General features: G+C 42.9%; 3 protein-coding genes across 10 annotated transcripts; 2 read left to right on the top strand and 1 right to left on the bottom strand.

The window, feature by feature from the left end:
- Window positions 1-1,203: 1,203 nt before the first annotated feature.
- fkbp11 (FKBP prolyl isomerase 11) lies at window positions 1,204-9,608 on the top strand. Of its 4 annotated transcripts, XM_043681838.2 has the most exons (6): window positions 1,204-1,497; window positions 1,643-1,705; window positions 5,657-5,744; window positions 6,052-6,085; window positions 7,245-7,315; window positions 9,376-9,608. In XM_043681838.2, the coding sequence occupies exons 1-6, from the start codon at window positions 1,402-1,404 to the stop codon at window positions 9,591-9,593; spliced, it is 570 nt and encodes a 189-aa protein (XP_043537773.1). In that variant the 5' UTR covers window positions 1,204-1,401; the 3' UTR covers window positions 9,594-9,608. The 4 variants fall into 4 exon arrangements, with proteins under 4 accessions (XP_043537773.1, XP_087841587.1, XP_043537774.1 ...); XM_087985461.1 differs by lacking the exon at window positions 1,204-1,497 and having other exon boundaries at window positions 1,643-1,746; XM_043681839.2 differs by lacking the exon at window positions 1,204-1,497 and having other exon boundaries at window positions 1,643-1,746; window positions 5,657-5,963.
- A 3,568-nt stretch (window positions 9,609-13,176) lies between these two features.
- drc2 (dynein regulatory complex subunit 2) lies at window positions 13,177-28,688 on the bottom strand. 5 transcript variants are annotated; one of them, XM_043681840.2, is made up of 9 exons: window positions 28,444-28,688; window positions 24,451-24,600; window positions 23,526-23,693; window positions 22,499-22,668; window positions 22,111-22,249; window positions 18,258-18,455; window positions 17,189-17,407; window positions 16,039-16,191; window positions 13,177-13,502 (listed from the first exon to the last, which is right to left on the bottom strand). In XM_043681840.2, the coding sequence occupies exons 2-9, from the start codon at window positions 24,577-24,579 to the stop codon at window positions 13,197-13,199; spliced, it is 1,482 nt and encodes a 493-aa protein (XP_043537775.2). In that variant the 5' UTR covers window positions 24,580-24,600; window positions 28,444-28,688; the 3' UTR covers window positions 13,177-13,196. The 5 variants fall into 5 exon arrangements, with proteins under 5 accessions (XP_043537775.2, XP_087841585.1, XP_043537777.2 ...); XM_087985459.1 differs by having other exon boundaries at window positions 28,607-28,652; XM_043681842.2 differs by having other exon boundaries at window positions 28,256-28,506.
- A 6,805-nt stretch (window positions 28,689-35,493) lies between these two features.
- npffl (neuropeptide FF-amide peptide precursor like) lies at window positions 35,494-39,849 on the top strand. Its single transcript, XM_087985463.1, has 3 exons — window positions 35,494-35,645; window positions 37,026-37,150; window positions 39,483-39,849. The coding sequence occupies exons 1-3, from the start codon at window positions 35,502-35,504 to the stop codon at window positions 39,610-39,612; spliced, it is 399 nt and encodes a 132-aa protein (XP_087841589.1). The 5' UTR covers window positions 35,494-35,501; the 3' UTR covers window positions 39,613-39,849.
- Window positions 39,850-61,764: the final 21,915 nt, after the last annotated feature.

Here is a 61,764-nt window from a genome sequence, read left to right as displayed (position 1 = left end):
CTCCCTTTTTTTCCCCTTTTTGTTTTACTTACCTCTTGGTGAAGAGCTTGGTTACAATCCAGTAGCATGGATTGTGGCAACTTCTGTGTTGACAAGTTGCTCCTGGTGCTGACTCATGGCTGCTGTAGTGGAGACAAGTTTGGCTTCCTAGCAACATCTGCATCCAGCACAGATTCACGGGTGAGTTTGAGCCCAGTACAAGACCTGGCGCCATCAGCAGCTACATCGTGAACTGGCCTGAAGCAGACTTGCAATCGAGGAGTCAAGTTTGGGTCACCAGTGTCAGTAGTGGTGTCTGCATTGGTAAGGTCCATTTGAGGACTCACAGTGGCATGACAATCACATCAAGGTGTGGTGTGGTGACCCTCAGCTTAAACCACCACCAGTTTTCTCTGCCAAACAGAGACATGCACGAGAATCAGAGGCCCTGTATGCTTTGCCATCATCTTAGAAAGAGAGCACCGCTGCTACATTTCCATCTGCCTAGAGTATGAAAAAGTGTGGATTTTAGAATAAAACATTAATTCAGCTGGAACACTCCTTGCTGAGCCACAAAAGTCAACTGAAAATTTAAAAAAACTTGAAGGCAAACTTCGCACTATTTTAATACAGTTTTGTTATTGAAGGTGATGGTGCACCCTAAAGGCCTCCCAGTGGACACTATGTGCTTCCCCTCAATGCACAATGAAGCGTGGACATAGCCATGGAAGAGGGGCAAACGGGTACTACAAGCGCCTCCATAGACCTACAAGCCTCGAGACCTGTTGATGGCTACTTTGAACAAGACCAAGAGGAGGTTCTCCTATCTGATCTTACCCCCAGCCCCACCCCCCGCCAACTCCATCCACAAACACACAATCTCATGGAGCGGGAAGCTCGGGGTGAAGTGGCGCCAACGTTTTAAACGGAGCCCCTTTTAAGACATTAAACAGTGGCTGAAAATGAAGACACTCAATCATGAAAACCTCCCCCCCCCCCCCCCCCCCACCCAGGCTACTAAAACTACATGTGGCTGGGTACCCAGTGGAACCTAAATTGCCATTCTATGGGACTGCTGCGTGTAACACTCTCCACTCCAAAGCCCCGATGGAAAAGGGAAGGAGCCCTTTTATAGTCATCCCTCCAGTGGGGCTCTCCACCGTTGGAATGTAGGGCACGTCCAAGCGGCTGACGAGGTGAAGAAGTGAAGGCTGTGCAGCAACAGCCCAGAATTGAAGGAAATGAGTTGAAACCCTGACATTCTCCAGTGGAGTTAGGCGGTGCTTGCTGGTAAGAGACTGCCGGGATAGTGGAGGACCGCAATTTGCCTCCCAAAGCCGTGGAAAGACTGGGCTGTGATCCAGGTGTACATCTGTGTGTGTGTTAACTGGGTTCGCTCACTCACTTTCTCTCTGGGCAGAAATGAGCAGAGCTGCGCTCCTGTCTCTGATCCTTGCCTTACTTATCGGAACCTCCAGCCAAGATGAAAAAGGGCAAGAACTGAAAGTGGAAGTCTTGGTGAGCAGATTTCTTTTAAAGCCCATCTGCTGTGGAAACGTTTACTTTCAGTATAGCATTTGAAATTTGACAACTGGTAAAGAAGCAGAACGCCTGCCTGTATTTCTTCTGATCTCCAAATGTTTTTCTTTTTCTAAAAAAAAAGCTGAAACCCGAAGGCTGTCCTGAGCTGTCGGCATTTGGAGACACTCTTCACATCCACTACACTGTAAGAAAATACCGCACGTTTCCTTTCAAACAAATACTCGCGTAAGCGAAAATGTTTTTGATACTTTTTGATATTTGACATAAGAAACCTGAGAAGCTTTGCATATCTGGAGGCCATTGGCTGATGGGGTGGGGGTTTTGATTATAATAACACGTCAGCAAGAATATTCCTTAATCCGTTTAAAATATCCCCTTTCCCACCGGTAAAGTACAGGCAAAGAAGTGGAAAAGTATTACTTATAAAATGTTATCGCAAGGTTTTATTCCATTTGGAAACTAACGGTCACTCAGTTAGGTTTAGAGCATATTTGTAAGAAAAGTTTATAATCCAGTGATTAGAAACTCAGAGCAAGTGACAAATGGACACGTCATTCCTAACATGTAGCGTCCATATCGCTTCTAGCTCTGCATCTTAAATGGATTAAGTTGTAGCCAGCACTGAGTGCAATATTCCATCCACGTTTAGTGGAAGCTGGTTCATATTTAGGTTTGGGAAAGTCGTGAGTTCCACTTTCTTTTTGCCCCTCGGTTAAGATGTTGCGTTTTCAGCCCCTTTATTATTTCTATCCGGCATTACAGGAATGACCCGGGTTCAGAAAACTCGCCAGTTCTGAGGAAGGGACGCTGGACCCGAAACGTTAACTCTGATTTTTCTCCTCAAATGCACCCAGACCTGCTGAGCTTTTCCAGCAATTTCTGTTTTTGTTCGCCAAATGGATACTGGGTCCTATGCTTTTCGTCATTTATATAAACAATTTGGACATGAATAAAGGAGGTATGCAGATGACACCGAAATAGGTGGTGTAGTGGACAGGGAAGAAGATTATCTCAAGAGTACAGTGGGACCATGATCAGATGGGCCGAGGAGTGGCAGACGGAGTTTAAAATAGAAAATCCTTTATTATCACATGTACTCCAGTGCAAGGAGTACAGTGAAAATTTAGATAAATATGAGATGTTGCATTTATGTAAGGCAAATCAGGGCAGGACCTTTACAGTTAATGGTAGGACCTTGGGGAGTGTTGCTGAACAAAGAGACCTCGGAGTGCAGGTGCACATTTTCTTGAAAGTAGAGTTGAGGTAGACAGGGGTGAAGAAGACATTTGGTACACTTACCTTTATTGGTCAGTGCATTGAGTAAAGGAGTTGGAGCACCATATTGTGGGTGTACAGGACATTGGTGAGGCCAGTTTCAGAAAGCAGTTTCTGGCCTCCCTGCTTTAGGAAAGATAGAGTCATAGTCATAGAGATGTACAACATGGAAACAGACCCTTCGGTCCAACCCATCCATGCTGACCAGATATCCCAACCCAATCTAGTCCCACTTGCCAGCACCTGGCCCATATCCCTCCAAACCCTTCCTATTCATATACCCATCCAAATGAATCTTAAATGTTGCAATTGTACCAGCCTCCACCACTTCCTCTGGCAGCTCATTCCATACACATACCACCCTCTGCGTGAAAAAGTTGCCCCTTAGGTCTCTTTTATAGCTTTTCCCTCTCACCCTATGTTGTGAAAATTGAAAGGGTTCAGAAAAGATTTACAAGAATGTTGCCAGGATTGCATAGTTTGAGCTATGGGGAGAGGCTGAATAGGCTGGGGCTGTTTTCCCTGGAGCATCAGAGGCTGAGGGGTGACCTTTTAGAGGATTATAAAGTCATGAGGGGCATGGATAAGGTGAATAAGTAAGATCTTTTTCCCAGGGTAGGGGAGTCCAAAACTAGGGAGCACAGGTTTAAAGTGAAAAAGGAAAGATTTAGAAGGCACCTAAGGGGTAACTTTTCATGTAGAGGGTGGTGCATGTATGGAATGAGCCGTCAGAGGACATTTAAAAGTCATCTGGATGGGTACATGAATAGAAAGGGTTTAGAGGGACATGGACCAAATGCTGGCAAATGGGACTAGATTGATTTAGGATATCTGGTTGGCATCAATGAGTTGAACCAAAGAGTCTGTTTCCTTGTATTGTATAACTGACTGTATGGAGCAATAGACCAGACGAGACAGCTCAGAAATAAGTATGTGGGCAGCTTCATTTAATTACAGACAAGTGCAAAGCATTGCATGAAGGATGGGAAAATGAGTGATGTGTGTCCTCAGAAAATTGGTCAAAATAGCAAAGCTTCAATTTTGAGTCCGAGGAACTTTGGATTCGATGCTCAAAGTGCTGAACCACTGCAGAGTTCTTGTTGTTTTCCTGCATTTTGGAAAGGATCAGGGCAGTACTTATACACTTAAGGGTAAGGTTCTGGGGAGTTTTGCTGAACAAAGAGACCTTGGAGTGCAGGTTCATAGTTCCTTGAAAGTGGAGTCGCAGGTAGATAGGATAATGAAGAAGGCATTTGGTATGCTTTCTTTTATTGGTCAGAGTATTGAGTACAGGAATTGGGAGGTCATGTTATGGCTGTATCTGACATTGGTTAGGCCACTGTTGGAATATTGTGTGCAATTCTGGTTGCCCTCCTATAGGAAGGTTGTGAAACTTGAAATGATTTAGAAAAGATTTACAAGGATGTTGCCAGGGTGGAGGATTTGAGCTATTGGGAGAGACTAGGGCTATTTTCCTTGGAGTGTTGGAGGCTGAGGGATGACCTTAGAGGTTTATAAAATCATGAGGGGCATGGATAGAATGAATAGCCAAGGTCTATTCTCCGGGGTGGGGGAGTCCAGAACTAGAGGGCATAAGTTTAAGGTGAGAGGGGAAGGATTAAAAAGGGGATCTAAGAGGTGACTTTTTCACACAGAGGGTGGTGCATGTATGGAACAAGCTGCCAGAGGAAGTGGTAGAGGCTGGTACGATTACAACATTTAAAAGGGATCTGAATGGTATATGAATAGGAAAGGCTTAGAGGGATACGTGCCAAATGCTGGCACATGGTCTAGATTAATTCAGGATATCTGGTCAGCATAGATGAGTTAGACCAAAGGGTCTTTTTCCGTGCTGTAGTCGGGTCTTCTTCCGTCTATGACTCTGTGGGTCTCACTGGCAGGGCTAACATTTGTTACTTGTCCCTACATTCCCATGAGAAGGTTGTGATGAACTGCCTTCTTGACTGGTGCCCACAATGCTGTTCGGGAGGGAGTTTCAGGATTTTGACCCATTGGCACTAAAGGAATTGCAATATTTTTCCAAGTCAGGGTGGTGAATAGCTTGGAGAGAATGTATCTGCCCTGATTGTTTCTAAATTGAAGTGGTCATGGGTTTACAATCCAATGAGCCTGGGTGAGTTACTGTAGTGAATCTTGTAGATGGTACACACTGCTGTCACCAGGGTTGAAGGGTAGTAATCAAAAGCATTTTAAACTGTATTTAAATAATGCCCACACTTAAAAGCCTTTCATTAGTTATAAAATGCTTCGGGACATCCTGAGGCTGTGAACAGGCAGAAGCTAATCTTAAATGCTCTCCTGAACCTGGAATTCCTGCACATAATAACCTCAGTTGAACCACACCTGACTGCTGATGTAAATCACATGCCTGTGAAATGGCATTGAGAATTGTTGACAGTATGTGGGTCACAAGAAAAGGGCACAGAATTTGCATATATGTCAGTCATTTTCTTATCTGTTCATCTTTTTTTCTGGATATTTATTATCACTCTAAATATCATCCATCATTTCCACTATTATTAACCATGGTACAAATTCCATGGTAAACCCTGGTAATATTCTAGATATGGTGAGTATGACTTATTGGGAATACTGCTATTGGTTTCAATTGGGTTATTGTGAGTTAACTTGAGGTTATTCGTGATGTTGGAGATTTTTTTGCATTGGGTTATTTCAAATATTGGGAGGATACCCAATGTGATAGCGAGAGATAACTGTGGGATATTGTTGGACACTAGAGATTACTACTTATAATTATGTTGAATAGTGGATCTAACTCTGTGCATTGTTATGGCTGTAAGAGAATTGATGCACTGTCTTCCCCTACTCTGTTTCTCAGGGGAAGCTGGAAGATGGAACCTTGTTTGATAATTCTTTAATCCGGGATCCTCTGGTGGTTGAGCTTGGCAAAAAGCAGGTTATTCCAGGTAAAATGTGACAATCTGCTGCTGCAATGAGACTGTGCTGAAGAAATGCATCCTACATACTATTACAAAGATTGACCCAAGAATAAGTCAATTGCTTGCCCTCATTTGGTACTATAAATGTTGACTCTCGCTAAAGTCTCACTTGACTCTCACTTGACTCTCGCTTCAATCCATACACAAAAACCTTCACTGAGATCAAGAACCACATTTTGATTTCAGGTATTTCAATGTTACTGTTCCAATTCTGAAACTATAAGTGCAAATGTGTTTGAAGAGAATTTAAATCTGACTTTATTTCTATTGATAGGTTTGGAACAGGGTCTCCTTGATATGTGTGTTGGGTAAGTCAATGTGATTTGTAATGTTAATTTATTATTACAGTTTGAGGCAAGTGTAGGAATATTGCAATATGAATTAATTGGTTTTAAATTCAGAGATGTTAGTAATATTGTGTCTGTCTGGTTGAGTTTTGTTCACCCCTGCTGTCCTCTCAAGTGCTTTTGCTGGGCTATGGTCCCATTGGTACCACCAACCCTCCAGTTGTTCACTTAAGTACCCTTTCTTTATGCAATCCTAAATACTTAGTGTCTGTTTATCTTCGAGCTGTGCATCTGAATGATTACAATCAAGCTTAATTCCTAATCTGAAGCCGTTGACTCCCTGGTGGAGTTCAATTTCACTGGAATTAGCTTTTCTCCAGTGTCTCATCCAAGAGTCTATTCTTTGTGTTGAATCTCGACAGTGAGAAACAGCAGGCATGCTAGCTGAGCTCCATCCACATCCTGCATTTCTGATTGCATTTTTGAAGAGTAAATAAGAGAAAGGAACCATGGCAAGTTTTTCCCTTTACACCTCCAGCATGCTGTGAGTGGCAGACAGCACGGAGCAGGAATTGAACCAGGGACCTTTGCATATTGATTAATGATAAGCTGCTTTATAAACTGAACCACAGTGTTCTAACTGTTTATAAGAAGAGTCTATTAATCTCAGATCCATTAGTAATCTATATACTGTGAATCACAGTAACTAACTCAGTCTGACATATAACATGACCTTTGGTTTTGGACACCAAAATCTATGTTGAGGACTATAGTCAGCATGTAAATTGATCCCCCTCCCATTTTTCAGCTAATAAATGTATATTTAGGACAGAAGTCAGTAGGAGTTGAAATCCATTTCTCAGCTCAAAGTTTCTTTCAAGTTGTACGCATCTTACATGCCAGCACATGGAATCAAGCAGGCAATAGGGGTTGAGTTGCCAGAAGACACACCCATGCAGAGCAAGACCATGCATGGCTGACAAACAAACATTTTTTCATCTTTCAAAAGGGTGGCTACCTACTCAGCATATAAATTAATCCCCTGTTTTGGAAGCATTTTGTATGAACCTTCAAAGGTTGACTCTGACGCCATGATCTACATACTAGCTGTGGCATGATTTGAAGATCATTTTTCCCCCCTCTGTCTTTGGAAAGTGATGAGGAGTCTTTTTCTTTACAGAGAGAAGAGGAAGTTAACAATTCCATCTAACCTTGCGTATGGGAAACGAGGCTTTCCACCCTCCATTCCAGGCATGTATCTGGTTCCACCTCCTGGCTACACACGTTAAGTTCTGATTTAAGAAGCATTTTATTTAAATAGCAGTACTTCAGGACTCTAGAGCAATCCTAATCAATAATTTTATATTGACGTAGTGCCTTTGACATAAATGATTACCAATTATAGGCAGTTCTTTTATAACACAATGGTTGCATTCTTGTACAACCCCGTATTATAGAAAAATTGCACCTCAGAAACAGCGTTTAAAGTGTTGGCGATGTAATCACATTACAACCAATGCACATTTTAAAAGTCCGCACTTTAGAAACTGTCCCCCCAATTCGTCAATCGCGTTACAGTGAATTCACTTTGACGAAACGCATGCTATAGCAGAACAACATGTATCTTTGGAATAAATACTGCTCCTGCTATTTCACGTTTTTCATAATTATGTCATCAGTATATCTTTAACTCAAGAAAACTGAATATTGTTTTCAACTACTTTGAGAAACCATTGCTGAAAAGACTAAATGGTTGGATGACAGTAAAGAGTTGAGAAAAGTTAAATGTTGGATAGGATAAAGGAAGAACATGTAATTAGAGTCATAGAGATGTACAGCATGGAAACAGACCCTTCAGTCCAACCCGTCTAAGCCGACCAGATATCCCAACCTAATCTAGTCCCATTTGCCAGTACTTGGCCTATATCCCTCCAAACCCTTCCTATTCATATACCTATCCAGATGCCTTTTAAATGTTGCAATTGTACCAGCCTCCACCACTTCCTCTGGCAGCTCATTCCATACACGTACCACCCTCTGCGTGAAAAAGTTGCCCCTTAGTTCTCTTTTATATCTTTCCCCTCTCTTAAACCTATGCCCTCTAGTTCTGGACTCCCCCACCCCAGGGAAAACTTGTCTATTTATCCTATCCATGCCCCTTATGATTTGAAAAACCTCTACCTGGTCACCCCTTAGCGTTTGACGCTCCAGGGAAAACAGCCCCAGCCTATTCAGCCTCTCCCTATAGCTCCAACCCTGGCAACATCCTTGTAAACCTTTTCTGAACCCTTTCAAGTTTCACAACATTCTTCAGATAGGAAGACCAGAATTGCACGCATTATTCCAAAAGTGGCCTAACCAATGTCCTCTACAGCCGCAATATGACCTCCCAACTCCTATACTCCACACTCTGACCAATAAAGCATACCAAATGCCTTCTTCACTATCCTATCTGCTTTCAAGGAGCTATGAACCTGCACTTCAAGGTCTCTTTGTTCAGCAACACTCCCTAGGACCTTACCATTAAGTGTATAAGTCCTGCTAAGATTTGCTTTCCCAAAATGCAGCACCTCGCATTTATCTAAATTAAACTCCATCTGCCACTCCTCGGCCCATTGGCCCATCTGATCAAGATTCCACTGTAGTCTGAGGTAACCTTCTTTACTGTCCACTACACCTCCAATTAAATGCTAATAAGGCAAGGTTTTAAAAACCTGCAGGCTGAGAGGTAAAGTGTTCCTGGAAAGGGTAGGAGAATATAATAGTTTTGCTTTCAATATAGTGAGGGTCTGGGAAGAAAAAACAATGGTATAGAATGCCATATTTTGCAACATAGCAGAAGTGTTCCTCGAAGCAAACAGAACTATAGGACAGAAGCAATTGAGAGAGACCTTGGAAACTACATTTCAGACTGAGAACATCTAGAAAACTGCAAGATATTTCTGGTGCCCTGCCCAAGATTATGGGATAGGTGCTGGAAGAACCTCCCAGGGACAGGTCAGGCTTATGCCTTAAAAGGTTAAACATTGCTGACAGGGCAAGTAGTGTTTGGCTCAAAAGAGAGCTAAGTTTCTCAGAGACCATGGAAATGTCAGAGTTCTACTTGAGCTTAAAGGAAGATCGGTTGAATACAACAACCCAAAGTCAAAATAATTAATGGAACAGCACACATTTCACTCTCATTGGGTTTATGACAGTGGAATTACTTTGTATTCCTCTTCCGAAGTCGACTGGTATTTTATTGCTAAGTGCTGCAATGTCCTCAATGTAACTGGACATTGAGTTTTGAACGTTACTTTTTTGTATTTCAGGAGATTCTGTATTGTTGTTTGAGACAGAGTTGATTAGTTTGGTGAAGTCAACATACTGGAAGAAAATGATGGACAATGTAATTCCAATCGCCTGCGTGCTGCTGGTCCCTGGACTTTTGTGTCTAATAGGCTATTATCTCTATCTAAAAGCAAATGCGCCACAAATCTCCAAAAGGAAACTTAAAGAGGAGAAAAAGAGCAAAGCAAAAAATAAATAAGTTTTCTGCAAAATTGTTCAAGTGTGTATGGTTTTATGTTTTAAACTGGGAAGAGTTGGTTCGATATCATATGCATCATGAGAGTTTGTTCTAGTTCGACCAATGGCACCTGTGAATAATCTCTTGGTTACAGATAGTTGATCATTACTGTCTTCAAGTTATTCTGCATAGGTTCAGCTTTAGGTCAAACTCACTTAGTTGCTGTAATTGATTGTTACATGTTCGGCCAAGAAGGCAAGGGTTAAAGCAAAGCAATATTAGCATTAGGCGGAGGTGATAATCAGCATTATAGTACTTCTACCATTATTGAAGATGTTTTCCTCACTCACATGCTGGTCCTGCCGATGTAACAATTACATAAGATTATCATTAGTAAAAATGCCTTATAAACAATCTACTGTTAATTTTGGGGGGGGAAAGAAAGTTGCAGCGGTCAAGTGTGAAGATACATGTTGATCACTTTTCAGATATAACTAAAATTGAGCTGAGGAGAAATTGTTCAAGAACTGTGGAGTATGAAGATTGCATGACCCGAATGCTATTTTAGTCTGCAGCAATGCATAATTCAAGACTGCGCAGAAATGCAAAAGTGCGTTAGATTCTAAACATGGGCAGGTGATGTTCTCGTACAACACTTATCAAATTTCCCTGTTATTTCCATGGTGGACAACTCCACCCTTTTACGTGGGTTAAAATGTCCAATGAGAAGTAAATTTGCTACAAACACATTGTTTGTTTGTCAAGGCTCAAATTTCTAAACTGTTGTTTTCAAGTCAACCCATTTCATGGAATGAAGAAGTTGGAAAATGTAGCCTGGAGCGAATCTACCTCAAAATAGGTGTGAATACTAAATACTAAACAGCTCATAATTCAGCACTAATTAGCAGTGAATTGCAAGTCCTACTTGCAAAAGGTCACGTGACAGCTGGTGTGAGAACTGAAAAATCGTGGTGTCAGTTGTAATCACTGAGTGAAACAGTGGGCATAGGAAGGAGGATCTTTAGTTTGCTCTATAGTTGAGGCTAATAGTGCTTGACATTGACATACAAACTAGAAAGATATTGCATTTCCTCAAGAGTAATGTTCTTAAATTGGACCACAGAACTCAGAAAGCTTGTGCATCTGCAGTGAAGCCTGTGTTCACCTCTTAGGCTGTGTCAACAGCACAATGTGAATGTGGAGGTAGGTGATAGGATCCTGAAGTGCAGTATAGATTTGTCTCAAGTATTTTCTAAACTGTGACATCTGTCGAAATATGGAAATGTTGGACTATAAGTTACATAACTCAACAATAGGTTGCTTCATGCAATTATCAAAGTTAGTCAACTACAATGTCTCAAGGTTTCCGGATGAGGACAGACAGTTCTGCTGCTTATGGCAGCACAAGGGCAAGAAATGTTACTCTTTTGCACAACAGAAACTTGTGAAAATTCCAACTTTTAAGAAAGGGTTAAGTTCAACTCTGGAATAATCAGCAGGAATTCAGCCCTACAAGCTTCTCCTCAGGGAGAAGGCTATTAACACAGAATTGCCCCTTTGCAAGAACTCTGCCCCAGAAAATCACAGATCTAACCTGACCCAAAAGCAGCTCTTTTTCATTTTTTAACAGTGTTCCAAATATATCAATTTTGTCTCAGAAGTCTATATAAGACTTACAGTTAAAGTGCCTGTCAGTGGCAGGATATACCAAGCCAATGAAATACTTCTGAACAGCCATGAAATAAATGTTCTCTAATGTGTCTTGAGAATGGAGCACTTTTCTAAGATTAAATGCGACATAATACCAAACCAAGAACACTTACCCTAACTAAACATTCCTGACCAGGCATGAAAATCCTACCACCAGGAGCAGAGACAACTCTTTTAGGTGAAAATATGGTTATCCTGCCTTGACTGGATCTGTTTGTGGAAAGTAGGGAGTGAGCTGCTATGCACAGATAAAGCTTGGAGGACTGCAGTATACTGACATTCTAACACAGGTCGTTCTGCTGTAACGGGTGTTTCATGAACATGAATTTGCTAATAACAGGATTGATGAACTGGGGACATTGTTTTGAAAGAGCGAAGTATTAAAGTGTGTATTGGTTATAACTCCATTCCGGCCCCATTAGTTTAAATGGTGCTGCTATTATGCAATTTTTTTAGAAGATGGGATTGTACGAGAACAGAACTACCGCGCTGTAGCAGAACTGACCGTATGTGTTACTCAGATTGATTCATTGAACTAGATGGTTTCTTCAGAAAGTAATATATGTGCTTGCTGTCAGCTCCTGGGAGTTCTTTGAGGAGTTTTTGCAGGAGATGGAGTAGTTGTTCTTTATTCAGTGTATTGCATTGTGTCTGTGTAAAATTAGAATGTATGGGCATAATTTTCCCCTTCCTGGAGGTAGAGACAAGGGGGAGTAATTGGACAAGTTGGCCTTCTTGAGATACTCACCAATTAATCTCTGATCGAGAAAGTTTATTAGAGATATTTTTGACCTGTCACCAATTGAGGCCCTTCAGTGAGCAATTAATGGCCTCTTAAGGGCTTCATTGACCACCACCACAATTATCTATCATCTGACCAGGTAAGAGAGAGCTGATGTGTTTCCCAGTTGGGAAATGGGGTGGGGGTGGGAAGGATGCCTGTCATGTTTGTTAGGGAGAGGAATGTTTTGATCTGGGAGCAATCAGAAGCATGGATAAGGGAGTGGCCTCTGAAAGCTACTGCTTTTGCCTTCTTCACATGCCCCCGGCCCTCGTCCTGTGTCAAGGATAAAGATATACTTACTTTTTTGCTGCTGGTTCTCCTCAAGGGGTTTGCTAGGGTAGGTATAGAGATGTTTCCACTCAGACAGAAATAAAGACAGTTGCTAATCAATGCCACAGGGAATTTTGGAGAAATTAACTTACCCAGAGAGTGGTGAAAATATTGAACTAACTACTACATGCATTTAAGAGAAAACTTCATAACTAGATGAGGCAGACAGGTTAGAAAGAAATGTTGATAAGCAAGATAATTTGGTAGACATTTTTCCACACATCAACGCTTACCATTGAAAGAATTTACTTTGTTTCAATAGCAGTGTATTTATAAAGAGAATTTGATAACTGGTTGGTGGAATTGCAGATTTATATATTTATTGAATGATAAATATCTACTCATATGTCATTTAAGTTAATTAGGGAAAAAATGTCATTTAGTGACACTGGTCAGTAAAATAACTGGTGGCTCAGTAGTTAGCACTGCTGCCTCATTGCCCAAGGTACCCGGGTTCAGTTCCACCCTCGGGCGACTGTCTGTGTGGAGTTTGCACATTCTCCCCATGTCTGCGTGGATTTCCTCCAGGTGCTCCGGTTTCCTCCAACAGTCCAAAGATGTGCAGGTTAGATGAATTGGCCATGCTAACTTGCCCGCAGCGTTCAGGCATGTGTGGGTTAGGTGCGTTAGTCAGGGTAAAACTAGAGTAATAGGGTAGGGGAATGGGTCTGGGTGGGATACTCTTCAGAGAGTTGGTGTGGATTCGTTGGGCTGAAGGGCCTGTTTCCACAGGGTAGGGATTCTATGATTCTATGATAAAAGACAAGCAGAAGACATTGAGACATGAATTTAAGTGATTATTAGACTGTGTGATTAATGATGAGTGCAGCCTCAGTCACATTGTAAACCAGCTTTGAGGCTGCAGGTTCTATCACAGGCATATTCATTTTCACATTTGTTTTGTTGTTGATAACAATGAGAGGGTTCAGATTTGATAGGATTTCCTCATTGACAGAGATTCCATCTAAGTACTGTTTCAGAAGTTGCCGGAGACGTCTGTTCTCCTGCAGCAAGGTATGTTTCTCTTTCTGCAAGACAATCTGGTCCAACTGAACCTTATTATAACGCTTCCAGAATTGTTCCAGAGTCACATAGTCCATCATTGCCTTAAAAAAAGACAAAGTGTAAATTTACTATACAATAGAATCTAGGAAAAGGCATTATTTGCAGCAGATCCAGGAAATGAATTCCCCTGTAAGAAAAATCACATCATTTTGTAGTCAAATCCCAATTTGGATCAATTTCAGCTCTGGTTCCAGGCAAATATTCAAGACTTGACTTAAAATGAATTTGTCACTTATCTCAGTGAGTTCTTATGCCTATGAGTTTTTTGACAATTTGTAGCTTAGGTTGAGGTTCTGGATGTAAGCTTGCTTGCTGAGCTGAAAGGTTCGTTTTCAGATGTATCGCCACCATACTAGGTAACATCATCAGTGAGCCTCTGGTAAAGCGCAGGTGTTATGTCCCACTTTCTATTATGTGTTTAGATATCCTTGGGTTGGTGATGTCAGTTCCTGTGTTGGTGATGTCATTTCCTGTTCTTTCTCTCAGAGGGTGGTAAATGGGGTCCAAGTCAATGTGTTTCTTGATAGAGTTCCGGTTGGAATGCCATGCTTCAAGGAATTATCATGAGTGTCTCTGTTTGGCCTATCCTAAGATGGATGTGTTGTCCCAGTCAAAGTGGTGTCCTTCCTCATCTATATGTAAAGATACTAGTAATAGTGGGTCATGTCTTTTTGTGGCTAGTTGATGTCCATGTATCCCGGTGGCTATTTGTCTGCCTGTTTGGCTAACGTAGTGATTGTTACAGTTCTTGCATGGTATTTTGTGAATGACGTTCATTTTGCTTGCTGTCTCCACAGGGTCTTTCAAGTTCATTAGCTGCTGTTTTAGTGTGTTGGTGGGTTTGTGGGTTATTATGATGCCAAGGGGTCTGAGTAGTCTGGCAATCATTTCCAAGGTGTCTTTGATGTAGGGGAGAGTGGCTAGGGTTTCTGGACGTGTTTTTTCTTATTGATTGGGTTTGTTGCTGAGAAATCGGCAGACTGTATTCATTGGGTACCCATTCTTTTTGAATACACTGTATAGGTAATTTTTCCTCTGCTCTGCTTAGTTCCTCTGTGCTGCAGCGTGTGGTGGCTCACTGAAATAATGTTCTATTGCATTTCCATTTGTGGGTGTTGGGATGATTGCTTCTGTAGTTCAGTATTTGGTCCGTATGTGTTGTTTTCCTGTAGACGCTGGTTTGAAGTTCCCCATTGGCTGTTTGCTCTACTGTGACATCTAGGAATGGCAGTTTGTTGTTGTTTTCCTCCTTTTTCGTGAATTTTATGCCAGTAAGGATATTATTGATGCTCTTGAAGGCTTCCTTTAATTTGTTTTGTTTAATGATGACAAAGGTATCATCCATGTAGCAGATCCAAAGTTTGGGTTGGATGGTTGGCAAAGCTGTTTGTTCGAGTCTCTGCATTACTGTCTCTGCTATGAACCCTGACACCAGAGATCCCATGGGTGGGAACCCAACGGAACACCCATGGGACCTCCGACACCAGGGTTCTTAGCAGAGGCAGTAATGTCGAGACTCGAACAAACAGCTCTGCCAACCCAAACTTTGGGTCCACTACATGGATGACACCTTTGTCATCACTAAATGAAACAAATTAGAGGAAACCTTCAAGACCATTAATAATACCCTTACTGGCATAAAATTCACAAAAAAAAGGAAAAAGAACAGGAACTGACATCACCAACCCAAGGAAATCTAAACACATAAATAGAACGTGGGACATAACACTAGTGCTTCATCCGAAGGCTCACTGATGATGTTACCTGGTATGGTGACAAAACGTCTGAAAACGAATCTTCCAGCTCAGTGAGCAAACTTACATCCACAAGTGACAATGGTCATTGATGTTAAACAGCTTTATTAAACAGATGGGATCCAAGCTATACGAAAGAAGGAGAAAGTTGAAAATCACACAACACTAGGTTATAGTCAAACAGGGGGTTTATTTGAAAATACAAGCTTTCAGAGCACTGCACCTTCGTCAGGTAACCAGATAAAGGAACAGCATTCCAAAAGCTTGTATTTTCAAATAAACCCCCTGTTGCACTATAATCTGGCATCCTGTGATTTGTAACTTTGTCCACCCCAGTCCAACATCGGCACCTCCACATCATAAACAAGGTGACATAGCGATCACTGTTAACCATGGGTGTTAATCAATTAAACAACCACACAGCCTCAGGCAATGCAGCAACATTGGAATGCTTAACTGTGCTAAACAAGAGCTCAATTTTAACCCCTCATTTCACTACAGTATTTTACAATATGTTGATTATCACAATTCCGTCTAATTTTCTTTGCAGTCCAACTGGACGGACGTAATATCCTAAACTCAAAGGTTACAGAAATTAAATGCAGCATGCAATCTTGTGAGCTGAATCTCTTTTTTTTTTGGAGGTAAACCCTTCGCACATCTACCAGATACAAATTCTACTGTGCCTATTCACCTCACCCAAATTATATCTTACTCCACCCATTCCTACCCTCATCCACACCTTACTTTAGTCAATTCAGCTTCCCAATACATTTTGACCTAAGCAAACCTGTCTTTGAGTTTGCGTTTGTCCATTTCTCACCTCAGCAAGCTCTTCACATGGCTTCACCATCATCAAATGCTCAACTTTTTTCTCTTCTTCCGGAGTCAGAGAGGAGGCATAGAATGGGAGAACTTTCTCTTCTTCTGTTTCCAGTTTCCTGCACATTTCTGCCATCTTCAGTACATGCTCACCCTAGACACATCAAATGAGCAAGCATTCACCAGGTGAAGAACCACAATTATTCAAGATTTTACTCCAAAAGGATAACAGTCATAAGAACTCACTAAGATGAATGACAATGGTCACTGATGTTAAACAGCTTTATTAAACAGATGGGATCCAACATACACTAAACAAGGAGACACTGATTACTGTGAACGATGGATGGTAATCAATGAATGAAACATCCACACAACTTCAGGCAATGCAGCAGCAACACCTCTTAAACAGAGACCATTTTACTTGGTGAGGACTGATACATTGATAAAATGTAACCTGGTGACCATACGGAATTACTTTGTGAGTTGTTCCTCACATGATTGGTAAGATGTGCCATGTTGAAGTTATGCAGAGTTAATGGCGATAGGCATCATCACACCCATCATGTTGTTGCTAAAACGTACATAAAATAGGCTAGACTTTTCAGGAGAGAAAATGTACTTCTTAAATCAGTTGAACAGAACAAACATGAGATAAACAGAAGTAATCTTACAAACTGAATTATGGCAAAGTGCTTATAGGATAAATATTTTGGTGCTTTGCTTCATTGCATTTCAGTATAGCCAAGGTGTTTCTCCCTGCTACTCCTCATTCAAGCAATTTACCCTCCTGTTTCTCATTCAATTTTTTTTTCTCTGTTACAAACCTTGATCTTCATCCTTAGCTTCTGCATGGAGCAACATTGCATGTTTGGTGATGTCCCCTAGCTCCACTTCCTGCTTCTGTCTTTCTCAATGTTGCTATTCATACAGATTTGATTTGTGCTGTCAATGTTAGGGACACCCTATGTTATCATCACTACTGCCAACAAGGCCACTGCAGATTCACGAGGAACAGATAAATTATAGTCTGGCTTCTGAGAACTGCACAGATTAATCAAGTAGGCTTTCTGCTGTCCACTCATGTTAATGAACATGCGGGATGAATTTGCACCTTTTTTACATTTTATCGAGGGGACTTGTGACTTTACCTTATCACAGATATCCTTCAGTGTTTTGATGGCAGCATTACTCTCTACCGTTAGTTTGACAAGTCGCTCGTGCTCACATGCTCGGAGGTAATTCATCTGGCTTTTCTGCATCAGAAAATGCTGCTTAATTGTTTCCTTTTCGTCCCGTAATTTTTTGTTCTGTGCCTCACACTTTCGTGAATTAACTGCTATCTTGACCTTCAGTGTTGCTATTGTATCCTGTTGGTAAAATAATAAATAAATGGAGCATGTCGAACTTCCAGTGATCAGTGTAGAGATTAAACGCTACACTAATATTTTAGGAACTCAGAACTCAGGCACATGCCGAGGCAATATCAAAATTGAAAAGGTCAGAAGTCACACGTCAGACGACGAAGGAGCAGAGCTCCAAAAGCTTATGATTTCAAATAAACCTTTTGGACTATAACCTGGTGTGCTGTGACAAGGTCGTCTGACGTGTGACTTCTGACCTTGTCCACCTCAGTCCAACACCAGCACCTCCTCATCAAAATTGAAAAGTGCAGGATGGAAAATGAAGTCATTGAGAAAGTAGTGATGAGGTGACACCAAGCTTGAGTTGGAAAGCTAAAGATAACACACAAACAGATGGAGACAGCAACACAGTTTTGAGGTGCCGATTTCACACACAATTATTCTCCAAACCTTTCCCACTAGGAGCACCTGGCTCCTCATGATTTTCCAGCCATTAAAATTAATTTACCTCCGATTCACCAATATATTAAACTCCACGTGGGCAGTGCTAATTCATAAAATCCACCCTTAGATTTCAATAGTGAAGATTCCATGGGGAATAATTTTGTGAGCTCCAAATATTGTTCAAAGGATCTAAAATACACAAAACTGAAAGGGACAAGAAAGGCTACAACAGACAGAAAAAGAGGGTCATTAATATTCTAAACAACAATGTACAAATCCAACCTCAGTAAAGTTGCAGCTGTAACAATGCAAGGTTAATAAGTGAGTGTATTTTTCCAAGTACTGTCAAATTAAACTCTGCAATAACTGTGCTACGATACAACAGGTACAATGAGTATTTAGTTAGACCTACTTGCATCTTCTGCAGCTTTCTCATCTGCATTTCAATCTCTTTTGCACTCTTTTCATCTCGTGCTTTCAGTGTTTCAAATGCAATTTTTCGATCCTCAGTTGAGTCAATATAGTTCTTCAATGCATGTTGAAACTGCAGCCACAAATCTTCCACTAATCCCTCCAGATTAACTCGGAGTGAATGCTTCTCCTCCAGACTCTAAATGCAGCACAAAACACAACTGGTCTCATTAAGATTTAGGTGCTGTTTGCTTGAGCGAATTAGAAATAATAGAAATGACATAAATGTTCTTCGCAGGAAACCATCCTAGCTTCTGCAATAATTTCAGCTTGATTGCAACTTTTAAGAATAATGAAAATACAATAATTCAGTCTTAGTTCTTACAGTAAAATGTTAGTTTGATGAAATGGTCTTCACATGACAATGACCTTGGGCCAGATTTTGGACTATGTTAACTTTATTTTCATCAATAAACCGGTGTATAAACAGCAGCAAGAGATATCGACTTCATCTCTCCATATTGCAACTATGAGTCTTGCTACCATTTAAAAATCTAAAGAACAAAAACACTTGCTCAATTAGGCTGGCTAAGAACTTCTTGAGGCCATTCATAGGAAACACACACAGAATTTCATTGAGCTGTGTAAACAAGAATGAATTAGAATGAATGCAAACAGTCTGTCACATTCACAGGTGAATATGAAAAAGGAGTCCACAGTCCTATAGCCTGGGCAAACTGCCCAGTGGATATGTCGAAGGCATAGAAAGTGTGCAGAAATAGTTACATTTATATTCTACCTCAATGTGCTGCTACTTTTCAAGACAAATTATAACTTACTAGAATTCATTCCCAGTTCTTCAGGTTAACCCAGAGTTCAGATGCTCTGTGACATAAGACCACAACACTGTGCCCAATCGATGGAAAGGTCTTTTCACAGTTTGGTGCTGAGCCAGTACTGCCACAACTGGATGGTCAAATCCTTTATTATTTCTATGAGTTAATTGGTTTGTTTGTTGTTTGAAGATTTGAATTACAGGCCCTTTGTGATTGGCATGTTCTTTCATTATTGCAAGGAATATGCCACATATGCAATGAAGCTGTTCACAATCAGAATATCACTATCCTGAAATCTCATGCCCTCCAAGGTACATGCGAAGGGTGACTAGTTTTATGATTTTTTTTTGGCAGATTAAAAGGCTTTTGTAAAAAAGACCCTCTTTCCTTCCAAGTTTCCCAATCCCCTACTAAAGCTGTTAACTCTCATTAAGATTCTGCTCCACAGGCACCGGTCACTTTCATGGCTATTGCATAGTAGTGAACTAGTCAAATGTGGAACACCGCACCTCCACATCAAAGACCTTCTTGAGATTTCCCTGGAGGTTCGGAAGCAGTAGTTGAGCCGTTCTGCTCAGAAAATTCCCAGGTCCACAGTCCATGATCCACATCTGGGTTGTTTCACATCCAGGGTTTGGAAAGACAAAAATCAGTTTCTGTATCCAGATTCTGATCATTACTCTTGTGTTTATTCATTTGTGGAATGTATGCATCACTGGCAAGGACAGCACTTACTATTTTCGAGATGGTAGCCGTTTTCTTAAATGGCTGTATCCTGTGTGACATAGGCACAATGAAAGTGCTCACTTTCCTGTAGTGGTGTAGCAAAACTGAGTGACGTGCTGGGCCATCTCAGCATTCTAGATGACAATTACAAGTCAATGCGTGGATCTGAATCACATGTAGTACAGACCGGTGAAAGATGGCAGGTTTCCTTCCCCAGAAGACGAGTAAACCAAATGGGATTTTACAACAAACAAAAAAAAAGACAGAGGGTATTTTTTCCAATAATACAGAACTTTGATGATGACCATTATGGTGAACAGCTTTTTTTTTTCTTTAAAATCCAGTTGCAATAATTAATTGAATTTAAATTCCCCAGATGTTACCGTAGATCAAATAATTAGTGCAGGCCTCTAGATCACTAATCCAGTAACATTACTGCTACCATAACCCCTAATCAGTAAACACTTGCTAGAAAGTAAAGGTGCATAGATATTGGCTGTGAACAGAACTATACCCCACAATACTAGCTGGACTTCATACATGAAAAATGCCTGTTTTTACTCAAGCAGTCTGTCTTCAGAAGGGAATAACAGTTTCAGTATGAAAACAAAAGAGCATTTACCACTTAGAAGTCTATGGCAATGTTTAGACCCACAAACAAACACACACATCTGTGTCAACCACAGCTCTATTAATTTTAAAATAGTTATGAAGAGGAAAAAAAAACTGGTCCATAGGTTCAAGTTCTAAATTGGGGCAAGGCGAATTTTGATGGAATTAGACAGGAGCTTGCAGGGGTTGATTGAAGTAGTTTGTTTGCAGGCAAAGGAATCTCTGGCAAATGGGAGGTCTTTAAAAGTGAGGTAACTAGAGTTCAAGGTCTATATGTTCCTGTGAGAGTGAAGGACAAAGTCGGCAGGAATAGGGAACCCTGGAAGACAAGAGATATTGAGGCTTTCACCAGAAAAAAGGAATTGTGGCTCAGGCAAGCGGGATCAAGGGAATTCCTGGAGGTATACATGGAATACAGGAGTTTACTGAAGGAGGAAATCAGGAAGGTGAAAAGGGGGCACGAGACAGCCTTGGCTGAGAAGATTTAGGATGAATCCAAAAAGGTACTTGAAGTCTATTAAAGGAAAAAGAATAACGAGAGAGAAAATAGGACCCCCTCAAGGACCAAAGTGGACATGTATGTGTAGAACCACAGGAGATGGGGGAGGTTCTCAATGAATATTTCTCCTCTGTGTTTACTATGGAGAAGGAGATAAAGATTTTGGAACTTGGGGAGGTTAGTGGTGATATCTTGGGGACAGTCCATATCACAGTAGAGGTGGTGTTGAATGTATTAATTAGAATGTACGAAGGTGGATAAATCTCCTGGTTTTGACCAGATATATGCAAAAGGCTAGAGAAGAAATTGCGAGGGCCCTAGCTGATATTCTTGTATCATCATTAGCCATGGGTGAAGTCCTGGAAGACTGGAGGGTAGCGAATGTTGTGCCATTATTCAAGAAAGGCTGCAAAGAAAAGCCTGGGAACTATAGACCAGTAAGATTAACATCTGTGGTTGGTATGTTACTTGAGAAGATTCTGAGAGAGAAAATGCACATGCTTTTGGAAAGACAGGGTTCCAACTCGGCACTGCCTCTTGAACTGTCCCATCTGTCCACCTTCCTGCCCATCTGTCCACTGCACCCTATCATCATCACCGCTCATCTTCATCTATGTATTGCCGTCCAAGCTACCTTCCCCCCAGCCCCACTCCCCTCCTATTTATCTCTCAGCTCCCCTCCACCCACTAACATTCCTGATGAAGATCTTATGCTCGAAACGTCAACTCTCCTGCTCCTCGGAAGCCACCTGACCGGCTGTGCTTTTCCAACACCACACTTTTTGACTCTGATCTCCAGCATCTGCAGTCCTCACTTTCTCCTTGACTAAGAGTAGTCAGCATAGCTTTGTGAATGGGAGATCATGCCTCACAAATTTGTTTGAGTTCTTACAATGATGAAGTGACCAGGAAAGTTGACGAGGACAAGCTGGTAGATGTAGTCTATATGGATTTCAGAAAGGCCTTTGATAAGGTTTGGGCCAAAGGGCCTGTCTCCATGCTGTAGGACTCTGTGTCTACGTCTCAATGACTCAAGGCTTGATCTTCTCCATTCTAGAAATCTTATGATAAATATTGAAAGTCATAGATTTTGTTGGTTACCAGCTAGTTCCTGTATCTTTGAGAGCACTTGGTGTCCATACCCATTCGTCATTCTATTGGTGGGGTCCAAGCTTCCTTACCTTGTTTTTGAGGTCATCCCTTGTGCTGTTGAATTCTTGTCGTGCTTCGTTTGCAACTTCACCAAAGATCTGGTCCATAGCATACATGATATCCTCCAGATTGGTCATCTCTTGCTCATGCTGCACAATCATCTGCTTTCTGTCAAGATGCAGATTGAATTCAACTATCACTAGAATAACAGCCACCTTCTTATCCAAAATACACAGAACAAATCACACCATTAAACTTTCCTCAGTTATGTAATTTAGAAAGAGCATTAAGCAATTGAAAATCAATCTCAGTTTTTAAATTGGAAATGAACCACAGGTATTGTGGAAAGAGCTATAACTGCCATTTTAAAATTCAGTAAATGCAACATCTCCTTGTATTCCAAAACTGAACACTGACCTTTCGGCATCAAACTCTTCTTTCAGTGACGCCAACTCTGCCTCAAACTCATTCTCTATTATGGTGAGTCGACTGCGTTGCAGATCCACCAGCTTATCCACGTTCTGAACATGGTTCCGCAGAGCTGTTGCATACTGTTCCTCTGCCTCTTCCAAATCTTTTGTTAAAGCCTGGAAGACACATAAGAAACAGATTACTGATTCCTCTGCTGGCTCACTGAGTTTAATTAGTACACTCAATTTGATGTAGCTGATTGGAGTTCCTCGCCGCTACATTCCCCCACATCATGTTACAGTAGTATGAGCACTACAAACTGGGTATGATCCAGGTTTGGGATCCCTGGTTCCCAATCTCAGTAACAGCATTAGTGCTGTGTACTGAGTGGATATGGTGACTGGGAACTCACTCTGGGATACTGTTTGCTAGTGCAAGTACTTGCAGTGTAACAGTAGCCAAGGCTTTGCAAATGTTGCATTTGTCCTATCAGACAGCGAATGGGATGTGCACTGCAGGCAAAACAGAGTGAACATGTTGCTGTTTCAGTTATGGTGTTGAAGGGAAGATTACGTGGCCATCAGCAATCTGAATGCTGACGATGAGAGAATGGCAGCTAAACAAAAATCACCATTTCGTACAGAATGGAAATCTCTCACTTTAACAGAAAGGCAGTCTCCCGACAGACTATTCACTGCTCAAATCTTTATCCACCAACAGATACTCGTACATCTGAATATTGTTTGACGACCCTATGCAGGCGCAAGATTATCGTACATGAATTGTTAAAATAACATGGTCGTACAGTATATGCACACAGTTCCAACAGTGAGGGTTGATGTTGTTACATGGTGCAGCCAGTAGGAGGCCAAGCTTGCAGTAAATGCTGGAACCTTTGTGCCTATGCAGCTGTAAGTTAGCCTGTCTCTTTAATGAGGAGTGAAAATGTGAAACATATTTGGCCTGTTCTCTGAACAGTTCATTATGTCTCAAGGCACAATCCTATGACAGTGGCAATTTCTCTTCATCTTACCCTGATCACACCATCTTTCCGGTCCACAATTCTTTCAAAGGTTTGGCTCAGGATCTCAATGTCCTTCCGGAGTTCTGCAGCTTTTGCCTCCCGCATCACAGTGCGCCACTTCTCATTTAGCTTCAGCGTGTTCAGCCGGGTGTTGTGCTCTTCCTTGGACAGTTTATCCTGTAGGGTAAAGAACACTCGTGATGAAGCAGAAAGAGTATGGCAAATCAAACCACAATTGCATTACTCAAACCACGAAATAAATACAGGACACATCCCATGGTTACAGGCTGAGTATTCTCTGGCATGTAATTCACCTATTGTCCCTCAAAAGCCTGTTGACCACCCCCAAGGGACAGGTCAGGAGTGTGATGAAATACTCCCCCACTTGCCTGATGAGTGCAGCTCTAACAGCAGTCAAGAAGACCAATACCATTTAGGACAAAGGAGTCCACTTATGGGCATCCCATCTAACACCTTCGACATTCATTCCCTCCACTACCAATGCACAGTGGCAGCAGTGTATACCTCTATAAACTTGCTTTCTGCTACTGTCTGATGCCACCCTAGCAACCGACAAAATAGCATCTCCCAAACCAGTGTTATCGACCACCTAGAAGGACAAGGGCATCAGAAACACAGGCACAATACTTTCTACAGAATTCCTCCTCTCCCCTGCCCCCAACCAAACACCATTCTGTCTTGGAATTAGATGGCTGACCCTTTACTGTTGCTGGGTCAAAATCCTGGAACATCCTTCCCAACAGTATTGCAGTGTACCTACATCCTCAGGACTGCAGTAGTTCAAGCAGGCATCGCACAAGCACCCTCCAAATGGCAATTAGGGATGGACAATAAATAGCCAGCAACACTCATGAACGAATAAATATGAAAATGACACGTTTGGGAAAAAAACAATTAGATTTGAAAGAAATACCTTTAAGAATTGATTCAGCATATCCTCTTTCTTTTTTTGCCTCTCTTCCTCCTCCAGCATTTTTTGCTGCATATACAGCAGTTGCTCCTCCTCGGTCATTTTGGTCGCTTTTTTAGATTTCTTCGGCATTGTGATTCAATCTGTGGATCACTGAAGAGATTTCCAAGTCACCAACAAAGCATGTGACAGTGCATACAAGATTAGAACGCAATACTTCTGAATTTTCCAACAGTTTAAAATTTGGGGATCTCCCATTTAAGTCAGAGATGAGAAATATTTTGCTTCCTCTGAGGGCCGTAAGCCTGTGAGACTTTCTTCGTCAGAGAGTGGTGGAGGTAGGGTAATCAGATATATTTAAGGCTGAGTAGATAGATTTGTGACTAGCAAGGGAGTCAGTGGTTATTGAAGTAAGGTAAGAAAGTGGAATTGAGGCCACAATCAGATCAGCCATGACCTTATTGAATGGCAGAGCAAGCTGAATGGTTGCAACAAAGGATTCCAAGTCCCAATTTAGAACATCAGTGATTTTGGTTAATGTAAAGCTATGTCATGTTTTGTCATGTGTGCCTCTAGTGGCTACTTAGGTAATAACTAAACTGTATTGATTTATACTCACTGTCAATGGAACCCTTCCAGCTCTGATCTTCACAGCAGGTAGGTGCTGTGGCACTGAGCTCGCTGTAGGAGACTTGGGCAACCATCTTAAACCCCTGCTATCAAAAGCCTGATGCTATCCTAACCCAGGAGATAACTGAGAACTCCCCAGTTACCTTGTCCTCACAAACCATCTTACTTGCTGAGAGTAATGCATGGAAGATCGATTGGTGAATAAATATTTGGTTTCAACATTTGGGATTATTTTCTCTATTCCAATACACAAATCAGATTCATTGAGTTTGATTTCCAACAGCTCATATTTGGATTTAGAAGTGACACCCTCTTCCCTGAAGGATTTTAGGGTCCCGAGTCTGATTTTTACAGCAATCCAGCAACCTTTGTGGCTTTTCCTTCCTGTCAGTCTGCAGCTGACTGGATTTATCAAGTTTGATTTCAATTAGCTCAGTCACTAGTCCAACACCATAAATACCAGGCTGCCAGATCATTGTACCTGTGGTGTTTGGGTAGATACATAAGTAAATGCAAGTCTTTTAATGTCCCTTTCTCATGGCAAGTTAAAAGGAGACAACACCTCAGGTTTTGCCAAATAGATTTGGCCAGATATTCAATTGGTAGGATTCTGGCTGTAGCCTATCCTTTGATAATGATGAGCCAATTTCATCTTATTAAAGTGCAGTAATGAAAAACTAAACTTTACATTTCCAAATAGCATCTTTCATACCCTCAGGACATTCCAGAGTACTTTACAGCCATATAACCACTTTAGAAGTGTAGTCACTATGTCATGCAGGAAAGTTGAAGGGTGCTGAACTGCCAGAAGTGCCGTTTTTCAGATAGGACCATAGGAACAGGAGTAGGCCATTCAGTTCGTCAGGCCTGCCCTTCCCTAACATTCAATACAATCATGGTTGATTGAATACTTCAATACCTTTCTCCATCCCATCCCCATAACCCTGTAAGTCACTGGCAATTACAAATCTATCAATCTCTCCCTTAAACATGCTCAAAAACAGAGCTTCCACAGCCCACTGGGGCAGAGAATTCAAAGGTTCACAAGCCTATAACTAAAATAATTTCTCATCTCTGACATAAGAGGCATCCCCTTACTTTTTAAATTGTGCCCCCATAGTTTCAGTCTCCCCAGCTAGAGGAAACATCTTGCCTGTATCTACCCTGTCTACCCCTTTAAGTATTTTTAAAGTTTCATGAGATCACCTCTCATTCTTCAAGAATACAGGCACAGTTTGCCTAATCTCTCTCCATAGGACAGCCCAGCCATCCCAAGAACAAGTCTGATGAACCTTTGTTGCACTGCCTCTATGGCAATATCTTTCCTGAGATAAAGAAACCAAAATTGCACACTGTACTCTAGGTGTCGTCTAACCTATCTCCTGCACAACTGAAGCAAAATTCCACTACTTCTGAACTCAAATCCTCTTGCCTTAATGTTCTAACATTCCATTTGCCTTTCTGATAGCTTGCTACACCTGCATGTTGACCTTAAATGACTAATTGACTTAGACCCTTTTGTACATTCACACTTCCAACCTCTTACCATTTAACAATTACTCTGCACCTCTGTTCTTCTGACCAAAGTGGATAACCTCACATTTTCTACATTATATACGTTCTGACAAGTTCTTGCCCACTCACTAGGCTTGGCCAAATCCTCCTGGAGCTGCTTACCATGCTTATCACAACACACCTTCCCACTTTGCTTTGTACCATTCACAAATTCGGAAATATTACATTGATTCCAAATCAATGATATCTACTGTGTATAACAGGCAAAATAATGAGCCTTGTGATATCCCACTAGTCACAGCCTGCAAATAATCCATTTATTTCTGTTCTCTGTTTAATAGTCAGTCAATCATTAATTTATGTCAGTACATTATCTCCTATCCTGTGTAGTGACTGTAACAAGGTCAGCCAGATGGACCTCATAGAATATGAATTCCCTTAATAGGGCTGTTAATCTGGTTCAATCAGGGAGCCCTGGCTGACAGATATAAACAGGAGGGTCAGAGGTTCTGTTCACTCTGAGAAAGCCAGACCAGTGCACATGTACAATGTACATGTAAATAAAGGGTGACTTGGTGATGGGAATCCAAGCTTTATGGAGTTATTTCACTATTTGCTTTAATTTTTCTACACAGCCTCCCTAAGGAACTTCATCAACATCATTCCGAATATCAACAGATACTATGTCCATTGGATCTCCTTTATCAATTTTGCTTGCAATATCTTCAAAAAAAAAGCTCCTCTTTTGTTAAACATGATTCTCTATTGGCAAATCCATGCTTTGTCCAATCAGATCATTATCAACCAGATGTCTGTTTATCCCATCCTTTAGAATAGATTCTAGCATTTTCTCGATTACAGATGTAAGGCCAACAGGTCTCTAGTTCCCTGTTTTCTCTCTCACTGCTTTCTTTAAAAATGGAGTGACATTTGCTGCCTTCCAATTCGCAGGAATCATTCCAGAATCTATAGAAACAATATTCAACTCTAAACTGCCTGTGTTTCAGGAGAACATAAATGATTTAACTGGAGTGTCTACAATAACTACAAGTCCCAGTTCAGGTGACTCACAAGTCTGCCCTTTAAATTTACTGTACACCTGTTAAAAAATAATTGAAAGGGTCCAGAGCACTTAAACAAATCACATTTTTTTAAAAAGAGAGAACGTTCCCTGTAGCTCCTTGTGACACAAAGAGTATGGGCGTTTTCTTAGTGTGGACAATACATATCCTTCAGTCAACATCTCTAAAACATAATATTTGCTCAATATCACATTTCTGTTTGTAGGAACATGCTGTGCACGAATTGATTGCCATGTTTCATACAATTCAAAATAAAAGAGCTTTTCCCTAATTCGCAAAAGTGAATATATAAATACAAATGGCTTTTTAATTTTTTTTTAACTGTTTAGATAACGGAAAAGACCCACAACACGTCTTGAACATTGATTTCTCTTCTGGAACCAACATTATAAAGATAAATAAAACAACTGAAGATCTGAAGCAAAAACATAGAACTCTGGAGAAACTCAGCAGGTCTGGCAGCATCTGTGGAGAGAGAAATCGAGTTGAGGTTTCCAGTGACCCTTCTTCAGAACGTCAAAGTATTTCTTTTGCCCTGAAGTGGGATCTTGGCTGTCCCCAATTAGGCTGCCAGGTTTTACCTGGATGGAGAGAGGGGGCGGGAAAGGAACATGCCTGGGAAGCACTTTAGCAGTCCCTGAGGATGGGAGAGGCACTACACAAATGCAATTTTGTCTTTAGGACGCCGCCGCCGCCAGCAGAACTCCGCGAGGTCTCTGTCCCTCGGGCCGCCTGGACCCTGTCTCTGCAGACAGTGGGAGCCTCTCACCCCCTGTCCTCGTCGACCTTCCGATTCTTCGTCTCGCAGCAGTCCCTGGGGAGACTACACACCGCGGCTGTCCAACGGTAACCTAGCAACCGCGCGCTCTCGCACGACCTCAGCAACCGCCAACGAGCAATCACTGGAACAAGAGGGAGCCTCGAGCCGGTACCTTATCCTTCAGCAGCCCCTTTTCGGTCTGGAGGATTCATCTCATTAAGTTTACCTATTCCACATGAAAAAATACAAAGTTAAAAATCACACAACACCAGGTTATAGTCCAACAGGTTTATTTGGAAGCACTAGCTCCGAAACTTTTAACTTTGTACACTCCAGTCCAACACCGGCATCTCCATAGCACGAAAAAGTACAATTTAAAGGTGAGTTTTCGAGACAATTTAATGTATTTCAATATGAAATTAGAAGAAAATGAATGGTAGAAACACTCACCAATTTCAGAGAGAAGCAAGAATTAACTTTTCAAAGGTCATTAACCAGGAAAACTGTTTCTCTATAAAGATGCTGCCTGACCTACTTCCAACATTTTCTCTTCGTAGTTCAGATTTTCAGCATTTGCAGTACCTGGATTACTTTCGTCTTTAACCCCGTTTTGTGTAAAATTAATGCCTAATTTTGCTTAATGATTATTCACTCGAATTATTAGTAAGTATACTTCAGTCAAATCTAAATCACAGACGGTATCCCAGGCAGGTCATCAGAATACATATTTTGTGTTATATTTAAGATTAAGGATAAAGCAGCCTTTAATCTTGCATTATAAGCCTGAGAAATAAGAAACTGGCAATATTTGGAAGTATTAGCTTCAGAAACTTCAGAGCTGAGCTCTCAACGTTGACCAAATCTTACAATTGAAAACAAGCAAAACTTGTCAAACTGCTACAAATTAAAATACAGCCTTAAATTTAAAAGAAAATTCAGAAAGCAACCTGAATATGGTTTACGACTGTGCTGTGGTGATGGAATAAAGTACATTCCATTTTCATTAAATATGATTACAGTGTCTGAGGTACTACAACTGATGTTTTTCTATGAAAAGTATCTTTTTAATAAGTCAAAATAAATAGTCATGCTGAGAGTGTAGTCTGTCATTCGGGCCTGTTATTCAGATGCTAGATTATCTCCTAAGTACAAATACAGTTTCCAGTAAGCATGCACATTTATAATTGGTAGTACCCACCATTTGGGATATGATTAAATTAGAGTCAGAAGTGCAGGCAGAAACATTCAAAATTGGAAATAATTTATTTAATTTAAGGTCCTGTGCTTCTTGTGGGACCCATTTCTGATCTTTGAAAGCCTCATGCTTCACTCGCCACATGCTGAACATATACAGTGCAACGGCACAGGAAAGTCCCGTGACTATTCCTAAACATGGAGCAGAACCATCCACCAATTGCTCCCTCAAAGCCTGAGGCCATGTCTCCCACTCTCTTACACCCCACCCAACCCCAGCAAATGAAGAAGAACCAGGGAGATTCCCTGTAGTTTTCAGAATCACTACCCATCTCTGGATATGATTTGGAGATGCCGGTGTTGGACTGGGGTGTACAAAGTTAAAAATCACACAACACCAGGTTATAGTCCAACAGGTTTAATTGGAAGCACACTAGCTTTCGAAGCGACACTTCTTCATCAGGTGATAGTGGAGGTGATCGTAACACGGAATTTATAGCAAAAATTTGCAGTGTGATGTAACTGAAATCATACATTGAAAAATTGACTGTCTGTTAAGCCTTTTATCTGTTAGAATACAGTGGTAGTTTCACTTCTTTCATGTGTAAATCACAAAACCTTTTTTTTAAAGTTGCATTCTCGGGTTAGCTGTTAACAATGGTGATAGCTAGACAATATGTTGAAGGTGTTGGCCCCCTGTGTTCTCTGTCTATGACCTGATGTTTAGATTGATTCTAATCTAAAAAGTGAGATAACAGAGTTTTACATAAATTCATAAATTTATGTAAAACTATCACTACCTAACTATCACTAACTAACATTAGTGAAACTATCACTGTATTCTAACAGATGAAAGGCTTAACAATCAATTTTTCAATGTATAATTTCAGTTACATCACACTGCAAATTTTTGCTATAAATTCTGTGTTACGATCAAGCCTTCCACAATCACCTGATGAAGGAGCATCGCTCCGAAAGCTAGTGTGCTTCCAATTAAACCTGTTGGACTATAACCTGGTGTTGTGTGATTTTTAACTTTGTACATCTCTGGATAGAGAATGTAAGGATAGGGTTTAATGAATAAGTGGGTGAGCCTCTGAGAAGTGCTGGTTGTTCTTGTGCCCTCAACAGTCATGTGATTGAGACTCTGCTAGAAGATTGGATCAGCTCTAGAGCAGTGGGGTCTGCTGCTAAATCATCATGGTTGTAAGTACTGTCAGAAGAAACATTTAGAGATCTGGCTTGAACTTAACTCAAGCACAGTAAAATGTGGTGCTATCAGTGGAGAAGATGGCACTTTTCTAAGAATCTGAAGAATAACGAAACGTCTGAGAAACCATGAGGCAAAAATCTTCAGCATCATTCCCAAGTACTTTATGTTGAAGACTTAACCCAAATAGGTCTATACTCAGATATGGCAGCCATGTCCACACCACCGAAGCACCTCTTATCCCTTCCATAGTTCTTCGAAGCTGTTGAAGTACCTATTCAGGTATAGATGAGGGTTATGGAAAATGCACTTCCACTTTTACGGAACAGCCCCAGGTCTCCATTCCAAGCAGCTACGGCACCATGATTGGTAATCTTTTTAATATACACAGTGGGCCTCATTGTGAATTATGTCCTGAGTGGACAAAGTATTGATCAAACCTGATTTTCAGTCAGTCCTAGCAGCTCTTGTTTTCGGTCCAAGAGGAAGCTTATTATTGAATGCACCAGAAGCTAGGGGAATCAGCAGACTCCTTTATTAATAAGTTATATAGGTTGGTCAATTATTGTGACTGAGGCACATTGAAGGATAAGCTTATTTGAAACAAAATAGTGATTAAGGTCCATCACAATTAACTCTGATTCTTTTGCAGTCTTAGGAAAATGGAACATGAGAGCACGCAGCCCTGAATATAAGGCAAGCCAACCAAAGATTAGTGATGATTTTGTTAAGTCTTCAACTTAAAGTACTCGGGAAGGATTCTGAAGATTTTTTCCACACAGTTCCTCGGCCTCGCTTTGCGGTTCTTCAGATTGTCAGAAAAGCACCATTTGCTCTAGATCAGTGTCTCCACCAATCTCACCATGTTTACATGTGCTTGAGATACATTCAGGTCCAACCTCAAAATGTTTCTTCAAAACAGTGCTTATGAATATGATGATTTGGCTGCAGACCCCTCTGCTCTAGAGCTGATCCAACCTTCTAGCAGAGTCTCAATCACATGACTCTTGAGAGCACAAGAACAACCAGCATACTCAGAGATTTATCCACTTATTCATTAAACCCTCTCCCAACAATCTCTCTCCAGAGCAGAGTTGTGATTTTGAAAACGACAGGGGAACTCTCTGGTAACAGTAGTTCTTTGTTCACTGGGCAACCTCCCAATGTAAATAAATTCCCATTAGCGTTCCAGAACTATGTCTCTCAGATTGTTTTGGAACATAAAATCACCATGGCGATAGAAATACCTAGAAATTAATCTCACACCGTTCAGTCACACAGAAACCCACATGCCACCAGTTCAGAATTAAAAATTCCAAAATAGATGATATTAAAATATATATTAATTACACTGCACACATCACAACTGCTTGAGGATTGTCCACAATTTGATTTGTCCACAGTTAGGGCAGCATGGTGGTTCAGTGGTTAGTACTGCTGCCTCATAGCACCAGGGATTGGGTTCAAGTCCAGTCTTGGGGGACTGTCTGTGTGGAGTTTGTACATTCTCCCAGTGTCTGCGTGGGTTTCCTCCTTGCTGTGGTTTTGTCCTACAGTCCAAAGATGTGCAGGTTAGGTGGATTGGCCATGCTAAATTGTCCATAGTGTCCAGGGATGTGCAGGCAGATGAGCTATTAATGCAGAGTTATGAGGATAGGATGAAGGGCTGGGTTTGTTGGGGTGTTCTTTGGAGGGTCAGTGTAGACGCGATGGGCCGAAAGGCCTCTTTCTACACTGTAAGTACTCTATGATTCTATATCAAATCCTCTCAGGACAATCAGTGCCACTCTGAGAATGCCTGAGTTAACAGCGTTTTGTTAGCTGAAAGATTTTGTTTTAGTGGCTGCCAACAGAAAATGTTCTGAGCTTTATCAACTAGTCCTCAGAGGGCAACATCTGAGACTTTACTTTGCAAGAAAAATCTGATTAGGAGCTTGAAGCAAAATAAATATCATAAAACTTTCTTCTTTCTGACATAGTGCACAGTGTAAGATTACACAAATCAGAGATTAACTTACTCGTTTGCTTTTTAAATGGGAGATTTGATGCAATGTTGGACATCAGGACTCAGTGGAAATCATTGGTTCTGATATACTCCATATTTCTTTTCTGTTAACAGATTCTGCTTCTTATTAGGATGAGTTGGGAATAATTTACAGGAAAAAGTTACATTCAAATTTTGAATCCTGACTCTAAAGTGAAACATTTACATTTCTATAGTGGTGTTCACAACTCCTGAACATCTCAATGTGCTTTACAGTCAATGAAGTACTTTTGAAGTGTGGTCTCTGTTATAATGTTAGAAACACAGCAGCCAATTTTCACATAGAAAGCTCCCATGAACAGAAAATGGGATGACAGTCAGATAATCTATTTCAGTAATGTTGATTGAGGAGCAATTATTGGTCAGGACCCCATGGTGAATTCCCCTGTTCTTCCATGAAACAAGGCTATAGAAACATTTACATCACCTGAGTAGGAAGCTGACATCTCACCTGAAAGCTGGCATCTCCAACAGTGCGGCACTCCATTTGAAGTGTTAGCTTTGAATTTTGTGCACATGTCCTGCAGTGGGACTTGAACCTGGACGCTTCTGACTCAGTGGCAAGAATGCTGCTAACTGATACACAGTTGGTGCAGATTGTGCTTCCTATGTGTCAATCCGAGAAGCTTTGCAGTGTTTACAGACATTCAAAGTCGAGAGGTCCACCTTTTAGCCAGCCAATGATTCAGAGAATAGGTCAGAAGAAGAGCCTGATTGATGAATGTGGATAGTGAGAAGTCCAGGGCTACTTACTTGTTCAGGGCTGCTGGGTTGTCAGTATATGGGAGCTACTTTTTTTTAAAAAAGAAAACTGCTCCAGGACACTGTGGCTACAGAATCAGGTCAGCAGTTTAGAATTCTCAGGCAAATGACTTGCCTCTGGAATCCCCAAAGCCAAGGCACAAGTCAGAAGAGTTCAAAAGAGATTTACCAGGAATAGAGGGTTTGAGTTATAAGGAGAGGCTAGATAGGCTGGGACCTCTTTCACTGGAGCGTAGGAGGCTGAGAGGTGACCTTAAAGAGGTTTATAAAATCATGAGGGGTATAGATAAGGTGAATAGAAGGTGTCTTTTCCTTAGGGTGAGGGATTTCAAGTCTAGGGGGCATATTTTTAAGGTGAGGGGAGAAGGATTTTAAAAAACATGAGGGGCAATTTTTATTTTTACAGAGAGTGGGTTCATGTGTGGAATGAAATTCCATAGGAAGTGGTGGATGTGGGTTCAGTTACAGTGTTTAAAAGACATTTAGATAAGAACATGAATAAGAATTTTTGGAGAGATATGGGCCAAGCACAGGCAGGTGGGACTAGTTTAATTTGGGATTATAGTCAGCATGGACTGGTTGAACCGAAGTGTCTGTATGACTTGAAGTCAAGAGTGTGATGGAATACTTCCCACTTGCCTGGACGGGTACAGCTCCGACAACACTCAAAAAGCTCAACATCATCCAGGAGAAAGCAGCCCACTTGATTGGCACCGCGTCCACAAGCATTCACTCCCTTTACCACCAACACTCAGTAGCTGCACTGTGTACTATCTCCAAGATGCACAGCAGAAATTCACCAAAAATTCTTAGACAGCACCTTCCAAACCCATGACCACTACCAACTAGAAGGACAGGTACAGCAGGTATATGGGAACACCACCCCCCCTGCAGGTTCCCCTCCAAGCCACTCACCATCCTGACTTGGAAATATATTAACCATTCCTTCACTGTTGCTGGGTCAAAATCCTGGAAGCCCCTCCCTCAGGACTGCAGCGGTTCACGAAGGCAGCTCACCACCACCTTCTCAAGGGACAACTAGGGACAGGCAATAAATGCTGCCCCAGCCAGTGGTACCCACATCCAGTGAAAGATTGTGAAACAAAGAATTAGCATCTGTCAAAACCTGTCGGAACAGATTGATTGAAAATTACTACTGGCTCCTGTGGGCCAGCAAATTGAGAGGATAACTGCTTTTCTCCCCTACAATATTCAAATCCTTCATAAGGGTGAGGATTATTGCACTGCCATTAGCTTCAGGCACAGGGAAATAGTGAGAAATGTGACCATTGTTAATACCAAGTGCTTCAAGTAATAATGTCTATTAATATTTAGAAGCTGGGGAAAAAAACACTATTTTTATTTAGGGGTCAATTACGATGAATAATTCAGAGTTGCTGATAGAAAAAGTGGATTAAAAGCTTGTGTTAGTTTGTATTGTTTAGTTTTCTACTGCGACAGCAGATTAACTTCAGTTGATTCGAAGGGGCCTCGGGGACCACTTTGTGAGATTTATTGAGCTAATAACACACCGAGTGAATCCTGGATGTCATAGAAATGTGACTCAGAGGCCCCAGTCCCTGTCCTGCAACTCTTAACAGCACTCCCAGCGCGCCGGTTAACCGCTCTAAAGCGCTTAATGGCAACGAATTTGCAGTGGTCTTACCCACTCTTGGCGTTTAAATCACTTCCCTAAATACTGCAAGTGGCTTTCCTGTTGTTTTGCATCGCCTCTGCTTTATTGCCTGCTCCATTTGCAGACATGCCCCTGCGGGCTTCGGAGAAGGTTTAAAAAAGGCACGTTGCAGGAGGTTGAGGGCCATAGCACACTTCTTCCTCAGCAGTTGGCTACCCACAATGATGAACAGGGAAGTGCTCCTAGCGTGCTGCCTTGTGCTGGGCTTGTTGCAAGCAGCTACTTGCACTGCCGAGGGGCAGTTCGCCACCATCTACCAAGCAGACCAGGAGGACGGGCTCCCCGTTCGCATTCTGGCAGCTGTGGTAAGACTCCTTAAGCTCTTTGTAAACTTTTCCATGCTGCTGCTGATCAGAGTGTGTTTGTCCCTCCTTGCCCTCTCGCCTCGAGTCTCCATTCCATGGGACATCATTACCGATGAATGTTGGTCAGACCATCTGGTGATCATTGCTTGTGGGGTCTTGCCAAGTTTCCATTACAACTTTAAACAAAAACGCTTAATTGGCCGTAAACTGCTTTTTGTGTATGTCTGGGTGGGTAGAATTTTGAGGTCATGCTATAACAATGCAATTCTTTTGCCAAAGGGGTTGAAGAATTGGCTTTGTCCTGTTGTGCCTGCAGCCTCCCCCATCTTTCTCTCTCACTCACACACTCTCACTCTCACTCTCACTCACACTCACACTCACACTCACACTCACACTCACACTCACACACACACACACACATAGACACACACACACACAGACACAGTCTGGCCCCTAAGGGAGTGTGTCAGCTCTAGCTAAGACCCACTCTTGCCTGACCAACTCTGTCCATTTTACAGCAGAGGTGCAGTACAGTAACCTGTGGACCAGGCTTGAGGGGCTGAATAGCCTACAGTGTTCCTAAGTTACTTTCAGCAGGGCTGCCTGACTCAAAGTCCTTCTCTGAGTCATGACAAACACTTGTAGCCTTGGTAAGCACAGCCCGAATATTGACACTGGGTCCGTGGGCCGCAGTGCTGTATATATCTATTTCGGAAAGCTATAGACCAGCTTTTCCCTGTGATCTATGTGAGTGCAGCCGATGTCCAAACATAAAGCAACATTTTCCACATGCTTATGTTCACAAGAGCCGACATCATTCATCTTCAGAAGCACTTCAAAACTGTCTTGCAGCTGTCTGCACCACATAATGGTCTCGGGACAAGTACGACAAACACACAGCTATCTTCCAGGACGACACATGTTTCTTGCTGTATCGAATGATCACTCTATAGCAATGTCCAGGTGTCTCTGTAATGTTTCAGCACATTCCAGATAGTCATGGTGCAATAGATACATGCTCCTTGTGTCCCTAAACACTTGAAGTGCAGAAGCGAATTGCAGCAGTTTGATCATACAATATGCATCGATATGCACAGAGTGTTGGAGACACACTTGGAATTTCTGCACATCTGTCTCACCAGAGTACCTACTGTAAAGGGTGTTCAAGGCATTGTCATCTTCATTAAGACACATTACAGTTTAGCTTTGAATCATTTAATCTGTTCTAATTGAGAAGGCGTCGTTAAGAAACAAAGCACAATTCTCCTTGTGACCTTTTTCAATGTTGACGTCAAATGCATGTGACGAGAATGTTGCCATTTTGAACCTTGTATCCACTCTGCTGTGATTGGTAATTACTCAAATCTGGCCCCTTGACAGGACGGGGAAGGGAACAATGCGAGGAGACTGGCAGACGACCACACAATGAGCTCACCAATCAACTCTATCGTCCACATGCCTGGAAAGTTTGGCAGAAGTCCTTCCTTTGCCTTCCAGCCACAGAGGTAGGTTTCTCCCAGGTAGGCTCAGGGGGTGGCAGCGGTGGTGGGGGGTGGGGTGGGGGGAAGTGGGATGAGAGGTTGGCGCTGTGTTTAATGGTGTGATTTTTGACTGCAGCTTGTTACCCCATTCAGTTCAAAGTTACTCCAAGCAGCTCATGAACACACTGGCAATAAAGAATAAAAGCAAAATACTGCAGATACTAAAAATCTGAAACAAAGGCAGCAAATGCAAAAGAAACTCAGCAGGCCTGGCAGCATCTGTGAAGAGAGAAATAGAGTTAGCATTTAAAGTCTGGCATGACTTTTCTTTAGAACTTCAAACCAGTTCTGGTGAGTAGAGTCACACTGCACGGAAACGGACCCTTCAGTCCCACTCTTCCATGCTGACCAGATATACTAGATTAATCTGGTCCCATTTGCCAGCACTTGGCCCATATCCCTCGAAACCCTTCCTATTCATATACCCATCCAGATGCCTTTTAAATGTTGTAATTGTACCAGCCTCCACCACTTCCTCTGGCAGCTCATTCCATACACGTACCACCCTCTGTGTTGAAAACAGCATCCAAAATGGTTGACAGGAGAGGATTACAGCTCTAAGTATTGCTGTTTTTTGAGGTTGTTTTCAGGGCTGGAGCTGATTTCCTCGCTTTCTTGGAGGCATAATTACTGTTTTTATACATTCTGCATTGTTTTTGGAATTTTTATTTAAAAGATCAAACACAACGAGACTTTAAATGGGAGGAAAGAGAGAGAGCAGGAGATGAAGTTTCGTGAGAGCGATCAGGTGGTAAGGTCAGAGATCGAAGAATTGCAAATGGCTCTAGAGATCAACAAGCAAACAGTGCACTTTCACAGCTGCCTGACTGTGAAATTGCAAATGCTTCTCTGGAGTCATAACAAAATCAAAACGTTAACTCTGTTTCTTTCTCCGCAGATGCAGCCAGCATTTGTTTGTTTTAGATTTCCAAATGTCACGACACAATGGTCCATATGAATTCACAATACACTACACCATCTAGCCTTATCACTGCATAAGAAGACAATAAGTAGCACAATTAATGTCTGCTGGAGAGGGCCAGAGAAAAGATTAGGAGATAAGGAGAACTGTTTCACATTTTCTTCCTTTTCTCCTGGACTAGAACAAGAACACAGGTCAATTAAGGAAGCTTACGAACCTTAGCAGAGCAATTAGGATGCTGATCTGAAAAATAAGGTGTCCCCACTGAGGCAACGCTAGAAACGCTGCAGATGGTGACAAATTACATGGAAACTTTTCTTTGCAAAGAGTTAACTGGGCACTTAAACATTGATAGGGGAGGCACGTTCTGCCTGCACCCATTTTAGGGAACACCATGACAAGCACCCACCTCCTATAGCTGAGAAAGAAGCCAGGCAAAGGGACAGACCGAGGAAGGAAAATATGCCAGAGGTTCTCAAACTGAGGTTCACAGAATGGCGGGAGGGGGAGCAGTCTGTCAAGATTGTCCAGGGTCTGAAAATGTTGACTGAGCATAACTTGGCTGATGAAAGTGGCTGGAGGTGGGCCCAGGGATGAGCTGGGAATGTGATGCAAGGTGGGGTAACTGTCCTGTGTAGTGAAGAACTTGCAGGAGGGATGACAAGGGCAAGAAAGATTATGTGGACGTAAAATATCTGTAGGTAATGCTGGTCTTCTTCAAAACCTTAATAACAGTACTTGTGTATGTCACATATTATATGGTATGATGAGATTTGTAATTTAGATGTGGAAGGGGGTCTATGTTTAGTAATCTATTTGACCGGGGTTCTTTAATCAAATCAGCGACGTACAGAACTAGAAACAGAAATGACTAAGGCAGAGAGAAACATGGATAGAGATAGAGACAGAGATGGGGCTGCGAGATGAAGTGCAGGATTGGAGAGGCTGCATAAATGCTATCAACTGAAAGGGGCGTTGAATGTTTTGTTACTCTGTTGAAAGCTGCAATGCTGCCCCTGGACTCTGAGTTCTGGGAGAAAGCTGGAGCATCTAAATCCAGCTTCACAACCCTATGAGATCTTTGTGCTCCTCCAGTTTCAGCCTCTCAAGCATCCCCTGATTCGCATCACTCATATTGGCGGCCGTACCATCAGCTGCATGGGGCTCTAAACTCTGGAATTCCCTCCTCTCCTGAAAATCAATATTAGTGACCAAATGTTGGGTTACTAGTCCTAATAACTCCTTGTGTGGCTTTGTCAAACCTTGGAGTGGTTTACAATGCTATATAAATGCAAGTAAGATCAAAATACATGATGATATCCTGGATTCTGTTGTAAACTGACTCCGTTCTTCCTGCAACTGTCTTTGTTTCAGGTTTGGCCGCGAAGCTCAAGCCTTCTCGGACTACAGCACTGAAGGTCGGATACGTTCCAGAGGCTGGGATGTCATCCCGCCTCAGTTCTGGAACATGGCAGTCCCACAGCGTTTCGGAAAGAAGAAATAACAGCTCCTGAAAGGAGGCAAACAGTAGCATTCCCCGAAAAACATCCCCACCTCAATCACGACCAAATGTTTAAGACCCGACAACAGAGTGAGGCTTTTTATCACATTGGTCCTTTAGCCCAAGTACAAAATATTTTAGTCCATCAAACATCTCCAAACAGTATGCTTAGAAATGAATTCATTCACTTGTAAAACTTACAATTGTCTTTACTAATAATTAAAGAGAATATTTAATCAACGTTATTATCCAGATTGTTAATTTTATTCTGAATTCTATAAATAAATCTTTGTGAACTCTATAATTGTATCTTTTTAACATGGGAATTGCTACTGTTGCCACGTTAGGAAACATATGCAGGCATTACTGGATTCTGATACAGGTCTGTGCACCAGTGATAGGTCGTTGGCAAAATGTTGCAGTTTTGGGTTTTTTAAAAGCATAATTTTCTTAATTAAATGGAAGGTTTATTAAGTTCCTTTCGATTTTTCACTTTTCATTGAGATCATGGTAACCCAGACCTAAATTATAACCCCTGATTTTGGTCAGTTGCAAAGTGGAATTGAGATATAATCCATAGTTTTGACATTTAAATAATTTATGGGAAGGTTTCTCTCCGAACTCTTGCTAACCCTTCTTCAGCAGTTGCAATAGCCTCTTGACATTAAATAGATTCTTGAATCTAACAGAATAAACCGATACCTTATATCAGTTTCATGCAAAACACGAGGCTGAGTTTTCAGACTTAACAACTTTTCTTTGTGTGGTGCATTAATCAAATGAAATGTTCCAAGGTGCTTCACAGGAGCATTAGAAAACGATACAAAACACTGAGCCCCATATTAGGTCAGATGACTGAAAGCTTGGTAAATGAGGTACATTTGAAGGAACATCTTAAAGAAGGAAAGTGGCGTAGTGAGGTTGAGGGAGGGAATTTCTGATCTTTGAGTCTCAGGAGATGGAGATACTGCTGCCAGTCATGGAGCAATTTAAAGTCGGGGAATGCTTAGGAGACCAGAATCAAAGGATATCTCCGAGAGGTGACCTCATCGAGGTTTATAAAGTCATGAGGGGCATAGATAGGGTAAATAGACAAGATCTTTTCCCTGGGGGTGGGCAAGTCCAGAACTAGAGGGCATCATTTTAGGGTGAGAGGGGAAAGATATAAAAGGGAACTAAGGGGCAACTTTTTCACGCAAAAGGTGGGTATATGGAATGAGCTGCCAGAGGATGTGGTAGAGGCTGGTACAATTAAAAGGCATCTGGATGGGTGTGTGAATAGGAAGGGATTAGAGGGAGTCTCTCTCTCACTGCAACTCCCAGGTCATTTCCTCAGACTCTATGCCACTCTCTCCCCACCCCGACCCTCCTCTAGCTTATCTCTCCACGCTTCAGGCTCTCTGCCTTTATTCCTGATGAAGGGCTTTTGCCCGAAACGTCGATTTTGCCTGTCCTCGGATGCTGCCTGAATTGCTGTGCTCTTCCAGCACCACTGATCCAGAATCTGGTTTCCAGCATCTGCAGTAATTGTTTTTACCTCGTTGATTTTAACCCTACTGCGAATCCTCTTGCAAGGATGCCTGCCTTGAAGAAGTTTTCCTCCTCTCTCTACAAGAATCTCAGGGAAGTCTCTCTCTCACTGCAACTCCCAGGTCATTTCCTCAGACTCTATGCCACTCTCTCCCCACCCCCACCCTCCTCTAGCTTATCTCTCCACGCTTCAGGCTCTCTGCCTTTATTCCTGATGAAGGGCTTTTGCCCGAAACGTCGATTTTGCCTGTCCTCGGATGCTGCCTGATTTGCTGTGCTCTTCCAGCACCACTGATCCAGAATTAGAGGGATATGGGCCAAGTGCTGGCAAATGGGACTAGATTAGTATATCTGGTCAGCATGGATGAGTTGGACCAAAGGGTCTGTTTCCATTTTGTATGACTCTGTACCAGCGGCTTATAGATTAGAGAACATTATGAGGGTTGGGAGTGGCAAGGCTGTGGAGGGATTTGAAACAAGGATTCTCCCAGGCGAACTCAGTCAACAGAGAAAATGGTGTTGGGGTGTAACAAGTGCTTCAGTTGTACTGGCAGATTATCTCACTGGGGGTGGCACAGTGGTTAGCATTGCTGCCTCACAGCGCCAGAGACCTGGGTTCAATTCCTGCCTCAGGCAACTGTCTGTGTGGAGTTTGCACATTTCCCATGTGTCTGTGTGGGTTTCCTCCCACAGTCCAAAAATGTGCAGGTTAGGTAAATTGGCCATGCTAAATTTCCCGTAGTGTTAGGTGTAGGGGAATGGGTCTGGGTGGATTGCTCTTTGGAGGGTCAGTGTGCACTCATTCCAGCCTTTGCAACATTTGTGGGCGGCACGGTGGCACAGTGGTTAGCACTGCTGCCTCACAGCGCCTGAGACCCAGGTTCAATTCCCGCCTCAGACAACTGACTGTGTGGAGTTTGCAAGTTCTCCCCGTGTCTGCGTGGGTTTCCTCTGGGTGCTCCGGTCAGGTGAATTGGCCATGCTAAATTGCCCGTAGTGTTAGGTGAAGGGGTAAATGTAGGGGTATGGGTGGGTTGCGCTTCGGCGGGTCGGTGTGGACTTGTTGGGCCGAAGGGCCTGTTTCCACACTGTAATGTAATCTAATCTAATCAAAAGGACTGAAATCCCATGTCCTAACTATATCACCTTGTCATAATTGGTTGCTTAGTGTTTTCCAAACAGATTAAATGTTGAGCCGAGAAGGAAGAACTATTTCTCTAACTTGGTACACACCTTTCCTGAAAATGTGTTGCTGGAAAAGCGCAGCAGGTCAGGCAGCATCCAAGGAACAGGAGAATCGACGTTTCGGGCATAAGCCCTTCTTCAGGAATGAGGAAAGTGTGTCCAGCAGGCTAAGATAAAAGGTAGGGAGGAGGGACTTAGGGGAGGGGCATTGGGAATGCGATAGGTGGAAGGAGGTCAAGGTGAGGGTGATAGGCCAGAGTGGGGTGGGGGCGGAGAGGTCAGGAAGAAGATTGCAGGTTAGGGAGGCGGTGCTGAGTTCGAGGGATTTGACTGAGACAAGATGGGGGGAGGGGAAATGAGGAAACTGGAGAAATCTGAGTTCATCCCTTGTGGTTGGAGGGTTCCTAGGTGGAAGATGAGGCGCTCTTCCTCCAACCGTCCTGTTGCTATGGTCTGGCAATGGAGGAGTCCAAGGACCTGCATGTCCTTGGTGGAGTGGGAGGGGGAGTTGAAGTGTTGAGCCACGGGGTGGTTGGGTTGGTTGGTCCGGGTGTCCCAGAGATGTTCTCTGAAACGTTCCGCAAGTAGGCGGCCTATCTCCCCAATATAAAGGAGGCCACATCGGGTGCAGCGGATGCAATAAATGATGTGTGTGGAGGTGCAGGTGAATTTGTGGCGGATATGGAAGTATCCCTTGGGGCCTTGCAGGGAAGTAAGGGGGGAGGTGTGGGCACAGGTTTTGCAGGGGAAGGTGCCGGGAGTGGAGGTTGGGTTGGTGGGGGGTGTGGACCTGACGAGGGAGTCACGGAGGGAGTGCTCTTTTCGGAACGCTGATAGGGGAGGGGAGGAAAATATATCCCTGGTGGTGGAGTCCGTTTGGAGGTGGCGGCAAATGACGGCGGATGATACGCTGTATATAGAAGTTGGTGGGGTGGTAGGTGAGGACCAGTGGTGTTCTGTCCTGGTGGCGGTTGGAGGGGCGGGGCTCAAGGGCGGAGGAGCGGAAAGTGGAGGAGATGCGGTGGAGGGCATCGTCGACCACGTCTGGGGGGAAATTGCGGTCCTCCACTTCCTGCTCCTCCGCCCTTGAGCCCCGCCCCTCCAACCGCCACCAGGACACAACCCCACTGGTCCTCACCTACCACCCCACCAACTTCTATATACAGCGTATCATCCGCCGTCATTTCCACCACCTCCAAACGGACTCCACCACCAGGGATATATTTTCCTCCCCTCCCCTATCAGCGTTCCGAAAAGACCATTCCCTCCATGACTCCCTCGTCAGGTCCACACCCCCCACCAACCCAACCTCCACTCCTGGCATCTTCCCCTGCATAACCTGCGCCCACACCTCCCCCCTTACTTCCCTCCAAGGCCCCAAGGGATACTTCCATATCCGCCACAAATTCATCTGCACCTCCACACACATCATTTATTGCATCCGCTGCACCCGATGTGGCCTCCTTTATATTGGGGAGATAGGCCGCCTACTTGCGGAACATTTCAGAGAACACCTCTGGGACACCCGGACCAACCAACCCAACCACCCCGTGGCTCAACACTTCAACTCCCCCTCCCACTCCACCGAGGACATGCAGGTCCTTGGACTCCTCCATCGCCAGACCATAGCAACAGGACGGTTGGAGGAAGAGCGCCTCATCTTCCGCCTAGGAACCCTCCAACCACAAGGGATGAACTCAGATTTCTCCAGTTTCCTCATTTCCCCACCCCCCACCTTGTCTCAGTCAAATCCCTCGAACTCAGCACCGCCTTCCTAACCTGCAATCTTCTTCCTGACCTCTCCGCCCCCACCCCACTCTGGCCTATCACCCTCACCTTGACCTCCTTCCACCTATCGCATTTCCAACGCCCCTCCCCCAAGTCCCTCCTCCCTACCTTTTATCTTAGCCTGCTGGACACACTTTCCTCATTCCTGAAGAAGGGCTTATGCCCGAAACGTCGATTCTCCTGTTCCTTGGATGCTGCCTGACCTGCTGCGCTTTTCCAGCATCACATTTTCAGCTCTGATCTCCAGCATCTGCAGTCCTCACTTTCTCCTCGAAGACAAACCTTTCCTCCCAAACGAACTGAGAATTCACCGTGTCAGTCAAAATCACTTCAGGTATGGTGGTACATTAATCCAATGCCATTAACACCTATCACTTCGAATGCTGCACAGCGCTCATTGGAAGAGTATGTGAGTGTTTCTCCTACACCACCAGGTCACACTAAGTTCCCAAAGCAAACTCAATAGTATCACATTTGTGCTGTTGTTCTGCAGTTTCAGGGCGCTTCCAATAAGCTGAATTCAGACTATGCTTCGTAACCAGCAGAGGAACTAATAATCAGAGACCTGATCCAAATAGTGACAAGGGAATAAGTACACAGAGCTCCTATGGTGCAGAAGGAAGTCGTTTGGCCCACTAAGTCCTTCCCAGCCTTCTGTGAAGCAATTTATTCCTCACCATTACCCAAACTCTGCAAGTTTAACTCCCCCAATTTCCTTTTGAAATGATTCATCAACTCTGCTTCCACCACCCTTGCAGGCTGTTACCACTCCCTGTGCAAAAAAACTTCTTTCTCACATTCTCCTTACATCGCTTGTCCAAGACCTGAAACCTATGTGTCTCTCATCCTTTTATGACCAGCTTTTCTCTGTCGATCTTCTCTAAATGTGTCGTATGTACACTTCAATCAAATCTCCCCTCAGTCTTCTTTGCTGTCCAAGGAGCACAGCACCAGCTTCTCCTACATAAAGGTGGCACAGTGGCTCAGTGGGTAGCACTGCTCCCTCGCAGGGACCTGGGTTCGATTCTACCCTCGGGTCCGAGTGGATTTACACGAGGTGTTCTCTGGTTTCCTCCCACAGTCCAAAGTTAGGGTGGATTGGTGATGTAAATTGCCCATAGTGTCCAGGGATGTGCAGGCTAGGTCGGTTAGCCATGGGAAATGCAGGGTAATAGGGTAGGGGGGTGAGTCTGGGTGGGATATTCTTCAGAGGGTTGGTGTGGACTTGATGGGCCAAATGGCCTTCTTCCGCACTGTAGGGATTCTGTGATTCTAAAATCCTGAATCATAGAAGAGGCTGATGGGATGTCATGTTGTAGCTGTACAGGACTTTGGTTAGGCCACTTTTGGAATATTGCGTGCAATTCTGGTCTCCTTCCTATAGGAAGGATGTTGTGAAACTTGAAAGGGTTCAGAAAAGAGTTACAAGGATGTTGCCAGGAGTTAGAGGATTTGAGCTACAGGGAGAGGCTGAACAGGCTGGAGCTGTTTTCTCTGGATCATTGGAGGCTGAGGGGTGACTTTACAGAGGTTTACAAAATCATTATGGGCATGGATAGGATAAAAAGACAAGGTCTTTACCCCAGGTTGGGGCAGTCCAGAACTAGAAGTCACAGGTTTAGGGTGAGAGGGGAAAGATTTAAAAGGGACCTAAGGGGAAAACGTTTTCACGCAGAGGGTGGTGCATGTATGGAATGGGCTGCCAGAGGAAGTGGTGGAGGCTGGTACAATTGCAACGTTTAAAAGGCATCTGGATGGGTATATGAATAGGAAGGGTTTGGAGGGATATGGGCCAAATACTGGCAAATGGGACTAGATTAGGTTAGGATAGCTAGCCAGCATGGACAAGTTGGACCGAAGGGTCTGTTTCCGCGCTGTATATCCCTATGACTCTATGACTCTAATTACGCATTGAATGTTCAAATGTTATCCTTTTTCTGTCAGGCATTTAGTTTACAATTCCAAACTGCAATCTGTCTGAGTTAGTCTTTATTCTGGAAGCAATGTCACATCGCCATGTATTTACTGTGTTAATATAAGTGGAAACCTGGGTCTAAAAGTCTGTCTGTTTATTGACTTCCAACAGCTCTGGGAGCAGCTCATCTATGACTGGCTGATGAATAAACTGAATATGAAATTTCCCTGAGGTACCATCAGGCAGTAAAAACACCTCACAGGAAGATAGATTGTAAATTGAGTAAGTTAGAGCCACAATTCTCGTCTTGCTTTGTTAACTTTTTAAAACGTTTGTTGAATAGCACATCAGCCACATTGGTCCACATGATCCATGTTTGGCTGTGGACCCACTGGCCTGATCTCAGTCGAGCTCTTAAGTGGTTTCACCCACAGTAGCTTAACACCTCAATGAAGGAAAAAAAGGGATGTGATATTATTCTAGCCCTATCACAATAATATTACTATTTATAATCGGCATTATGATAGAAAATGGGCACGCACAATAGCAAACCCTGCTAACAAGAAGGAACTTGCATTTCAATAGCACCTTTCACAACCACAGGAGATTCAAAGAGCTTCACAGCCAATGGAGTAATTTATTTCCTCATTTGTGTGGGATATGGGTATCGCTGACTGGCCAGCATTTATTGCCCATCCCTAGTTAAAACCATGAGACCATAAGACATCGGAGCAGAAATTAGGCCATTCAGCCCATTGAGTCTGCTCAGCCATTCAATCATGGCTGATACGTTTCTCAACCCCATTCTCCTGCTTTCTTCCCATGACCCTTGTTCCCCTTGATACTCAAGAACCTCCCTATCTCAGTCTTAAATATATGCAATGACTTGGCCTCCACAGTCTTCTGTGGAAATGAATTCCATAGATTCACCACTCTCTGGCTGAAGACGTTGCTCCTTATCTCTGTTCTTAAAAGTCTTCCCTTTACTCTAAGTTGCCCTTGAGTGGTGGTGAGCTGCCTTCTTGAACCGCTGCGGTCCACAATGTCATTAGGGAGGGAATTACAGGATTTTGACCAAGCAACAGTGAAGGAATGGCGATATATTTCCAAGTCAGGACGGAGACTGACTTGGAGGGGAACTTGAAGGTGATGTTGATCCCATGTATTTTCTGAAGGCGGGAGTTGTCATAGTTTGGAAGGTGCTGGCTGAGGATCTTTGGTGAATTTCTGCATTGCATCTTGTAGATAGTACACACTGCTGCTACTGAGCATCGCTGGTGGAGGGAGTGGATGCTTGTGGATGCAGAAAAGGAATGACTCTGTGAGTATGACTATGTCAGCTGTTGCTTGACTATTCTATGAGACAGCAGTCCAAATGTTGGCATTAGCCCCCAGATGTTTGTATGGAGGACTTTAGAAGGTCGACAAGGCTGTTTCTGCCATTGTCTTTTCCGGTACCTAGTTCGATGCCAGATGATCTGTCCGGTTTCATTTCTTTGAGACTTTGTAGCGATTGGTAGAACTGAATGATTGCTAGGCCATTTCAGAGGGCAATTGAGAGTCAATTACATTGCTGTGGGTCTGGGGTCATATGTAGGCCAGAACAGGTAAGGATGGCAGATTTCCTTCCCTAAAGGGCATTAGTGAACCAAATGTTTTTTTCGGACAACCGACAATGGATTCATGGTCATCAATAGATTCTTAATTCCATATTTTTAAAAATTGAGTTCAAATTCCACCATCAGCTGTGGTGGGATTGAAACCCAGGTCCCTAGAACATTAGCTGAGTTTCCGGAACAATAGACTAATGATAGTACCAATAGGCCATCACCTCTCCCTCTCTGAGAATGTGGTGGAAGCAGGTTCACTTGAGTGGTTAAGGTCTGGAATCTACTGTCTGAGAGTGTTGGGGGAGGCAGAATCACTCAAGTCATTAGGGTCTGAATGCACTGTCTGAGAGTGTGGGGGGAGGCAGATATACTCAAGTGGGGTGGCACAGTGGCTCAGTGGTTAGTACTGCTGCCTCACAGCACCAGGTACCGGCGTTTGATTCCAGCCTCGGGCGACTGTCTGTGTGGAGTTTGCACATTCTCCTTGTGTCTGCGTGGGTTTCCTCCGGGCGCTCCAGTTTCCTCCCACGATCCAAAGATGTGCAGGTTAGGTGAATTGGCCATGCTAAATTGCCCATTGTGTTCAGGGATGTGTAGGTTAGGTGCATTAGTCAGGGCGAATGGGTCTGGGTGGGTTACTCTTTGGAGGGTTGGTATGGACTTGTTGGACCGAAAGGCCCATTTCCACACTGTAGGAATTCTAATTCTAATTCTAAAATCAATCATAGAGTCATAGAGTCATAGAGTCATAGAGATATACAGCATGGAAACAGACCCTTCGGTCCAACCCGTCCATGCCGACCAGATATCCCACCCCAATCTAGTCCCACCTGGCAGCACCTGGCCCATATCCCTCCAAACACTTCCTGTTCATATCCAAATGCCTCTTAAATGTTGCAATTGTACCAGCCTCCACCACATCCTCTGGCAGCTCATTCCATACACGTACCACCCTCTGCGTGAAAAGGTTGCCCCTTAGGTCTCTTTTATATCTTTTCCCCTCTCACCCTAAACCTATGCCCTCTACTTCTGGACTCCCCGACCCCAGGGAAAAGACTTTGCTTATTTATCCTATTCATGCCCCTCATAATTTTGTAAACCTCTATAAGGTCATCCCTCAGCCTCCGACGCTCCAGGGAAAACAGCACCAGCCTGTTCAGCCTCTCCCTGTAGCTCAGATCCTCCAACCCTGGCAACATCCTTGTAAATCTTTTCTGAACCCTTTCAAGTTTAACAACATCTTTCCGATAGGAAGGAGACCAGAATCGCACACAATATTCCAACAGTGGCCTAACCAATGTCCTGTACAGCCGCAACATGACCTCCCAACTCCTGTACTCAATACTCTAACCAATAAAGGAAAGCATACCAAACGCCTTCTTCACTATCCTATCTACCTGCGACTCCACTTTCAAGGAGCTATGAACCTGCACTCCAAGGTCTCTTTGTTCAGCAACACTCCCTAGGACCTTACCATTAAGTGTATAAGTCCTGCTAAGATTTGCTTTCCCAAAATGCAGCACCTCACATTTATCTGAATTAAACTCCATCTGCTACTTCTCAGCCCATTGGCCTATCTGGTCCAGATCCTGTTGTAATCTGAGGTAACCCTCTTCGCTGTCCACTACACCTCCAATTTTGGTGTCATCTGCAAACTTACTAACTGTACCTCTTATGCTCGCATCCAAATCATTTATGTAAATAACATAAAATAAATAACATACAATAAAATAAATAACATTGGGCGGCACGGTGGCACAGTGGTTAGCACTGCTGCCTCACAGCGCCAGAGACCCGGGTTCAATTCCCGCCTCAGGCGACTGACTGTCTGGAGTTTGCACATTCTCCCCGTGTCTGCGTGGGTTTTCTCCGGGTACTCCTGTTTCCTCCCACAGTCCAAAAATGTGCAGGTCAGGTGAATTGGCCGTGCTAAATTGCCCATAGTGTTAGGTGCAGGGGTAAATGTAGGGGAATGGGTCTGGGTGGGTTGCGCTTCGGCGGGTCGGTGTGGACTTGTTGGGCCGAAGGGCCTGTTTCCACACTGTAAAGTAATCTAATCTAATCTAATCTAATCTAATCTAAAAGGTAGAGGACTCAGCACCGATCCTTGTGGCACTCCACTGGTCACAGGCCTCCAGTCTGAAAAACAACCCTCCACCACCACCCTCTGTCTTCTACCTTTGAGCCAGTTCTGTATCCAAATGGCCAGTTCTCCCTGTATTCCATGAGATCTAACCTTGCTAATCAGTCTCCCATGGGGAACCTTGTCAAACGCCTTACTGAAGTCCATATAGATCACATCTACTGCTCTGCCTTCATCAATCATCTTTGTTACTTCATCAAAAAACTCAATCAAGTTTGTGAGACATGATTTCCCATGCACAAAGCCATGTTGACTATCCCGAATCAGTCCTTGCCTTTCCAAATACATGTACGTCCTGTCCCTCAGGATTCCCTCCAACAACTTGCCCACCACCGAGGTCAGGCTCACTGGTCTATAGTTCCCTGGCTTGTCCTTACCACTCTTCTTAAACAGTGGCACCACATTTGCCAAACTTCAGTCTTCTGGCACTTCACCTGTGACTCATTAGGGTCTGCAATATACTGTTTGAGAGTGTGGGGGGAGGCAGGTTCACTCGAGTCATTAGGGTCTGGAATGGACTGTCTGAGAGTGTGGGGGAGGCAGGTTCACTCGAGTCATTAGGGTCTGGAATGGACTGTCTGAGAGTGTGGGGGAGGCAGGTTCACTCGAGTCATTAGGGTCTGGAATGGACTGTCTGAGAGTGTGGGGGAGGCAGGTTCACTCGAGGGGTTAGGGTCTGGGATGGACCGTCTGAGAGTGTAGGGGAAGCAGGTTCACTTGAGGGGTTAGGGTCGAGAATGTACTGTCTGAGAGTGTAGGGGGAGGCAGGTTCACTCGAGGGGTTAGGGTCTAGAATGTACTGTCTGAGAGTGTAGGGGGAGGCAGGTTCACTCGAGGGGTTAGGGTCTAGAATGTACTGTCTGAGAGTGTGGGGGGAGGGAGGTTCACTCAAGGGGTTAGGATCTGGAATATACTGTCTGAGAGTGTGGGGGGAAGGCAGGTTCACTTGAGGGGTTAGGGTCTGGAATGTACTATCTGAGAGTGTGGGGGCAGAGGCAGGTTCACTCGAGGGGTTAGGGTCTGGAATGTACTATCTGAGAGTGTGGGGGGAAGGCAGGTTCACTCGAGGGGTTAGGGTCTGGAATGTACTATCTGAGAGTGTGGGGGGAAGGCAGGTTCACTTAAGCAGTTAGGGTCTGGAATGGACTGTCTGAGAGTGTAGGGGAAGCAGGTTCACTCGAGGGGTTAGGGTCTAGAATGTACTGTCTGAGAGTGTAGGGGGAGGCAGGTTCACTCGAGGGGTTAGGGTCTGGAATGTACTATCTTAGAGTGTGGGGGAAGGCAGGTTCACTTAAGCAGTTAGGGTCTGGAATGTACTATCTGAGAGTGTGGGGGTAGGGAGGTTCACTTGAGTGTGGAGGAGTCAGGTTCACTTAAGAAGTTAGGATCTGGAATGGACTGTCTGAGAGTGTGGTGGAAGTGACTTTCTAATGGGTTTGGATCAGCGTGTAAAGGCTATGAATTTGTAGAACCACTGGGAAAGGATTGGGGTGGGGGGAGTGGGGTCTCAGTGAATTACTCTTATAGCAATAATACGTTAAATGGCGTCCTTCTGCACTGTAACCATTCTTGAATTCCATGCAGTACTGGTGCAGAGAATGTTCCCGGATGAGTGAACCAGTATGGAGTCTGGCGGTTTTCCTGAAACAATCAACCATCTGGCTCTCTGTCCCTTCTGATATCATTCACATCCACTAGATTGCTCCTTTTGATATGTGGTTTGAGACTGACAACTGACATCTCTGTTAACAGTCTGCAGTATGTTGCTACTGGGTCAACATGCCCAGCACAATATACCAACCAGATTTGAGAAGCTGTGCAAAGTGAACCAATGCAGTCAGGGCTGACAATTGTCATTGTTTAAAAGAAAATATTTATTTAGATCAGAACATATCTAGGTGGAAAATACATTTCACTCTCAAGACTGGGTTTTAAAAGTGTCCCGGAAAAATAGGTGACTTGTCCAATTTCGCTCCACATTGTGTAGATATCCTCAGAACAAATAAGAGGCAGATTAATTGTGTTACTAACTTTTAACGTTCCCCAAGGAACATTAAACAGACCTATTACAATAAGAACCAGCCTTGGGGAGCTCTAATCAGAATCCATTAATGGCTGTTTTACTGAAAAAGCATATGTAACAGATCGAAAACACAAAACTAATTGACAATTTTTGTTCCTTGTACATAGAAGATACCAGACCTTGTTGAAAGCAAAAAAATTATATAATTTGCCATTATCTTTGCCAAGAGAACAAAACAAATTTACAAAATTTCTACAAAATCAGAATGATGAGTGAACAGAGGACTAATACATTTCTTAGCATCAACATCCTGGGGGGGTACCATTGACCAGAAACTCAACTCACCACCACCCCCCACTGCGGGCACACACACACACACGCAAAAGCTGTCCACCATCTACAAGGAAAAAAAACAGGAGTGTGATGAAGTACTCCCCACTTGCCTGAATGGGTGCATCCAACAACACTCAAGAAGCTTGACACCATCCATCCAGGACGAAGCAGCCTTTTTGATTGGCACCACTACCCACACTTATACCCTCTATCACTGACGCTCAGTAGCAGCAATGTATACCACCTACAAGATGCACTGCAGAAATTCATCAAAGATCCTCAGACAGCACCTTCTGAACCCACGATCACTTCCATCTCGAAGGACAAGAGCAGCAAATACATGGGAATACCACCACCACCTGCAAGTTCCCCTCCAAGCCACTCACCACCCTGATTTTTATCTACGCCACTGTTCCTTCAGTTTCGCTGGGTTCAAATCTAGGAACTCTTTGTCTAACAGCATTGTGGGTCTACCTTTACCATACACCACAGCGGCTCAAGAGGCAGCTCACCACCACCTTCTGAAGGGCAACTGGGGATGGGCAATAAATGCTGGCTGAGCCAGTGTCACTCAGATCCCATGACACATATAAGGTAAAGGAGAAATTAACCCAATCAGCTGTCAAAAAATTCAATTCGCCTCACAATAATTGGCAGCATTAACCTTCTTTCAGTTGGAAAGTCAGCTGTACAATTGTGTGAAACTATATCAATTCAAGGGCTCACTTTTCTCAGTTTATTTCACAGTTGAAGTGTTGTTGGTTCAGGTCCTATTCTTGGACATTAGCACAGAAGACTAAAAGAGTGCATGCGCAGTCAGAGCAGCTACTTTACAGCTGTGATGATAATCCTGTTCAGGTGAATGGTTCAATTTGGAAAAGGGCAGGATTCTTTTCCCCTGTGTCCTGATTGACCTGCCTCCCTCAAATACCAATACCAAACTAGATTAGCTCACTGTTTGCAAGACCTGATGCAGTGAGTTTATTTGCCACAAAAGTGACCACGTCTCAAAAGTAATTAACTGGCAATGAAGTCCGTTGGGACATCCTGAGGAGATAAAAATTACTATTTAAATGCAGTCTATTCCCTTCAGTTGTCATTAAAATACAATGTGAATCCATAGGTCCAACTAAGAGGTTGCCATCACAATAAGTTCATCCTCTTAACTGCTCCACACTCCATGTTCAAAGTTATGGTAAAGCTAATTTATCCCTTTGTAGACGTTAAACCTTTGCAGAGTGAAACAACATTGAGGGGCTATTGTGGACAGCCCCAAAACCACAATTTGCAATATTGTAAATTTTAGTTTCTCTCTGTAGTGATTGAAACCAGGCGGATCTAGTTGACTACGAGATCCTTGATTGGGGTTGTTTACCTGGGCCAGTCAGGAAAGCCCTGGCTGACCAATAGTAACAGGGGATTTTAGAATCTCCACAGTTCAGGAGACTGACTCTGAGCTGGCTGGCTGGCCGCAGCTAGTGTACTGTGCACAATCAAAGGAAGGGTGACTTGGTGATGGGATACCGGCCTCTGTGCAGTTATTTCACTCTCATAACGAATGGAATGACAAAATGTGCCTCCACTTTCAGATTCTCCCTGTGGAACATTAAAAAATACCTTTTTAAAAAAAAAAATCAGATTTTTGGCTGATTTAACCTCCAATGGACACTGGATTCAAAGTCCACTTTCGTATAAACTCTTAGAATAAAAACAGATTGGGGTGGATTAATTCAAGTGTTCAACCTCCCCCCCCCCCCCCCCCCCGTCCCAGTTCACAATAATTCCGGCGGCATGTTACAGCTGATTTGGTATTTTGCCATTGCCTTCCATCTGATCATTTTTACTTAAGATCCAAGCAAGTTATTGTAGAACATGTACTGAAGACTTTGTCCAGAAGATAAAGGTGACGGACCACATGAAAATGTTTTAAGAAGCACCTGACCAGAAAGACACAAAAGAATTGAGCCCATAAACTTTGAACTGTGTGGTACATTATTCTTGTTTGTCTGGTTGAAGAGGAAGCTGTGGGTATCTCTTCATTCACTAACACAGATATAATGGGCAGAATGGCCTCCATCTTCATTTTCTATGATCATCCTGATCTCAATGCAATGGAATTAAAATGCCATTAAAACGCCCTGATCGGATCTGAACACACTTTCCTCAAAGCTTTAGCCTTGGCCCTTGGATAAGAACTAAAAGCAACGAATAAAGGAACTTACAGCACAGGAACAGGCCCTTCGGCCCTTCAAGCCTGCGCCGATCCAGATCCTCTATCTAAACCTGTTGCCTATTTTCTAAAGATCTGTATCCCTCTGCTCCCTGTCCATTCATGTATCTGTCCAGATATATCGGAAATGATGCTATCGTGCCCATCTCTACCACCTCCGCTGGCATCGCGTTCCAGGCACCCACCACCCTCTGCATAAAGAACTTTCCATGTATATCTCCCTTAAACTTTTTCCCTCTCACCTTGAACTCGTGACCCCTAGTAATTGAGTCCCCTACCCTGAGAAAAACACTTCTTGCTATCCACCCTCTCTCTACCCCTCATGATTTTGTAGGCCTCAATCAGGTTCCCCCCTCAACCTCCGTCTTTCGAATGAAAATAATCCTAAACTACTCAACCTCCCCTCATAGTTAGTGCCCTCCATACCAGGCAACATCCTGGTGAACTTTCTCTGCACCCTCCCCAAAGCATCCACATGCTTTTGGTAGTGTGGCAACCAGAACGGTTCACAGTATTCCAAATGTGGCTGAACCAAAGTCCTATACAACTGTAACATGACCTGCCAGCTCTTGTACTGAGTACCCCGTCCGATGAAGGAAAGCATGCCGTATGTCCTCTTGACCACTCTCTCGACCTGCGTTGCCACTTCATGGTACAATTAACCTGAACACCCAGATCTCTCTGTGCATCAATTTTCCCCAGGGCTTTTCCATTTACTGTATAGTTCACTCTTGAATTGGATCTCCCAAACGTATCACTTTGCATTTGCCGGGATTGAACTCCATCTGCCATTTCTCCGCCCAACTCTCCAATTTATCTATATTCTGCTGGATTCTCTGACAGTTCCCGTCACTATCTGCTACACCACCAATCTTAGTGTCATCTGCAAACTTGCTAATCATACCACCTATACCTTCCTCCAGATCATTTATGTATATTGCAAACAGTGGTCCCAGCACGGATCCCAGTGGAACACCACTGGTCACAGATCTCCATTTTAAGAAACTCCCTTCCATCACTACTGTCTGTGTCCTGCTGCCCAGCCAGTTCTCCATCCATCTAGCTTGTACACCCTGGACCCCATGAGACTTCACTTTCTCCCTCCGCCTGCCGGGGTGGGGGGGGGGGATGGACCTTATCAGACGGCTTACTGAAGTCCATGTATATGACATCTACAGCCTTCCCTCAGCAATCAACTTTGTCACTTCTGTGATGAAGTTGCTCCTTTAACAAGGTTATACTGTCCTTGGTTTTTTTTTCAGACAGGTTGTAAATGACACAGACTCCGAAACGTGTAGAGGTTGAAGGGTTTTAGTGCCAATTTGATGATAGCTAACAGATACTGCCTCAGGCAGAAGGCTTTCGAGTTTTAAAAAAGACACTTGTACAATGGAAGGGGTTTGGCTAGTTCTCCCAGCTCAGCTTTTCTCTGGTTTGGTTTTTTTTAAAAGCAGTAGCGGAAAAGCTGCTGGGCCCAGAAGCAGGTCCAGGCTGATACTCTCTCTCTCTGACATCTATCCTGTAAGAACTTATATTTGATTTTACCTTTTGTGCCAAAGGGTGTTTATGAGGATATTTGCAAGTATTTGAATCAGCATCATTAAGTTGGGATAATCTGTTGAGTTTTTGGAGAGGTTAAGTTATTCTGTATTCTGTTCTCTGTTGTTTGTCTCTCATTCAGTAATCTTGGAAATAAATTCTGTTTTGTTTAAAACTAAGTGGTTTGACCAGCTGTTTCTCTCCTGGTTACACCTGCTTAAAACAATGAGCAAAGGTAGGGTCTGCGCTACTTTCTTGAAATGTTTCGAGGGGGTCTGGCCTGGTCCATAACAGATTGAGGGCTCCTTTGCAGGATTTGTTCTGTAGTTCCAAATTGGGATTCGGGTTGTTGGACTCGAAGGCAGCAAGTGGTTTGTTCCGGATGTTGAATTCAGTTGGTGCTTGGGATAACAGTGGCTCTTTCAGTCACCAAGTATTTTCTGGGATGGAAGAAGTGACTTTGGGGGTTTTACAAAAAGTGATTAAGGCCAAGCTGCTGGAATTAGCCGACAAGCTGGAGCTGCCTCCTTCTGTGAGGAGAGATAATTACAGCAATAGCTCAGTATTAAAATTTGCTGGAACGACCATCGGAATCATTAGAGATGGCCATAATTCAATTGCAAATGAAGCAGCTTGGGTGACAGGCAAAAGACAAGGAAATGCGATTAAAAGCAGAAGAGAGAGAAAATGAGACAGAGTTTAAATTTCAGAAATTGACACTTCGACAGGAGCTCAAAAATTCACTTTCTGAAGTAGTGAGAACTCATGTGGAAGAGCAGAGAGTTAAAATGACAAGACTGGCAGCTGAAATGGCTGATGATTATGAGTTGGTCCATAAATCAAAGTTTGGCTTCCAAAATCAATTTCAGTCCGTGAGGGATAGAAATTGGGGAAAAGAGAAATCCTCACGTGGAAAGGGAAAGGTAGATCTTGATGAAGATCATGAGAATAACTTACCTCAGGGTAAAAAGGAAACCCATGAAGGGGAAACAGAAGTTAAAAAGCTCCAGCGTTTTCACTGCAATAAAGTCGGCCACATGAAATCACAGTGTTGGTGGGTTAGGAAAAATACTGGGAAGCCAGATATAGGAAAACAGGATAAGCCAGTGAATTTTGTTGGAGTGGTAATGGAGAACACAGTGTAGGCTAGAAAGCTGCACTAGAATGTATAACCTGGTCAGGGGTTGGTTAAGGAGGAAGTGCCAGATCTTCTTAAACCATGTACCTGCGAAGGTAAAGTTTACTCACATAGCTCAGGAACAGCAGGTAAAGAGGTTACAATATTAAGAAATACAGGATCCTCTCAATCTGTGATGTTGAAGATGAGGAGATATGTACTTCTGAAGGACTATTGCTAGAAAAGGTACTAGTAATGGGAATTCATGGTGAGACAAGAAGCACTCAGTTATGTAAAGTGAGGTTAGAGTGTCCAGGGAAGAGTGGAGAAGTTGTGTTCGGAGTACTGGACAAATTCTCAGCTCCAGGAATACAATTTGTCCTTGTTAATGATATAGCTGGTTCACAGGTAGGAGTGATGCCTACTGTAGTTGAAAAACCAGTGGCGATTCAGGCAACTAAACTATTGCATACCCTGTGATTTTTCCTGACTGTGTGGTAACAAGGTCACAAAGTCACCAGTTGAAACAGGAGAAATCAAAGAGTACAGATAAGAAAGTTGAAGTGACATTAGCAGAGACCCTGTTTGATCAGGTGGTTGAGACAACCAGGAGCAGATAGATGACAAAGCAGACATCTTTAACTCTGATAAATTAACTGAGTTACAGCAGAAAAATGAAAATTTAAAGCAATTGTAGCAAAAGGCATACACAGAAAAAGAATCCAAATGTATCCCTGAATGTTATTATCTTAAAAATGATGTCTTAATGAGAAAATGGAGACCATCACATATTCAGGCAGATGAGAAATGGGCAGAAGTTCATCAAATTGTGTTGACAATGGGGTATAGGAAGGAGGTGTTGCGAGTGGTGCATGAACTACTACAAGGGGGTTATTTAGGGGTGAAGAAAACTCAAGCTAAAACAAAAACATTTTTACTGGCCTGGACTGCACAAGGATGTAGTTGATTTTGCCAGACATGTCATACATGTCAGGTAATTGGAAAGCCACAGGTGGTAATAAAACTCACACCTTTAATACCTATTCCTGCATTTGAGGAACCTTTTACAAGAGTCTTAATTGATTGTGTAGCACACCTACCTCAAAGAAAAAGTGGGAATCAGTATTTGTTAACAGTAATGGATGTATCGATTAGATTTCCAAAGGCCGTTCCATTACACAATATCACAGCTAAAAGGATTGCAGAGGAATTATTCAAATTTTTCACGAGATACGGATTACCCATAGAGATACAATCAGATCAAGGGTCAAACTTCACATTGAAATTGTTCAAGGAAGCTAAGGGTAGCTTAGAAATAAAACAATACAAATCTACTGCGTACCATCTAGTCACAGGATTGCTAGGTAGGTGACATCAGACATTAAAGACCACGTTGAGGTCTTATAGTCAAGACTATCCAGATTATTGGGATAAAAGAATTCTGTTTGTGCTTTTTGCAATCCAAGATGTACCAAATGAATCGACCAAATACAGTCCATTTGAATTAGTTTTTGGGCATGAAGTGAGAGGACCGCTAAAATTGATTAAGGAGAAATTGGTCAGTCAGAATTCAGAGACCACATATATAGACTGTGTACCAAATTCTAGGGGACAATTAAATAGAGCGGGGGGAGTTAACTAGACAGCATTTAAAAGTATCACCACATACAATGAGACAGGAAGCAGACAAGAAATCAAAAATTCACAATTTTGCTATCGGGGATAAGGTGTTAGTGTTACTTCCAGTCATAGGTGAACCTTTAAAAGCAAGGTTTAGTGGACCTTATCAAGTTGAAAGGAAATTGAGTGAAGTGAGCTATTTGATAAAGACTCCAGACAGAAAGAAATCTCACAGAGTGTGTCTCACAGAATATGCTCAAAAGGTGTTTTGACAGGGAAGGAAAGCCAAAGGTTACAACATTGAGAGAAGAACCAAATTCAGAGGATTCTGAATTGGACATTCCTCAAATTAAATTGGACAATAATGAAGTTGTCAAAAATTGGGATAGCTTATTGAGTTGCCTTCCAGAGGAAAATCGAAATGACCTGAAAGAGCTATCGCTATCACATGGGGCGATAAGTGGAAATAAGCTGGGTAGTACTAATTATGCATGATGTGGATAAAGGAGATGTTGCTCCGATTAAGAAATATCCTTATAGGCATAGCGCTCTAAAGTTGGCACAGGTTCAGAAGGAGTTTGAACACATGCTCCAAGGCAATCTAATGGAAGTGAGTTACGGTAACTGGAGCTCACCCATAGTCATGGTGCCAAAGCTAGATGGTACTCAACAGTTACGTGTGGACTATTGCAAAGTCAATGCAGTTACAAAGACTGTTGCATATCCTATTCCGCGTTTGGAAGACTGTGTTAAAAAGGTGGGACAAGCAACTTATATTTCTAAGTTGGACTTGCTCAGCGTGTACTGGCAGGTACCTTTGTCAGAGGGAGCAAAGGCAATTTCAGCTTTCGTAACTCCAAATGGACTGCATCAGTTTAAAGTCATGCTGTTTGGTATGAAAAACACGCCGGCCACATTTCAGAGACTAACCAATAAGGTCATTTCCAGATTACTCAACTGTATCGTATGTATCGATGACCTGATGATTTTTAGTCACACATGGAAGGAACATTTGTAACATTTACAAGATTGTTCAATCAACTTTGGAAGGCAGGCTTGGTGATAAACCTGGCTAAAAGTGAATTTGCCAAAGCCCAAGTCCCTTTTGTGGGCCATGTTATTGGACATGGACAAATGGCCCCTGGGGATGTAAAAACAAAGGCAGTTGGGGTGTTTCCTGTACCATCGACAAAAACAGCAGTATTATGGTTCCTGGGATTGAGTGGATTTTATCAGATATTGGTACCAAATTTTAGCAGTGTGGCTGCTCCACTCACTGAATTGCTAAAGAAAGGCAAGAGATTTCAGTGGACAGCGGACTGTCAGAATGTACTTGACAGACTGAAAGCTGTGTTCACCACTGCCCCAGTATTAGCCACACCTAATTACACAAAGCCATTCAAGTTGGCTGTCGATGCAAGTGATGTGGGGTGTCGGTGCTGTGCTCTTACAGGAAGATGATGAGAAGACAGAAAGACCTATTTGGTTTTCTCCAGTAAATTGAACATTCTTCAGCAGAAACATTCGACAGTTGAGAAGGAGACTTTGAGCTTGGTGTTGGTGTTAACAACATTTCAATGTATATTGTACCAATAACGTATCTGAGGCAATCATATATACTGATCATAACCCATTGAAGTTTTTGGACAGATTTAAGGACAAAAATGCCAGACAGTTTAGATGGAGCTTATTGTTACAGCCATTCAATTTGAAAATTGTGCATGTGGCAGGCCAAGAAAATGTGATTGCCAACACATTGTCAAGACTCAAATGAGAGATGGAGGTGTTCGGTGGTGGGAATACAACAGACTGAAACGGGATGTAGTTGTGCATGTTTGCATGTTTATTATCGATGTGATGTATATGTGTGCTTTTGACTACTAACAATTTTTAAGGAGTTTTAAAATGAAGCCACCTTTGGATACTTATGGTTCATTTTATTAAGGGGGGGGGGGGGTGACAAAGCAGCTCCTTTAACAAGGTTATGTTGTCCTTGGCTTATTTTTCAGAGGTCATAAAAGACACAGACTCTAAAATGTCTGGAGGTTGAAGGGTTGTAGCGCCCATTTTATAATAGCTAACAGTTACTGCCTCAGGCAGAAGGCTTTCAAGTTTAAAAAAAAACAAACATTGGTACAATGAAAGGGGATTGGCCAGTTCTCCCAGCTCAGCTTTTCTCTGGTTTGTTTTGTTTTAGCAGTAGTGGAAAAGCTGCTGGACCCAGAAGCAGGTCTAGGTTGGTACTCTCTCTCTCTCTCTGTCGGATTTCTATCTTGTAAGAACTTGTGTTTGATTTTACCTTTTGTGCCAAAGGGTGTTTATAGGGATATTTGCAAGTATTTGGAACAGCATCATTTAGTTGGGATAATCTGTTGAGTTTTTGGAGAGGTTACGTTATTCTGTATTCTGTTCTCTGTTGTTTGCCTTTCATTCAGTAATCTTGGAAATAAATTCTGTTTTGTTTAAAACTAAGTGGTTTGACCAACTGTTTCTCTCCTGGTTACACCTGCTTAAAACAACAAGCAAAGTTAGGGTCTGGGCTACCTTCTTGAAATGTTTCGAGAGGGTCTGGCCTAGTCCATAACACTTCCTCAAAGAATTCTATTAAGTTCGTAAGACATGACCTTCCCGACACAAAACCATGTTGCCTATCACTGATAAGCCCATTTTCTTCCAAATGTAAAAAGATCCTATCCCTCCGTATCTTCTCCAGCAGCTTCCCTACCAATGACATCAGGCTCACTGGTCTATAATTACCTGGATTATCCCTGCTACCCTTCTTAAACAAGGGGACAACATTAGCAATTCTTCAGTCCTCCAGGACCTCACCCATGTTCAAGGATGCTGCAAAGATAAGGCCCCAATTATTTCGCTTCCCTCAATAATCTGGGATAGATTCCATCTGGACCTGGGGACTTGTCCACCTTAATGCCTTTTAGAATACCCAACACTTCCTCCCCACTTATGCCAACTTGACCTAGAGTAATCAGACATCTATCCCTAATCTCAACATCCGTCATGTCCCTCTCCTCAGTGAATACCGATGCAAAGTACTCATTAAGAATCTCACCCATTTCCTCTGACTCCACCCACAACTTTCCTCCTTTACCCTTGAGTGGGCC

This window comes from Chiloscyllium plagiosum, unplaced genomic scaffold (assembly GCF_037043375.1).
Source record: "Chiloscyllium plagiosum isolate Xiang-an unplaced genomic scaffold, Cpla_swu_hap1 HiC_scaffold_53X, whole genome shotgun sequence".
NCBI classification, from domain to species: Eukaryota; Metazoa; Chordata; class Chondrichthyes; order Orectolobiformes; family Hemiscylliidae; genus Chiloscyllium; species Chiloscyllium plagiosum.
The sequence above is the reverse complement of the archived record's forward strand: the minus strand, read 5'-3'. Positions and strand labels throughout refer to the sequence as shown.

Bases quoted from the DNA above. Each gene is read 5' to 3' on its own strand.
- fkbp11 (XM_043681838.2), top strand. From the start codon at position 1,402: ATGAGCAGAGCTGCGCTCCTGTCTCTGATCCTTGCCTTACTTATCGGA. The intron at 1,706-5,656 runs GTAAGAAAATAC...TCTGTTTCTCAG, and splicing joins CTCTTCACATCCACTACACT to GGGAAGCTGGAAGATGGAAC. The intron at 5,745-6,051 runs GTAAAATGTGAC...TTCTATTGATAG, and splicing joins CAAAAAGCAGGTTATTCCAG to GTTTGGAACAGGGTCTCCTT.
- drc2 (XM_043681840.2), bottom strand. From the start codon at position 24,579: ATGCCGAAGAAATCTAAAAAAGCGACCAAAATGACCGAGGAGGAGCAA. The intron at 22,250-22,498 runs GTCAGTGTTCAG...GCATCTTGACAG, and splicing joins GAAGAGTTTGATGCCGAAAG to AAAGCAGATGATTGTGCAGC. The intron at 17,408-18,257 runs GTAGGTCTAACT...TTTTACCAACAG, and splicing joins GAAAGCTGCAGAAGATGCAA to GATACAATAGCAACACTGAA.
- npffl (XM_087985463.1), top strand. From the start codon at position 35,502: ATGATGAACAGGGAAGTGCTCCTAGCGTGCTGCCTTGTGCTGGGCTTG. The intron at 35,646-37,025 runs GTAAGACTCCTT...GCCCCTTGACAG, and splicing joins TTCGCATTCTGGCAGCTGTG to GACGGGGAAGGGAACAATGC. The intron at 37,151-39,482 runs GTAGGTTTCTCC...TCTTTGTTTCAG, and splicing joins TTTGCCTTCCAGCCACAGAG to GTTTGGCCGCGAAGCTCAAG.